Consider the following 72,089-nt stretch of genomic DNA (forward strand, 5'->3'; position numbering starts at 1 on the left):
AGGCCTTGTCCAGCCTCTGCTTCCCCTCCTGCTTTGAACTTTGGGCCCACTGACTCCCTGTCATCTCCAGACAGGCCAAGCAGATGCTCTAAAGAGTCTGCATTCTTCACAAGTTCTGGACCCATCTTAAAGGAATCAGCCTGACAGAGGTAAACACACAGACCAAAAGACAGGTACACTTATACTTATTGATGCTAATGTCTGTTCATGTAAGTGTTTGGTAAGGGGAGGGTTTAGTTCTCCAGCAGAATCCTTGTGGCGATTATTGGAGAGCTTCTTTCAATAGCCAAATTGAACTGCAGGATCATTTGTTTAACGGTAATGATAGAAGGACAATTCTTTGATGAATCTTTGTCTGATTGAACGAATAACAAATACCCATCACATGTTATCGGAGTACAATATAGCTTAAAGACTTCTCATGCGGTCAGATTTTTGGTTCAACAGCTGCTTAGTCTGTAATCATTTTTGTCTGGGAAACCTAGTACGAAAGTAATTTCTGCTTTCTCAAAAACAAACTGTCATTTCATATTGAAATGAAACAAAGAAAAGCATGCTTGTGTGAGCATCTGTGAAGCTACAAGCCAATGTGTACATTTACTTGATAAGTAACTTAACTGATCAATTTTCTTGTGATTGATCAACTTGTCACTCAATTTATCGATTCAGTACTAATATTTTCCACATTTATACTTACTTATTGGCATTTTGATAGCCAATTGTGCTGCCTTTGTTCTCATAAGAATTCAAACACCATATTCAAGTTCATATTATGTTCATATTAATGTTCAATCACTATCTGATAGTATACGTGATCTTCAAGAAAAGTTGAAGGATAACATACCCCACAGTACCCCAAGAGCTTAATGATTTCCTCTTCATACACTGAGTTAATGGCATACTGCTTCTCCAGCTCTGTCCAGTTCACTGCTTTACTCAGCACTCCCTGTTCACACAAACACACACGTGCGCGCACACACAAACACACACACACACACACACAAACACACACACACACAGGCTCCAGTTTTAGTCATAAGGGGAAAAAACATGAAAGGCCATCTCAAAACAATATTTACACACCTCTTTGTACATTGAATCTTTTGAATTGTTCCTCCAGTCCCTTCCTGAAGTGAGTTAAAGTGTGTGAAAACTTCAAAAGGGGCTTCAGCAGTTGGAGCTAGATTAACCTTTTCTTGTTGACTGACGACCAAAGGCACATCTTGTGTATTTTTGGCCTGTTAGTAGCTGGTACAACCAAACGGCTAAACGATAAAAAGATAAATCCCCTCGACCACATTCAATATAAAAATGTGATTTTACAGGTACTACCTGTGCCATGACATTACAGCAGCCAATGACTTCTTCAACTGACATATGGACTTGAGAGTACCGTTTTAAGACAGACTTGAAAAAATGTGAACCTATTCTTTAAAGGTCCAGTGTGTAGGATTTAGTGACATCTAACAGTGTGATAGCAACCTGCTGAACACCCTTCGTCCCATCCTCTCTGCCTGTTTAACATTCTCCCTGTAGCTGTAGTAAATCTTTATACATTCTGATATTTTTTCTAAATATCTTGTGTGGCCCATCCGCTTCTAGGTCATCACTGTGAAGAGGGGATGTGTGGCTTGGGAACTCCTGGATGTTATTCATATATATATATATGTCAATTAAATGTGTATACTCTCTCTCCTCCACTCTCCTCTGTAGCTCCTCCTGAGGTTTCTTCCATTTTTTTCCCCATGCTACAAGGGTTTTTTTCGGGGGAGGTTTTTCTTACTCAAACTGTGGGTCTAAGGAGGATGACATTTCACTGTACAGATTGCCAACTGAGGCAATGTGATTGAGATTTTGTGCCTTCCAAATAAAACTGACTTGGCGGACCCTGCCACCTTTCTAGCTTCAAACAGTGACCAATCAGCTGCATTTGTATATTGTATTCAATCAAGCTGCAATTTATTTGCACACTGTCAAAGCTTACATCAATCAGAAAAAACATTTGTAGAACCCCGACTACAATGTTTATGATGTCAACCATAATTCTGCTGTAATAAGTAAATATCTTCTTATTGATCCATAGTATGTCAGGCAGAGTGTGTGTGTTACCGTGGTGAAGACACTTGAGGCAGTGGACCAGGACAAACAGGGAATCAGAGGGATTGGCTTCGGCCAGTTAGTTACTGCCAGGGATGCCATCTGGACACAAAGACAGACAAGGGACTTGATGAAAAATATTAGGCTTAAGTATTATATTGGACCTACTTGTATTTGTATGCTGGTGTGCATGTAAAATATTTACTTTCAAAGTTTAAGCACGGTGCTGGTGACTAAGGGTCTCCAGGAGGATAAGCATGTTGAGTAGGCTATCTACTTAAGATACATATACATATGTATCATATATACACATATACAATATATGGCTTTGATAACAGGAAATCATAGTGAAAACTGCTTCAAAAAACAAAATGGCAAAATGTGTGCTGTTTTGCTGACTCACATATCCTCCCATGGAGATGCCAGTCATTCCTAGTGGCCAGTAACCTTCTCTCTCCAGCCAACGAAGGAGGACTGTTGACTCCAGAATCAAAGCCCCTCCCATAACAAACAGGTCTGACACATTCTTTAGACTGGACCGCCTATAAAACTCAAAAATAATGTCCCTGTTTACTTTACACTGAATTAATCCTAGCCTTAAAACAAATATCCACTGAAAATCTACAACCTCGATTTCAAAACAGATGGGACCTTATGTAAAATAGAAATAAAAACCCAGTGCAATGATTTATGATTATATATCCTTTGTTGAACTATATTCAACTGACTACAGTACAAAGACAAGATATTTCATGTTCAAATTGATAACTTTATACAGTCATTCTGAATTTGACAGAAGTCATCTGGATGGCAGCAAATGTTCCAGAATGTAGCTTTCAGCATTAATGGTGCCTTCATATAAGTGCAAGTTACCCATGTCATGAACACTAACACACCCTCACACCGTCACAAATGCTGGCTTTTGAACTTTGTGCTGGCAAGTCTGGATGGTCCTTTTCCTCTTCAGGCTGAAGGACATGACGTCCATTATTTCCCAAAACATGAAAATTTGGACATGCCAGACCACAGCACACTTTTCCACTTTGTGTCAGTCCATCTCAGATGAGCTCAGGCCTGGAGAATTCAGCAGAGTTTTTGACATTTGGTTTTTGCTTTGCAATCTGTCAACTATTCCATAGTGTTCCCGAGGTCATGTAGTAATATCCTTTATGCCATCATGTGTTTTTTTCATTTTGTTTGAGTTTTTTTTTTCATGACTTTTAAAAAATTGACTCGACAGGAAACTGGGAGAGAGTGCGAGGGGATTAAATCAGCAAAGAGCCACAGGCTGTTTTAAACAAAGCGGTAAACCTCGCCTCATAAATAATAAACGACTGAGCCTTCAGGATGCCCCTTTCATACCCGATCCTGATTCTATCACCTGTTACCAATGAACCTGTGGAATGTTCCAAACAGGTGTTTTGGTGCATTACACAACTTTCCCAGTCTTTTGTTGACCTTAAGAGGTCACTGACCTAACCACGGCATTTTTCCAGTATTTACCCTATCTCTCTGCATTATAATCATGTCTGTTTGGAGAACCTGATGGTATCAGAGGGCCTTACGAAACTAAGTAAATGGGAAAGGAAGTCACTGGGCAGAGTAGACTTTTGATACACTTTCTTATCATAATAAGTATGGCCTCAAAAGGAAGGTGCAGAATCAAAACAGCTTGTCGACCAATGATCACTTACAGTGCCGAGTTAGCATGGTGTCTTGTATCTAGCAGTCAAATATAAGCCGAGGATATTTGTCTGGGTTCTCCAATTTTTAAACTGAAAAGCTCACTTTCATCTAATTCTATCTGAGTTTAAAAACCCAAACAAATGCCAGATTGGTAATCAATTAGTCAATCAAGTCACACGTGTGTGAAGAGGGGTGAGGAGTGAACTTACAGTTGGTCTTTGGGTTTGCGATAGCCATGTAAAAGATCAGTTAAGGAATACAAGAAAAGGTAACAGACAGCACATCAGATGAAGAGAACAAGACGACACAAACATGAACAAAGGATGATATTCAGATGTTGCTGAAAACGGTTTCATATGTGTGCTTGCTGTAAGCAACAGCATATTCTTTTTTATGCTTACTGATTAATGTACTGACCCTGACATTGGCGTTGGAGTTTGTGTGGTATAGTAGTTTCTAACTCAGAGCTCACTGGAGTGAGGAGAGGCGCTAACAGATGGGAGGTTCATTCAAATGAGGCAGCACAGTGACTTGTTTCTTGTACAACACCATATTGCTGCCAGCCTAGTGATGCCAGTTCCATTCGACCTTTCTCTGAAGCAAAATTAGCATTTCATGTTTTATTCTTGAAATTGAGCAAACACTGCTATACAACAATAACCATATGTTGTGACCATTTACGATGTGAGATACAGTAGAATTATTCCTTTCTGAAGAAACATCTTTTCATTTGTTGAGCTCTTGTTGTCATGTTTCCCTGTGATTGGCTCAGTAGTTTCAGAGTGATGAGACCACTGATGTGATTGGCTGATGAAACTAATTACTAGCTCCAAATGATCAAATTGATAAATTGCTAGCATTTATTATTCAAGCTTTTATCTTTTTAAACTGCACATAAATGTTTTCAGGAATAATTGAATCTTTTTGTAGTTTGGATATATTTTATTTCAAATCCAAATCAAAACTATACACCAAAGTAAAAATCCTATTATATAATCAGAGGAAGAGTAGTATGAAAAAGATATACTTTCTAAGAGACTGTCTTAGAATAATAATTTTCATTAAAAAAAAAAAATAAACAGGGAAGCATATGTGAAAAGACAATAGAAGGATATAATAAGGGTTCTCCAGAAGTAGTGAGGCCATTCCTGCTTCTTTAATCATGGGCCTGGCCATCAGAGTCCGGCGGCGCCAGAAAAACTACACACACACACACACACACACACACACACACACACACACACACACACACACACACACAAGTCAGTGAGTATAGTTATTGAGGATGAAGTTATCACAATAATCTGTACAGGGCTCTACTGCTGGGAGGTGTTAGGGTCTAGATCATGGTTCACGGCTATGGTTCCCATAGCGTCTGTTTGTTCTTTTTTAAATCAATATCAAGATTTTCTTTTAGTTCTTTAGCCGTCTTTGTTGTCTGAGGTCTGTTTTTCTTGTGAGTTTTAATAAACAACTAAGATGGTCACTTCCAAAATGGCCCAAAAATAAGCTCAGAACACTTCACTGGATCCTCAGTATGGTTATGAAAAATCTTCAGTGTTATTTCAATGTGAAATATTATATTTTTATATAATTATAAATATAAAAACACATGCTAATGGAGATGACAGAGCCAGTATCTTCACGTCAACTGCAATACTATCAGCTTTATATTGCTAAGTATTTTTTGTTAGGTAGGGGCTGTCTGAGTTCTGAGTTCAAGTTATGTTGAGCTTCATGGTTTAGAGACTTACATGGTCTCCAGTCCCAGCCAAGTGGATACATACTGGTCTGTTCTTCTGCCATCTCTTAGGAACTATAAACTGGAACCTGAAACAAAACACACTATGAGGACTTACTCGGATAGCACAGCATCCAAACATGTCACTTGTAACTTAATAGTCTGTGTGAAACTCAAAAAACAAGCAAGTTCAACATAGTTCAAGCTCAGATACTATGGCAACTTATGCAGGGAAACTAACCTAATCCATGGCAGGCTAACTGTCAGGCTAGGTCATGCAACACTGACCTGACCGATGAATTTACCACTGACTCCTTGGTGGGCTGCCATATTATTTGACTTTATTAACCACTATGATTCAGAAAATGTTTATTAAAAATCAACTCAAATAAATAATAAACAATAAATTAAATGAATTCTACACTTTTATTTGATAAGATATAGACTTACATAGGCTTATGCATTTAATCATATGATGTGTGATATCAAACGTTTAGGCTTATGTTACATGCATTTAAATTGCTCCGATTGAATGATAATAGTTCGGAAATAGTTAACAGTACAATAGTAAAAAATTCATTCTAAGAACTTTAAATAACAGCACAACAAACATTTCTGTAACCTATTTTAAATGGAAAATTAAACTGTATGTTCATAATAAAACACTGACACTGGTTAAATAACTAATAAAAATCACGTTGTAAGCTATTTGAATGGCCTGTTACTGAAATGTCTAAACGAATTTTAGCTCCATCTTATAAGCACTTACGCAGTGTACACTGGTGTATCTGGGATTATTGTGAAAGGTAAAACAGAATGAGTCGGTCTTTAATGCGCTGCAATTGACGTGTTAGTGGAATAAAAAGTTTGCTGCTTGGTTCAGACAACAGATCCTTATCTACACAGTAAATGCACAATTCACAACAAAACGAGGAGAAAAGCGTTAGAAAGTGTGACTGTAATGACGGCAAAACATGATACAAATTCTCACACTGACCTGAAAATGAAACAAGTGCACATTATTTGGGCAAATTACATAATATTTAGTTTCTTTGTTATGTTTGGGCTGATGCTCGCATTGGCGAGCAGGCAGCATGTGTAAATGGGACCGGCACAGAAACATGTCTCAGAATCAAGAAGCATTGAATTGTGAAACACGAAACATCCTACTAGAATTAGGGTAGTGTATTCTTTTAAATATTTTCAATAATAATTTTCAGCAGACAAATAATATAACTATGAGTACTCAGTCTCAGTACTTGGTGCATATGCTCTACCTATTGAGCTGTGGTTTCTTGCCAGTCTTTGTCTTGGATTTTCATTTATAGCAGCCTTGTTCCTTTTTCTCAGATTAGTTGTTTAAAGTCTTCATCCTTTATTGTGTTTGACCTCGCAGGCTGCATAGAATTGGGTGCACACGCAATTATCTGGACTACTTGAACCTGTGTTAAAATAGTCTGGGTGCGTGAAGTTGGATTAAACTATATGGAACCACTTTAGCCTACATTGATTTGTTAGGTTCCGTCAAGTCAGATGTTGGACTTAAATCCAAGTTCTGGAGAAGGGGTAAGATTAAATAAGTGTATACTTCTTCCTACTCCTTTTCTGGGATGTAAATGCTTGTTAATGGAATATACTTTACAACATGCTTTTCATTTTATTATGCTTATTTGTCTAAATGATTTAACTTTTTGTTTTGTTTTGCTTTGTTTTCACATGTCCGAAATAAATTTGCATTTATTCATAAATTCATTCAATCCCTTACTCTACCCCCACAACACTACCCACCCACTTGGCATGTTTGACATGGAACAATGTAAAGACCTGATACTCAATTTAATCATCAGCCTGTTTCCTTGCACTCCCTTTAATTTTTCTATTCCTTGCTTGAACTACTGTACGTACTTAAGTATTGGAACTATTTCAATCATACCCTTGGATTAAAATGGCTTTGTTGTAACTGACATATTCTCAAGATCGTATTTCACAAGAAAGAAAACTCCTGTATCTTTCACAGCTTCCAGTAATCATAGGGCTCATATCTGCTGCTGTGACATCATCACATCAGCAGAAGTAGGCGACAACATCAGGTTTTCTACCTGGCTTTGACGGCCTCTGGTGGCAGGATTCCCGGAACCAAGTGCTCCAGAGGAGAGATGAAGAACCCATCGTGGATCTGACAGTCGGCGTGCTCCTCTGTCTAGACACAAATTTACAAACAAACACACAATTGTAAGACTGCAAGACAACAGTGATACTGGAGGGCAGTGATGTGAGAACAGATGGAGTACCTTGTTTATGTAGACTGGATAGTCCTCAGGCACCAGAGACTTGCACTTCTCTCTGTCTCCAATAATCTTACGGAACTCAAAGATTCTACAAACACAAACAAGAAAGAACATATCAGTTCAACAGTCGTTTAAACACATTTCCTGAGACTATAGCTCAGTTTCTCAAAACTCTAAACACAAAACTTAAAACAGATAACCACTTTGTGAGGCAATGACATTGCAACATTGTTATAGTTCAAACCAAAGTTGCACAGATTTCCTTAGAAATATTGTTTGCTTCCTCTGTCCTCATCGCACTACAGTCTACCCTGTAGCTTGTGCTGCTGGCCAGCTGGGAAATGTATCAGCAGCTAGTTCGTACGTTCAACACACTCTCTTAACTTTTTAGATTAATTAATACATAAACAAACAATGCGGTTAAATGTCACAATCATGTAAACACAAGCAAAGTAGCTGTCACAAACTTACCTCAGTCCACAAAGTAGATTTTTCACTTTAACCGTCAGAGCATTTCATTTATTGATTGCTGTCAGGATTATAAGAGATTTTCTACAAATATAACAAGAAATGCTTCTCGAATAATTTACCAACCCTGGCTTTAACAAAATATTGGACTTACACCAAATCACGCGAACATTAAAACCACCTGCTTAATACTGTGCTGGTTCCCCTTGTGCTGCCAAAACAGCTCTGACTCATCAAGACACGTACACAAGACTTCTAGGGGTATACTATGGTGTCGCTGGGATGTTGTTCCAGCACGTCCCACAGATGCTTTATCAGATTGGGATTGGGATAGGGATAGGGAATTTGCAGGCCAGGTCATCTACCATTCATGCATTGAGGGATTTTTGTCAAATTTAGTACAAATCTACATTTGAACACACAAACCTACACCTACACAGACCTCCAAAGTCTACTCAGTTCACCTTGTGTCTAAGGTCACTGCAGCCTTACATGTTGTGAGGTCGTAGTGACCTTGTACGGTTTTGTTAAGTATGTGAACTACTTTCATTGTCCGGCAATTGTATGCCTCGTGGAGGCATATAACCTCCAGGCAGTAGTTTCAGTTAAGTGTTATTAACACATGTTGTTATGGTTATTAATTTCCTTCCTTATTTTTCATAATTCTACTTGTGCTTTGGGAACATACAAATTTAATGCCAATAACACCTCTAGAATTTAATGTATTTGAGAGTTAAAAGAGCCCATTTTATATGCAAAAAAATCCCAAAACAATATATGTCCATTTTGATATTGTGGTGTGCTGCCACAAATAAATCAGTGCATAGGAAACACTGCTGTTGTGTTGTTTTCCTTACCTCTTGAGATCTTCAGGCTTCCCCCATCCCCCGATGAAGAGTTTGGTGAGGAGCAGCCTTCTGTAAAATACATCCAGTCGGCTCACACCCATGGACCAACACCTGGCATCTACACGGACACAGATACACTTCATTCAGAATGAGCAGTATATACTTTCTCAAGCACAATGCAGCATAAAGCTGAAAGATGTCAGACTCTCATATGTCCTTGGAGCCCAGGTGTACACTACCTGCCACACACACACATTTTGTTTTAATTAATTGAAATGGACAGTGTCTGCTGGTGATGTTTTCACCTTGTGCATCTCTTTGTGTGTGTGTGTGTGTGTGTGTGTGACTGTGTGTCATCATGGTAAAATGTGGTTGTTTTGCCAGGAGTTTATATGCCTGTCTCTGTCTGTCTGTGGACAGATTTTTGTCAGAGCAGCATCACTGTGCAAGATAGTCATTAAACTTCACAGGCGTGCAGTTGAGATCAAAATGTAGGCCGAGTTCGAAGATGGTGTGTGTGTCTGACCCATGAGTACCGAGTACTCAAGTAATAATGTAGTAATGACTATTCAGTAGTCACGGGTCGTAGAGTGGCTGAGGTAGTGAGTGGTATAAGGAGACAGGAAGAGCTGGGACTAGCTGTTTATTATCCTAACTTCAGCAGATATCTCTTCAACGCAATACACAGTCATACTCAACATAATGTCCAAACTGTTAGTTCTGTTATTTCTTTACATGCTGTTGATAATTGTCATTTGAACGCTGAAAGGTATTAAATAAATAAAGGGGAATTCCAGTATTTTTAAACCTGGGCGCTATGTTAACAAATTTCATTGTGCAAATGACTATGAATACGGCATAGATATGTTGGGTTGTAATGTGTTTCTCCATGAATCTCCCACAGACTTCAATATAGCTGTCACCACAGTCTGACCCCAAAGCAAGATCCAGTGACGTGATGACTCTTCCTGCTGTTGTAGGTTCCTGAACGAGCTGCGTGTACTTGAGTCACGTGACGATGAAGCATTGTGAACTTCCGTTGACTCTCTGACTCATGTTGCCTTTATTTTCAAAAGAAGCCTGCTCTGTTATTCAAGCAGTCAACCACATTAAGTGGATGAGAATAAACTAGGTCATTTTGCCGATAGCATGATAGCCTAAATAATGTAAACCGCATGTGAATAAATGCTTTTCGGTGTTGCAGAATGTCTAATAACGTTGAATGAACCTTGGACCTTGAAGAACGTGGCCCTGTTGTCCTAAGTTCAATTTAGCTAAGTTAGCTAACCTAGCTTTGGTCATTCGTTACGGGTGGTTTCACACGAAGTACAGAAAGACAGATATACGGCTGGTACAAACTGTAACTTACAATACTCCACAGTACACACGACGTCTGTAGTCCTTTCTTCGCACAGAGCGCTGACAAGCAAGCGACTACACTCTGACCCGTTCGTTCATTTTTTTTTTTTCCAGGGTGGTGAAGTCATGACCCGCCCCACTCTGCCTCTGATTGGCTAATACTCGTAGCATTCGTTGGCTGGGTTAGTGAGGTTTAGGCATGAGGAGTGGGATTGGTCAGGATAATTGTACGTGTAAGCCAATCACAGGCAGAGTAGGGCGGGTCATCCCTTCGCCATCCTGGGAAAGAAATACCGTGACCTGTTGTCAAGCGTCTGGCATGCATCCTCTCAAAGTACAAAATAGTGTGTACATCCGGCCACAAAAATTCAAAATAAACCTGTACTAATATCTACTGAGCAACTGTCAGCCGGGCTCATGTCGACATTTGAAATATTTGTCACATCATGACCCATGCAAATAGAAATGGAGCTTCAATACATGTTATTGTTGTATATGAATACATGTTATTCAATAAAGCTGATTGTAAATGGAAGACAAGACGGCCTCAGATAATTGGTCATTACCATTAATAGAACAAGTTTTAACAAAGAGTTGGATAACTCATTCAGTAAAGCGCCTACCTTATAACCAGCGTCCTATGTGGGCAGCAGTTTGGATCCCGCTTGTGACACTATATGATCTGACTAATAGATGAAAGGAGAAACACTAGAATGAATGTGAGAGTGGGTCAATGAAAGACATCATAAAAACGTTCATTTTGAACACAATTGACATTGAAAATATGCCCAAAAATGATGTCATAAAAACTTTTACTTTGAACTCTGTAATGACATCACTTGGACATCAATAGTGAACATTAAAAAGATGTCTAATAATGATGTCGCAAAAACTTTCATTTTTAACCCTGTAAGGATGTCACTGTTTAATGTCAATAGTGAACATTAAACAGACGTCTAAAAAAGCCAAAGTATAGAGGACTGAGGGAGCTTTGTCACATGGTGCAACAGCCATCACCTGAAGCCCAATGTCAGCAAAACGAATGAGCACATGGTGGACCGCAGTTGTGCTTTTTAGTGTTAGTTTTTTTTAGAAGCTAATGACTGTATCTTCAACCTGGCAGCACAGAAGATCTCTCCAATAAGCACAGTTTTGTAGGTGACATGTTCAATAATGGCCAGAAGTGTTTTTGCCGAACATGAAGTTGACCTTTGACCTTTGCTAAAATCTCATCACTTCATATTTTTATCCTATTAGACATTTGTATGACATTTTTTTGTCATTATTAGTGTATAACATCTTGAGTCATTCCAAGTTGGCATTTGTGCCAAATTTTAAGAAATTCTGTCAATTCTTTCCTGAGAATAATGGGACGGACGGATGGACAACCTGAAAACATAATACCTCCGGCCCCCTATGCTTAAATTGACAACCTCAGGTTAGTCCCGCCCAGTTCTGGTTTTAGTGCAACACAGTTCTGGTTTAAGTCCGGAGTACAGATAAAGATAGTTTAGTTGAACAGATAGAAATAATGGTGTACCCTCTCATCCCTAGTTTTAAGTATGTCAGTAATACTGTTTCTTAGCATGAATTTATGATACAGGTACAGGTATTTTACATGTTTTCAATTGATTATAGCTACTCTGTTCCTGGCATGCCTTTTAAGCACTTTGAGTTGCCTTGTGTCTGAATTGTGCTATACAAATAAACTTGCCTTGCCTTGCCTTGCCTAAGATGAAGAGCAGAGCCCATAATTGCAAATATATGTAGTTCACCTGTCCAAATATCTGGGCATCCAGTCACTGATATCATTCATACAGATAAACCAGCTCATTTACATGACTGAAAGCAGAGGAGAGAGAAATGTGTCAGCTATGTGTCATCTGTATGAGAGAATATCTATTTTGCTCCTTATAATGTTGGCAACTTGGACCATATATAAAGTAGAAAGCAGTGGTCCAAGTTTATTTTTCAAGATTTAAAACTACTGATGGAAACACAGAGGCTTCTCCATGTGGGAAGAAGTCTTAAGTCAATTATAATATTATGATCAACTGCATCAGGTTCTCTTTCTTCATGCCATCATAGCAGGAGCAATCATCTCATCTTAAAATAATGACACATTCTGGATTTTCCCAAGACAACAATTTAACTAAATGTGTACTATTTAATTAAATGTACTGTAACTTCAACACAGTGAAATTAAAACATTTTCCAAGTTCTAAACCGGTTTCCTTGTCTTTCTCTTGTTACATGTTAAGTATGTGTCCAAAAAGATAATTTTTAAGTATTTTCTTTAGCAAAAATTCTTTGTTCCTTTCCTTTAAATGTAACGTTTACCTTCTTTACTCTTCATTTCATGTTTAGTCAGTGGCTAGTTGGCAGAGCAATATCTTAGGAGTGTTTGAATTTCAGCTGGCAAAACCTTTGTGTACATTTCAAAAGAATGTTGAGGTTGATGGTGTTCTCCTCATACTTATCTACATGACTTGTAAGGGAGGTGTGCATGGACCCAAACAGTACTCTACAGAAATATGGAGCTGTCGAGAGACAGATGGAGATGCAGAGCTTGAGGGCTGCATTCCTTAAATGATGACTATGTTCCAATCACATCTGTAGAAATAAAACCCATCTTGTAACTACACTCCACCAACATAATCAGATTCAGTGATATACATCACGACTGAAGGTCAAGATGCCCTCATTTACACATCAAAAGATGTAAATATAGGGCCTATCCAAATAGTTTTCTTGCCTGAACCCAACGCTAAGTGTACAATGAGGTTCCAACACACCAGTTGCTAATACGCTGCAAGGGTCATGTCATTTTGGGAAAAGTGATTTATGTCGTTTCGGGAATTGACAATTGGCAATCGACCTATTCAGTTGTTTAGGCATGAGGATATGACTTCAAATGTTTCCTACAGGGATAATCATGGTCTGTCCAATTGGTTGATCATTGATTCGTTCCTTAGCTCTTCAGTCCCACAACAGAACACACACATTATATTAGTTATTGACTGTACAGATTGTTATCATATTCCATACATACTGATTTTCTTGTCTCATAAGTCTGATCAGTCTCTTTATTTTGTGAAAGCAACAAAATACAGACAGTGTTAGGGGAATACACTAGAACAGAAACATTGGCATCATGGCTTGGCTCTATTCAGCCTAGCCAGTGTAGATTTTTTTTATTGAGACTCACTCAAATAAATGGTTGTGGTCCCAGAGGATTGTTGAGTCCAACCTTGTAAATGTCTAACAGAAAATGTAACATCAGTAAATCAGCTGTAGTGTTTACCTGTAGATAAACTCAACTCAATTAACTCAACAGGTTAGTGATGCTGTGGTGTTTCTTGGTTTGGTGGCTTTCACATATCAACAGTTGTAAGGGTCAAAATTACAAAGAACGGCCACTTCCAGGATTGATAAGAATAGAAATGAAGACAGTGACTGGTCTGTTAGGACACACACTGTGTTGGGATCAGTTATCCCATGTTATGGCGGTTTCCATAACCTCTAGGATGAGTGTCTTTCCAGTCATCCCAGTTTCGGGCCTTCAGCAGAGACTCCTCGTCATCACGTTCAGTCTTTATCTCTTTTTCTTCTTCTTCCCTCTCCTTTGCATCAGTGTCCTCCTCCACAGCAATCTTCCTGGCTGTCCCCTGGTCAGGCATGGCTCCATGTTGCCTGCGCTGTTCATACCAGTCATCTACTGTCATGGTGGGGAGACTGGGGTAGCCAGCCCCGAACACCTGAGCCTGTGGATGAAGCAAACACATTCCATCACGCATGCTGTGCAACAGTGTTTGCTGTGCAACAATGTCCTATTCAATTCAGAATGGATTTTCGATTCAAAATAATTCTTGATTATAAAGCAATTCTGGATTTGATGAATAGAAAAGAGGGCACTATTTTCAGTTTTTTGCTCTAGTATACTGCGTGCTAAACCATTCACTGGTGTCCTTAATTCTTTTGAAATACAAAAGCACAACTGTACATTACGATTAACAATCTGCAGCCTTTTTATTATAAAAAAAATCAACAGCATAAATTAATAACTGAATCAATTTGACAGCATGCGTGCGCTAGTTATTTGCTCTCACATAACAAGGCAGAGCACATAACTCTAGCGCATGTGTGCTGTAAATTGTGTGGGTGTTGCATTACCCTCAGAGTTTAGTTCTGACTTTTTCTTTCCATCAACATCACATCACACCACAAACTGACATTCAGAAAATAGATTTTTGACATTTGCTTATTGATTCTGAATCGTGATTCTTATCTCGATTGATTTTTTTACCCACCTCTAAAAAACAGTTACTTGAAGTTCTGGATGATTGCTCAGTACCTTGACTGGTACGATGTATGATAAGAATTTTCATGTTTTATTGAACACCTGTCTACAGAGGTCCTGATATAGTACCTGGATTTATTTACTCTTACTCTTACAAACAGACAAACAGCTGTCTGTATGTAGTCACCGTTTAGCTTATTTGGTCCTGTACAAGTATCCTAAAACTTTTGTAAACGTTGCAGCACGTTGAGAAACACGAGCCCCTCCTCCCTCTATAGCGGTACCTGCCGGGCATAATTGATTTCAATACATCTCTGATAAAACAGATTAAAGTGAGATGGGAAAACCAGGGTTATGTCTGTGTCCACTCTTTGTTACACCAGCCCCTCCTTCTTCTATAGTGGTAACTAATCAAATCAGTGTTATCTTTATAGCCCAAAATCATAATTACATTGCCTCAGTGGGCTTAACAATATGTACAGTGACAACATCCTCTGTCCTTCAACCCTTGATTCAGGTGAGGAAAAACAGTAAAGTATCTGATCAATAAACTACTTGTGGTTGTTATGTCAGGTTACAGCAATGTGTACAAAGTTTAATTTTTGTTTGATTACCAGTCAGTCGAGTGAACAAACCTCTTCTGAGCTAGACATTTAAGTCAAAACCGTTGACTTGATGGTGCTGAGTGATGATTGTTTTGACCAATCATGTTTGTACGGACAAGCAGTGGACATTGGCGGCAGCTGGTATTTTTACACTTGAGAGGCTATAGCACAAAGTCACATCTGCCTGTGTAACAGAAGACAAATGGATAAAAGGCAGAGCACTGACTTTTTCCAGTCACACCATTCTTTTAAATATGACTTGGCAGCTGGAAGCAGAATTAACAGTTCTCGCAATTGCATACCATGTGAGACAAATGCAATTTAAAATAATAATCAATAATATAGTCTTATATATGTTTTATTAATATATCTTTTCCATGAGATGTTGAAACCATATAACACAAGTCACTGTTCAGATAACACAGCCTCTATACTATACTTTGTAGGTTGATACTGATCTTGCTATTTGAGATTTAACAACATTGGACAAAAATATATTGTTAACATTTTTTTCAAATAAACACAAAAAGCATTGAAACAGATCCCTTAGAATTTTTTGTGCCCAAGATACAACCTAAGCAGGACCAGGGCTCCAGAACAACCTTCTACACTGGCTGCATTGGTGCGCCTCACCTTTTCAATTAGGTGCACCATAACATAGTTTAGGTGCACCCAATAATAGATTTTAATTTAATTTCTTAAAAGATAAGTCACAGTACATCATGTAAAAGAAAAGTTTCAAATTACTGATGTTTAAAGTGATTGACGAACTCAAACAGGACTAGATAAATAAACCTAAAAAAAGATTGGGGGTCCGTGTATCATCCATTCACTCAATTATTCAATTTGATCTGGCAAACAAAAAGTGAAAAGAACAAGTAAGAATTTTGTTTATTAGTTTTTTCTTTATCTACCAAAGATTGAGAAAAGACGTTTGTTTTACTATCTTCTGCTTGGAATGAAAAATCTAATAAATAGGGAAACAAAAGAAAGCTAAGTCTTGCTCTACGCAGAGCTGACGCCATTACCTACGCAAGTGATCTACACTGTAGTGAGCATTTATACATGTGCACTGGCGTGTGTATGTGGTGCTGGTGGTCATGAGCAAATTACCAGCTGTACTTTCCCCTTTAAACACATCGACTACTTCAGCTCAAAAAACGTTTTAAGTTTAGTTCCACTCTACAATTCTCTGGTCTACCAGTGAAGCGTTTGAGCTACACTTCAAACTGGTTTCTCTATAACAGACAAACAGAGTAACAGCAGACTCACATGAACAGGTCAAACACGGGTTGGTCTGCATTATATACGACTAGTGTATGAAATGGCTTTATCCTAAATATCTTTAATAAACTACGATAAATCAGGTAATGGGTCAACTCTTCTGCCCTCGTGATGGAACTGTCTCATTCCCTCTTCCTCTCCTCCCACGTCGCACCACCCTCCACCACAATTAAATTCTCTACTTATTTTTCTGGAGGCAGACCAGAGACAATTTTCCTGCTCCGGATGGACAATAAAGGTATTGTATTCTATTCGAAAGATTGTTCTTTTAAATAAAAGCAAGGTTAGCAGAAGTTACAAAAGTAAGTAGTCCTGGATACAACACTTTTTTTTTAGCGGCAGTAATACATCAATTTAGAACACAGAAATGCACCGCGGTGAAGTTGGTATTGATTAAGTTATCCCACAGACACTCAGTTTCACCCAGTGTTGGCAGTAAGAGCACACTTAGCTTACCTCCAAGCCCTCGCTCCAATTAGGGACCACTTAAAATAACTGTTTGAATGGCATAAAACCAATGCAATTTGTAATGCTTTTGTGTCCACATTAGTGAAAATTGTGATTTCAAAATTATACTATTATATCATATATATTAATAATATATATATATATATATATAATATAATACAATACAATATAATATAATATAATATAATATAATATAATGTAATATAATATAATATAATATAACTAGGAATCATGTAGCACACCTAGTTTATTTCTAATGTTTAAGTCCTGTGTACATGACCAAGTGATTTCCAAATCAATACTGAATTTTTACACTGGACAAATAACAAATATTACTTTCTATGGTATTTTGGTGCTTTTTGGGTTTTTAATTAAAATTTGTATTGTTTTATTTCTTTAGCCTCCATGTCATCCGTCACATTGGAAAGCTCTTTACCTTCATCATTCTTGTCTTCACTTTTTCAATCAGACTCGTTACACATTTGTTTGATCAAAAACAAAAAACAAAAAAAATAGCGCAAACTTTTCTTCATCACAATCTTTGTTTATCTTTTTGTTCCATCCTGGTAACAAGTTAAAATCCATACGGACACTATTTCTGTCAAATGGAGATTTTTTCACTTAAAAAGGTGTCTGCGTCTATATGCCACGCATGCAACACACATTCTCCAGCATTTGCCAACTTTGTGTCAAATACCCTGTTTATGCTATATAATTACTTTTGCAATCACCAGCAGCTTGTCTTGCTTCTTTTGTCATTAAATGATTTATGTGGCTGGTTCAGTGCCGGCTGGGCCCTACAATGTCTCCAACACACAGTCTCACCTGTACAGCGTCCTTGGTGAGGATGAAGGGTTTCATGGGAGGCCTTACTGGCTGAACTGGATGCTTGGCAGCACCCTGTTTCAGACCATCCATCTTCTTAAGGATCTCCACCTCCTGGGCAATGCTTTCTATTTCCTCCAGACTAATAGTCACCCATCTTCGGACATTCAGAAGGTAAAACTCTCTACAGACTTCATCATCGGCCTGTCCGCTGTCCACAGCTCTACGGACATCTGACAGTCTGGTTTCCAGCTGCTTCTTCTGACGGTACCGTTCAATCTTAGCTTGTCTTTGTGCTGCCATGGAAACCAGGTCCGGCTGAAAGAACAAGCACACATGAGCTTAGAAAATCACCTTTTTTATTTTCAAATTGTGCCCTGACATCTTCACATTTATTTATAAATCATATCACACATATCACACACACACACACACACACACACTAATTAATTTATTTTTTGAGGGCTGTCAAAGTTAACGCTATAATAACGAGTTAATACAAAATCCTCTTAACGGTGTTAATGTTTTTGACCCGCGATTAACACACGCGCATTATGTGATTATTACCCTTGGCCAACCCCATAGTTTGGGAAGTCAGGAAGCGATGCAGCAGTCACGTTGTGGATGGTGAGCAGAAATGGATAAAGAAAAGGGTCTTTTGAATGGCAAGTTCAGCTTCAAAGCCCTGCCAGATGGTTCTCTCTACAAGAACAAAGTTATTTGCATTTACTGTCGATGTGAACTGGAGTACATCAAGTCTCAAATACCACTTGCTGGCCAAGCACAAAGCTGATGCAGAGAGCCTTCTTCCCCTCATCAAAGGCAGACGACGCAAACATAGTTTGCAGCTGAGACGCCTGGACAACTCTACATGAGACAAACTTTCAATTGCAATAGCTAAATGAGTGGCTTGCAGGCCAATTGACATTTAGTTAACCTTTACAAGCGTAAAGTTGGACACTACATTGTGTTGGTATTACTAAGGAATGTGACATTCAGGTCAATATGCCCACCTGTTGTTGCTTGTTGGGCTTGAGTTTGCCATGTTATGCTTTCAGCATAATTTTTTGAGCATGCAGTACCTTTGAGGTTATTCTGGAGAATATTCTGGACAGTATTTGTCATTGTTTTGGATTGTTGCAATAATAATAAACATACATTTGCCTAAAGCAAGCATATTTGTCCACTCCTATGTTGATAAGAGTATTAAAAACTTGAAAGATATACCTTTAAAAAGGTACATTTAGAACAGATGAAAAATGCGCAATTAATTAGTGATCCATCATGAGTTAACTATGGACAATCATGCGATTAATTGCGATTAAATATTTCAATCGATTGACAGCCCTAATATTTATATATACATTATAAAGTGTGTAAAGGGGTGCTGCAGCAATGCACAATATGAGAAAAATAATGTGTTGTTTTGAAAATTAAAGTATGTAAACCTATTCTACTAGGACCCCCAAATAAAAGGATGAACCTGAAAATTAGCATATTATGACCTCTTTAAGACTGATTTTGACATTTTCAGGACTTTTTGATGGCAAGAATTAAATAATACAAAGGCATAGTAGATTTTAATACATCTCTGATAAAGTACAGTAAAGTGAGAGACTGTTACTTATCCATTCAGTTTGTTACACCAGCCCCTCCTCCTGAGGGACTGATACTGACTGAAGTGATGAATGTGTTCTTCGTCATTTATAAAACTTCACTCAGTAATTTGATGACAGGAATAGAAGGCTGTTTTATTACATTTTAGGTCTGTTTCCTCTGAGAAACTATTGAGTTTATAGTGATTTTGCCGTTGTAAATATTACTGTCGCTGCTCTAGAAAAAACAGAGCTGTATTTATAACATTCATTGTATTATTTAAGAAGAAATTATTTCGTTATTAAAAAGGACCAATAAGAATATAGATAAAGAACCGAACCGATAAGGAGTACCATTGAAAGTAGTGGTATAACTACTTGGAGATGATTTGATGATTTAGAAAATTGAAGCAGGATGAAGAATCTGCGTGTTTAGTCTCCAAAGAGGTGCTGAGGGTACTCCACCAAAATGGAACCAACACAAACTGGTTCTTATTCACATTTGGAAATTCAAGGATAGAGAGACTGTACCGTCTTGCATCGCAGAAAAATATCCTCGAAAATATCCTGCACAATGTAGCAAACTCCTCTTTGTACAGGAATTTTCAGCGGAAATGGTGTGTCTGGCATTAGGACGTTTGCAGTGGATTCTTTGTTTGGGTATCCACTGACCTTCTGAGACATGGACACATGTCCATATAAATAACAATCAGCCATAACATTGTAACCACTGACAGGTGAAATGAATAACATTGATTTTCTTGTTACAATGGCACATGTCAGTGGGTGGGATATATTAGGCAGCAAATGAACATTTTGTCCTTGAAGCTGATGTGTTGGAAGCAGGAAAAATGGGCAAGCGTAAGGATCTAAGTGACTCTGACGAAGGCAAATTGTGATGGCAAGATGACTTGGTCAGAGCAAATCCAAAACTGCAGGTCTTGCTAGCTGTTCCCAGTCTGCAGTGGTTAGTACCTACCAAAAGTGTTCTAAGGAATCAGAATCAGAATTCTGTTATTAGTCCCGCAAACAGGGAAATTTGTGAAAGCTTACAGCACCTGGTATTCCCAGGCAATCTCCCATCCAAGTACTAACCAAGCCCGACCCTGCTTAGCTTCCGAGATTGGACGAGATCGAGCGTGTTCAGGCGTAAGCCAAGGATAACCGGTGAACCGGCGACAGGTCATGGTCATCCAAGGTTCATTGATGTGTGTATGGAACGAAGGCTCGCCTGTGTTGTCCGATCCCACAGAAGAGCTACTGTAGCACAAATTGCCGAAACGTTAATGCTGGTTCTGATAGAAAGGTTGCAGAACACACAATGTATCGCAGCTTGCTGCTTATGGGCTGCGTAGTGTGCCCCTCATTTTTCTGTGATGGAATGACTGGAACACATACTACTACACAAAAAACATTCATGAAGACATTTCTTCATCAGAAGTCGTACGACTTGGATATGTTGAGTTTTAATTAGAGGTGTGAATCTTCACTGGCCTCACAATTTGATTACGATTCAGCTATCAATGATTTGAATGTAAAAAGATTCTCGAGGCATAGCAATGCATCTCAGTGTATGGCATCCTCAGTGATTTCCATTACTGCACATGGCTACTTTTTAATCGTTTAAATTCCCCTTTTATTCAGAAAGTCCTTCCAACAATCAGACTACAGCAGTCTACAAAATAAAAGCTGCATGTTTTCAAAACATAAACATTACAAAAACAAAACACTTATCCATCTGCACCTTGTGAAGCAGAAGTCACGGTCAGTTCATAAAATCCGACATGTCCCCCGAAATGTCAGTTTTAAAAAATACAGTGTGACTTGTTTTAAATCGCTCGCAGATGATCTCTCCCTCCCTCCGACATAGCTCCTACATAAGTAACATTAGCCCAATTAAAAGCATGGGAACAACATTGCAACGTAACTTTATTGTTCAGCTGAGGTCGAACAATCAACAATCAGCATAAGCTGCAGACTCTCAATTATGCTCCGTCTCTGCATCGATGCAGATTCTTCCACGTCCGCATCGCGATGCATCTTGTAATCGAGAAATTTCCACACCTCTAGTTTTAGCGTTTCTCCATGCACTTCCCATTGAGTTCAATACAGCTGTCACCACAGTCTGGCCCCAAAAGCAAGATTCAGTGATGTAATGACCCTTCCTTCTTTTGTTTAGGTTCCTTGATATCAGTATCGGTCCCAAAAACTGAGTATTGGTTGGACTCCACTGGCAACCCAACTCAGAGACGGAGGTGAGCATGCACAAATGACCCTGCCTGACATGTCACTTCCTGCACTCACTCAAGGTGCCAAGAAGAAGAAATATGCTTTTAAATTTCACTCCACTTGCCTCCACTCTGCAGACTGAAGTCCTGCACCAATTGAACCTCTGTCTTCTTTTTGGGGTGATGGCTTCTCACACACTAGCCCCATTCACACTGCCCTTTCAGTGTGGGAATCATGTGCCGATTCGGGGGACAGTTTCACTGCGGCTCTGATGCATCTCCAAAGGTAGAATCAGAGCCGCAGCAGAGGCGAGCCGGAGTCTGTGTGAATTGAAAAGCCGGAGGTCGCGGATCGGGGGCGTGTCAATCTGATGGTGTTCACAGTCTGACAATTAAACAGATCCTTCACTCATCAAATAAAAGAGAAATGTCCCACATTTCAACCCACAAAGCAGCGTTACAGGACCTAACAACAGTAATGTGGTAACTGGTAGTGTCTTTGGCAACTTCTATGAGAAAAAAAAAGAATTCCGCATCCATACATGGAGTGAAGTGTCTGTCATCCTGTCTGTTCTACCGACTCTTCATCACATTTCTGCCCAAAAACAGCTTCTGTCCCCACCAGCAGAGCCAGGCAGCTCCCACAGTTGAATTGCGGCAATTATGTGACATGACTCCTTCCACTAATGTGTTGTTGTAGTTACTGTCCCTGGAAACTTGTATTGAATAAAAATTACAGCAACGGTCAGCCCTCCCTCCCGACACTTCAGTGAACTTTCCCCCAGAAAACAGCATCCATCCCCGCGAGTGAAAGCCAGACAGGGTCCGTCCGCTATTTACTGATGGTGATTATGTGATTATGTACTTCAGAGCAAAAAACCTAACTTTGACTACACGGCTGCTATACATTTAGATTAACAGGTGGACATCTGGGGAAACACACTGAAAGAAACACTCAGATCTCAATGTCATGATGAGTACCGTCACGCCTCGTGCTGTATGAGTTGACACACTGGTGCGGCTTTATGCCAGCAATGCTTGATTCAGTGTGAACAAACAAAGGCGGAGAAATGGTGAGCCATTGCTGCGTTGATAATGCATAATAACTTAGTCTCTGTGTGAAAAGGGCTACTGCCTCACAATGGTAATGTTTTGATTAGGGATGCACGATATGGATTCTTTCCACCAATCTGATAATCAATGATTACCTAACCCTCATGGTGGATACCGATAAAATAACCGATAATAGAAACCAACATTTTTAAGCTTTTTCATGCACACCCGAGTGTAAGAATGGCTAAGATGTGTGAGCACAGATGGATTATTTCATATTCCAAAGCTGTGATAAGATGTTTTCCCTCCTGTTGTGTTCTTCTTGTAAAAAAAAAGGGGGGAAAAAAGTAGCCATTTGCCAATCCCCCACAAAATCTCACTCTCAGCCTAATGTTGGCAGGTATGAGAGTCTGAGTCTGCCTATTTCTACCGCAACACGCACGCGGTTCTTTGCAAAAATAGACCTGAATACAACCTGTAGACAGTCATATGGACATCATGCCAGCATTTTACTACTTAATATAATGGCATGTAAACGTTGTTCATTGATAAAGGAGCGCGATAAAACACACGTGATTTTCCACTGTAGGTCCTGGTAATGGAGGCGGGCCTGAGCCCCGAGCTGCCTGTCATTTATACTCGTTTAATAAATAAAAATAATAAATTTAGCTCAACCACTTACCGCGGCTGTGGAGAATCCATTTTCGGATGCGTCGTCAGAACTTGTGTTTTCATACGTCGAATTTGGCAAATCAAACTGTGCTACATTATACTCTTTACATCTCTTCAGGAAATCCGTAAAGTAAGCCTGGGCGGATTGGACTATATCTAGTCTTTTCTCTCGGCTGGTCTGTTTCATGGTCAGAGCTCCTAACAAGGCGGGCAGCAGCAGGTATCTGAGGTCTGCCGTGGCTATCTCCTCAAGCTCTTCATTGCGGCTGAACAGGTCGAGCTGGGCAACCATTCTAGACGCTTCTTCCAACATACTCATGCCGCGTTTAACTCTGACCTGGATACTGTTGGAGCCAAGCGGTTCGTTTGTACTGTCTACCTCCTCAAATATCTTCCACCCATTATCCAGCAATTCAGATAATTTAGGAGGACCTGCATCAAAGTCTACTGGCTGTCTAACATCGTTGTTATTTTCGCATTCCGCCATTTTGACACATTTCCGGGTTCCGTCTTCTTCGTCTTTTGTTGTTTTTTTTTTGTCCAGCCCGATGTTTCAGGGATCATTACTGCCCGCTACAGGTCAAACATTAAAACAACACGCTTTTTGACCACATACCGTTGGAAAATATATGCCTACTGTGTGTTATTGTTTAAAGTTTTGGGGCTAATTATGATTGCACAGTGCATACGTTTTTTTCCCATTTGTTGGTGAGAAACATTCAAGCTTCTGTTTGTTGTGTTTTTTCTTTTTTTTTCTTCGTTTTTTAATAAAAGGATTGCACAACGACGTGCAGTTGTAGCCCCTCAATGCTTGTAGCCCCTCAATGTTGCTGGTTCAAATCCCCTGGTCTGCATGTCAAAGTGTCCTTGGGCAAGATACTGAACCCCAAACTGCTCCTGATGTGCTGGTCGGCACCTTGCATTGCAGCCACCGCCATCAGTGTATGAATTACTGTAAGTTGCTTTGGACAAAAGCATCTGCTAAATGATAAATAGCAGCTACTTTGCTCTGATGAGGGCTTGAATATTGTTTCTACTTTATCGACGGTGATATGTTGTGGTTTCTTTCTTGTGACAAATGTAATTATTGTAAGTCGCTTTGGACAAAAGCGTCTGCTAAATGCCCTAAATGTAGATGTCATGAACACGTTTTTATTCACAAATTTATTTAGCTTGCAATAATTCATTTTTAAATTGCAGTGTGGATAGTTTTGCTCTCAAATCTATTCTGTTTGACTGCATAATAAAGACACAAAAATAACTCCATAATTATCTGGGTCATGTGAATGCTGTAGCCACAAAGTACAATATATGGGCTTGTTTGGAGCTCTGATGAAGCCTGATGGTCAAAAGCTGTAGGCGTTTATAATGATTGCCAATTTAATGATTTAGCCAGTACAATAAAGGATTTGTAATTTCCTTCCTTGATATTTTCTTTTTCAGAGTGCCTCGATTGCCTTTTAAAATGGATCAAAGACTTCTTGAAAAACAGATCCATTCAGGTTATGGTAGGGGGAATTTTGTGCAAAAGTGTTGAAATTGAAAATCGTACCCCTCAAGGAGCAGTTATTAGCCCAGTCCTATTCAATGTAATGATTAATGACATTTTCCAGAATCTCAATAATGGCTTTGGGTAGTCTGTATTTGGAGATGATGTGGGGGGGTGCAAGACATTGAAGAGAGCATATTTATGCTTCAAGAGATTAAACTCTTATTATTAGATTATGACTAGGTCACTGTGTCCTAGCAAGTTGTATGAAAGTAAGTAAGCATCCAGATGGGTTGTGTTCATGAGGAAATCCTGAAACTGTGCAATGTAGAAATGATAGAAGTGAAAGACAACAGTTGTTTAAGCCGCCGGACATGTCAGTGTCCTCCTTTTCGAATGGGGTCGTTGCTTTCTTTTGGTAATAATAACCTGGCTGGGACAGATTGCAGTGTGTTGCGGTCTGTAGGCTACACTAGAACATGAACTGAAGTGACTAAAGACTGGCGGTGGACGGCAGCACGCCACCTCAGAGCGCAAAGCATGCCGGAACGGCCTACGAAGAAGAAGAGGAGGCGGAAGAAGAAGTCGGGTGCTCGGCAGTAGTGTGGCAGGATGTTTGGAAAACTTTCCATTTCGTTGTTTGTCCTCACAATTTTCTACCATGACCTTTCTGACGCACAGAAGAAAAAAGAGGTAACATGCCTTTGTTATCGTAAAGCAGAGAAAGTTAATAACGTTTTCAGAGCTGACTATCGTCACTGCCAATATTAGAAGCTAAGCTAACAGCAACCACAAATTAGCTAACGTGTGGCTGTACAGTGCAACAGGTGAGTAACATTAACTAGTCTTCATCAAGTAACATTATTTTGACCCTCACTCACGGACACGGATGACGTATGCTAAACCACAGCACTGGATGTAAACGTACTGTTGGACTAGTCTGACGTTGTTGGATCCACTGAGAGTTGTTTTTCTGCACACCGGCACAGGTAGCGTGAGCTCAACAGAGCAAACTGTCCCACAACTTGTTAAAAGACTGAGACCGTCAGTCATGTCGCTCTTTGACGAGCAGGGTGAGACTGTTGTTATCACCACTTCCTCTTCAGCTAACTCGGAAAGTTTTCTCCCTGCCAGAGATCTGATAACCTTTGCTGCTCTTCTTCTCATAATAACAACGCGTCATTTATTTATCAACACTTTTAACCAACTCTGTATTTATCACTAAGGTCAAGAAAATCGAAAACATTAGATTTATTATATATGTTTCTCCACATTAATTAATCTAATAATCGAAATAGCCTTTACGTCATGACCAACCCCTACAATTAAACAGCACACATTCATTGCATTACAAGACTTTTTCTCATGGACAAAGATATGCACAGTGAAGGCAGTGGACATTTGTCAGGTAGGGAAATTTAGTTGGACCCCAGCTTCTGAAAGTGAGATGATCAGTCAAGTCTGAGTCACAAATACCTCTTAAACATTGTTTCTTATACCCGCAATTATCACTGACACTAAGCTAATGCTGTCAGGAGTATTTTTCAACTTCTTGAATATAAAACAAATAAATGGACATTGGGTTTTCTGCAGTGAGTTATCATGGTCAGTTAACTCTGTGAAAATTGATAAATGCATGTAGTAAGTACACTAATGTGAATATACTAGGAGTATGCTTTCAAGTGCACTATTTCAGTACTTCTTGGGACTAAATTGGCCAAATTTGTATATTATAACAGTATACTTCTGAGTAAACTTTAAGCTTAAGATTAGTAAACTTTGAGTACACAAAAAGTTAACATCCAAGTTTTATTTTGCATTACGATTATATTGCAAACTATACTGTAAGTGAACTTATAGGTACTGATCATGTAAACATAGAACACAAAAAGTAAGGAAATTTGTGTTTGGAAGATTATTTCTCTGTTGTAACGATGCTTCTTGGCAATTAATCTTATACCATTGGAAAGCGGGTTTATTTCCCTTTTAAATGGTGCCACATTTGTAAGGAACATTCATCTGTGGGATGAGCAGCAGAGCTGAGTATGTGGGTTGCGCCCATGAAAAATTTGCCAAATCCTCTCTGCCAAACAGCTTATTCTGCTATTGACTCATGTTTGGTGTTTGGTGGATTGGATGATTGACGTCTGAAGAAACAAGACATATTCGCAATTTAAAAATGTATTAACTTAACAAACAGGAGCCTCAGTATAATGTGGAAGAACCATACACAGCCACAACAGCCTGGCCTCTCCTCCTCATTCTGGTCACCAGCCTGGTCACACACTGCTGTGGGATGACATCACATTCTTCAACCAGCATTTGTCGCAAGTCAGCCAACATGGTTGTGTTGGTTAACTCTGGCACGAACAGCACGCCCAAGCTGAACCCACAAGTGTTCAATGGGGTTGAGGTCGGGACTGCTGGCGGGCCATTCCATCCCCTCCACTCCCAAATGCTGGAGGTAGTATCTGAGAAACCCCGCTCTGTGTGTGACCAGGCTGGTGACCAGCATGAGGAGGAGATGCCAGGCTGTTGTGGCTGTGTATGGTTCTTCCCGAGCTACTGAGGCTCCTGTTTGTTAAATTAATAAATTGTTGAATTGTCAATATGTCTTGTTTCTTCAGACGTCAATCATCCAATCCACCAAACAACACCAAACAAGAGTCAATAGCAGAATAAGCTGTTTGGCAGAGAAGATTTGGCAAATTTTTCATGGGCGCTACCCACATACTCAGCTCTGCTGCTCATCCCACAAATACATGTTCCTTCCAAATGTGGCAGAAGAAGTATTGTTACAACAAAGAAATAATCTACCAGACACAAATTTCTTTACATTTTGTGCTATGTTTACTTCTAGCCCACTTTGTAGCTTATGAAAGTATTATGCAAGTAAACTTGTACAATTTTGCAGATTTTAAAGGTAAATGTATCTATCTGGTGCACTTTGAGAGCAACATTAAGGCTATATCATAAATAACATGAACATAAATAAGAAATTGTAGACAATATACCATGTAAGAAAGTCATAAAATATAACACTGAGAATTGGCTCTGCTGCCTGATGATTAGTCCAGGCCTCACGATATTATGCAGTGTAGGTTATGCAATGAAAATGTAGGCCAATAGCTTTAGTCGATAGTAAATATCAATCCATTCTGTCCATCGTGCATTATTCCAGACTTGTAACTAAACCTTGACGGAGAGACCAAATATTAATTGTCTTGCCTTAAAATTATGTGCACCTGAAAGGAGTGCCACCATGCCCGTATAGCCTGGACTGGTCCACACAGAGGTTGTTGATAGAAAACAAGTTTAATTTTGTGCATGCACTTATGAAATGGTGACAGAGAAGGATGCGGAGAATTGGCTCAGAATCCCCGCACTCAAAGGGCAGTGTGAATGGGGCTAGTGACACCCACTTTGGGCACCCACTGTGGTCCAAATCAGGTTATGTTCAGAGTTTTGCTGAAATAGGCTGCAAAGTGCCTTTAACTAATCAGCTACTTTAGAAATAGCGTCTGTCCATAAATAGTGGCACTAGTACCCAGCCATACATATTTTAAGCTCAGGGAATGCGTTATATATGCATGCAAACTTTTGAGCTGTAACGTTACATTAATGCCATCGAATGAAGCCGTGCAATTACAGCAGATACTGTATGTATTGCATTGCGTTTTTTTTTTTAACAACCTCTATCAGTGCTGCAGTAATATTGTTCCAGAATATTGTTTTATTTTATTTGGAAGGTTGTTTTTGCTCTTACTCAACAGCGAAATGTGTTTATAATGTTCCCAGTACTTATCCACACTGGCTATAAAATACGCCTTACATAAAATAGTTGATTATTAAAAGTTATCTCATCAATCACTGGCCTATGATGTTTATTTGCCTATGAAATGTGGTGAAATTTCTTCTGACCATAACGTTATCACTTTAGGTGATATTTTTATGCTTGGTCCTGATTTGCTGTTGTCTGCTGGTGGGCTATAGGCTGTATTACAGCTAATAGAATGCAGATTTAAAAAATATTATGGACTATTGGTATTCATCACAGATTTGGCAAAAACTAAGTGAATACCGTGTGTTCTTTATTAGATCACAGTGCAATTCTTGAGTATATTAAATATTCTGTATGAAGTTTACTGTTTGAGAGCTCAGCAATGTGCAGTTGTCACGTTAGAAATAAGCGGTAGGCATGTTTTTGCCTTTTATTGCTTTCATAAATGGAATCATGGTCAATATAATTTGCTAAGAAGTTACAACAAAACCTCTTTAATGTCAAAGTGAAAACAGATTTCTACAAAGTAATGTCAATTAATTAAAAATATATAATGTAAAATAAGTGATTGCATAAATATTCACCCCCTTCAAGTCAGTAGTTAGTAAATTCTTGTCAGAAAAGCCAAATTATATTGACCATGATTCCATTTACAAACGCAATAAAAGGGGAAAACATCCAAGGGGTTGTATACTTTTTATAGGCACTGTATTTGCGAATTTACACAATTAGTAATTTTCAAGCCTTATTTGCAGCAACATTGTTAGTGTTCGCTGAAATATGTTATCATATTCTTAATCAGAAGTAGTTTTTTTGCATTTTGTGCGGAAGAGTCAAATGACGCCAAATGCCCCTTTTTATGGGTCTGCTCACAGTCTGAAGAAGAAAGCCTCAGTTAAGAAAGCAAGTTAATGACCATCGTCATGGTAACCGTTATCTCTGACTGAGGTTTTAGGTTTTGTCGAACAAGCTCACCTAAAGAAAGCCTGGCTGTGTCAAACTTGCTTTGTAGTACAGGGCTCTGGTGAGCTTAAATTATGGTTAAGCAGCTATGGGTGGTTTAAAATTCAGAGTGGTCTATCAAATTATTGAATTAGGCTTGATTGAATTAAAGGGGACTGTCGGGCCTTGGCAGAGGTATGCACTCTACCATGGGCTGGGATAATAATTAAAAACAGTCTTCAGTTTCAAGAGTAAGTCAGTTGCACTTCCATTGTTAAGGCAGTAAATATTCAGGTAGATCTTTTTTGTGTACATTTGGAGTGTTTTGCACCTTGCATTTTTTTGTCATCATGAATCTCTGGAAAGAGTGTGGTCTTTATTTTCTGAATCATATTCACGCATATGCATTTTCTGGTTTCCATAACATGATTAAGATTTATAACATACAAACTCTTGAAAGGTAGATATCATGTGCTGAGGGCAGCCCTCCTATGTTTTTCTTTTTCAAACAACAACCATTGCCGTTTTTCACACATTTGGCCGTGCCAAGTCAAATTGAGCCACACTGATTTACCAGTTTCACTGCGCAGAGTTGAACAGATCCGCGCCAGTGCTCTGGAGTAGGGCCAAGCCCCGGCAGCCCCGCCTTCCAAGTGGGCCAAATTGACATCTCACGATTGCAGCAAACCCATAACAAGCCACATCCCCCCCTAAAATCGATACTGAACTCATGTTTGTGCAGACAACCTGAGAGAAAGATGTTTTTAAAAGTCAGTGTCTTCAGCTCTCAGTACTTTTGTAGCCTCTAACTGAATCTCTTTAGTTTCTCTCATCCTGTTTGGACTTTCAAACATCTGCTGTGTTTTACTGTTTCATCATGTTCACTTTAAGCTGTTTCAGGAGTCATGTTTAGCTACTGCTGGTGAAAAGTATTGTGCAACCTTCTCAAACATAATGTATGAGGCCAGTAGTATCAAGATGGCTCCTAACTTTTGTCCTCTGTTTTTCATTTTATGGTGTCTAACTCAAACAGCTGTCTTTGTGTGTGTCTTTTGTAGACTCTGCTGTCAGAGAAGGTAACTCAGATGATGGAGTGGGCCTCCAAGCGTTCAGTCATCAGGATGAATGGAGATAAGTTTCGTCGCTTTGTCAAGGCTCCTCCCAGAAACTACTCTGTGTTAATCATGTTTACAGCTCTGCAGCCACAGAGACAGTGTGGGGTCTGCAAGTAAGAAACAGGAGTGTGTACACATATATATATATATACACATATATACATGAAATATATGAGTAATCTATAAGGCTAAATGCATCTTTTCATTTCAGACAAGCTGATGAAGAATTCCAGGTGCTGGCTAACTCCTGGCGTTATTCCTCTGCCTTTACTAACAAAGTCTTCTTTGCATCTGTCGATTTTGATGAAGGATCAGACGTCTTTCAGATGGTGAGACAACTTTTGTTTTCTTCCTGCCGTCCAAATGAGTCAATAGCCGAATAAGATGTTTGGCATAGAAGATTTGGAAATTTTTTCATGAGCGCAACCCACAAACTCAGCTCTGCTGCTCATCCCACAAATGTAGATTTATACATATATATATATATATATATATATATATATATATATATATATATATATATATATGTATGTGTATGTATATGTGTATGTGTATATATGTGTATATATGTATGTGTATATATATGTGTATATATATATAACTGAGATCATGCCCACTGAATTTCACACAAATCCATGCAGCTGATAACGAGGTATAAACTTCTCGCATTTTTGGTGCCCCCTAACGGCTGTTTGCTGCCAACTTTTGAATGAGCCTCATTGCAGCGTGGCAAACTAGGGTCCAGAGTTGACTGTTGATCGGAGTTACTGTTGCCAAGATATGCAACACTTCCTGTTTTGAATGCTAGCTGCAGGAATTTGTTGAACGCGTGGATGTAAAACTGAATGTGAGGCATCCAGTTTGGGATTTTCACTATTCCCAATCCTAAACAGAGAACTCTGTGTTGCAGCCTGTCCTGTGCAGAGGGCCAGGCCGGTGTGCTCTCACTGCCTGTCTGTCACTTCACACACATGCCGGCACAGACAGAGACCCTGCTCTGAGTGGCAATGGTGGAGAGAGCCAAATGTTCAAAAGTGTGGTTCTCTTTCATAGCATTTGTTTCGTGTCTCACTATGGGTCCTTCCTCAACAGAAGCGTATTACATTACGCCAGCCCATAGGCTGGCCCTGATGACGTGAATGTCGTAGGGCCGCCAGCCCTTCCCTATATAAAGGGCCGACATGCTGTCATTCATCATTCAAAAGGGTTCTCGCACTGTTCAGTGCTCAAGCCCTAATTAAGATATGTTCAATAAAATGATGAATTAAAGTGACGAACGGACCCTCACACCCCTGCACCTGTTCAAAATGGCAGACTTCCTGTTGGGTGTAGGTCATGGCACCAAGAGGCTTTGTAGGTCTTTGTAGGTGTAGTGCGATACACGTGTCCTGAATTTCATACATGTACGTAAAAGTAGTCCCAGGGGCTACATTTTAGGGGAAACTAGTGAGCCATTATGCTCCACCCATAAAATACATACATTTCCACCAAGTTTTAATTTTAAGTTTCTCAAAAAATAAATGTATTTAAGGAGTAGAGAGTTTAATAATTCCTTGCATTTCAAGAGGGTCCTTGCACTGTTTTGGTGCTCGGGTCCTAAATAAATACAATTAACAGTGCTTTCCATAGCCGACTACTCAATTAAGTCTAGCCTGCTACCTTTTTAGGATTTAGTCAATGTTGATTCCAACAGAACACTTTGATTATCAAGTTGTGATTACCAGAGTATGCATTTTAGCCTTAGCTTCAAAACAATGCAAGCATGACTATGCCAAAGTTATGTGCCTGTTTCACAAGTTTCATGTGTCTACTTCATTGCAGCTCATGGGAATTTGAGCAAATAATTTTGAACTGGCACAAAAACAAGGACTAGGACCCTTGGGCTTGAACAAACTTAAAATGTAGAATGATATTCTGAACGTCTCAGTCAACTCTTCAGCCTCCACCACTGGTTAAAAAACTTTTGTTATATGAATATGACTTAATCTCAAACTTTGACTACTTCTGGACTAATTAAGGCCTGTACCGAGCAGATGGTCCACATCTTAATAGAGAGGTAACTAAGCAGTTAACCACTAATTTTATCCAGTTTATAGCTTTGAACTCAATCTGATATGCAGACTCGATCCAGACTGTGAACATGTTTTTCCCCTCTACTTTGTACTTTGTTAAAAGAGTTTTCCCTTTGACCCTGGTGATGCATGAGCAGTGTGGTTGTTATGGTGGCACACATGTGAGGATAGCGGTTGCTTTGTGTTTCAGTTGTGAGCAAAATAAAGCAGTTAAAGATATATAAATGTGGTATTTATTACGTCCAACACAGACCTCTGTGTCTCCTACTACTACATTCAATCCTAACAATTTGAGTTCTGCCAATGTGTGTGCTCTGACTCTCAAACATAGTTTCTGTAAGACTTGTGCCATCATAAGTCTGACTGTGCCACAGCTGACAATTCTGTAAATTCTGCAATGTCCTTAAAGATGGCACTGCTCAATGTCAAATCCCTTACTGATAAAACTTTCATTGTAAATGACATAAGATCTCATTGGCTTGACTGTATTCCCTGAACAGAAACTGGTAACAAAAAGCTGATTGAAGCAATACAATGAAATGTTTCCTTTTCACACTGTACCAGGACTAATAAGGTTGGTGGTATTGCTGCTATTTATTTAAACAATTTATCATGTAAAGGCATCTTACTTTTATCTAAAATGACTGGTGATTTTGACTCTATCCTTACTTCTGTGAGTTTAACATTTATATTGATAGTAACAGTTTGTTTTGCCACTCAATCTACTGACTTGTTATCGTTCGAGTTGAAACAGCATACTGCTGGGCCTTCTCATAATCACGGTCATACTCTTGACTCTGCTGACCTTTCTAAAGGTCTTGATATGATACCTCAGAAGACACTTGATGTTGGTACTTCAGATCAATTTTGTATTTTTGTTTAATGTTACCTTTCAAAATTGTATCTGGTTTTAAATTGGTCAAAAGACACTCCATTAGTGCTGACACATCTGATAGGTGTTTTGCTAGATACACTGACTCTGTCAAGTTCTCTGGATGGATTATGGTACTGCAGCCATAGCAGTAATAACAGCTTTACTAATTGAGATATGAATATTTCTTCATATTCTGTTGAGAGTTTTAGTATTTTTTTATCGTCTTAAATAATGGTTCTTACATATTGCGCTTTTTGAATTGAAATTTGTTATTTATTAAATCTAGGGGAAATATGTGAATGAATATACTGAATGTTTTGCCTGTATTTAAATGTTTGTGTTGCAGCTCAATATGAATTCTGCTCCAACCTTCCTCCACTTCCCATCCAAGGGGAAACCTCGCAGGTCTGACACCTATGAGCTGCAGGTCAGAGGCTTTGCCGCTGAGCAGCTGGCTAGATGGGTGGCAGACAGGACTGATGTACAGGTAATTGCACAAGATAACATTAACATATATCAACATATATTCAACATAACCAGGATATATTTCTGTCATCTGGTTTTATGAACCCTAATGATCACGATGACACTAAAAAGTCACGCATAGCAGGTTAACAACTCAATAAGTCAACCCAGGTTTTCCACTCCTAGCCATGAATGTGTTCACATTAATGGTGAGGTATTTGCAGCAGAGCACAATATTTTGCAAAGAGCAAACTATAAAATTAGATAAATAAAAAGTTAAACACACAATCCAGGCTAAGAGCAACACAGTACAGTTGCCAAATACAGGAACGACAGCTGACAAGAAAAATCACTGACTGTGTGAATGCATAAATTAACAGGCTTAAGATATCACCACCCTATAATTTGGGCATGAGTAGATCTGAAAACAATTACATTTGTGTATTCTGTTAGATCCCAGGTATACCCCTGTCCAGGAGGTACTGGACCAGCTCTCCGTTATATGGATTAGGTCCCTAAACCTTCAAGGTGTGTTACTTTAAAGTGGAATTATATAGGAACTGCTTAAGCTGGTAATCAGAAGACTCGCCTAGCTTCTCACTGCCTACGTCTGAACGTCTACCTTGCTTCTGCTGGCTTGGCACCTGACTTGAATAGCCCTTGAGTCATATACGGCCACCAGCCACACCTGTTAATAACAGCGCTCCTCTAAATGATCTGAGCACTTGGTATGGTGCTAGGTTGAATTTTAGGGCCTTTTTGTAAACCCTAAGGGACTGTTTCAATTTGGTAGGCTAGAGTAACCTTTAAGAACCTTTAAGTATTAACCATCTTGAACATAACCTGCTCTGGTGCAGGTTAGGCATGCAGCCTAGGTTACCACCCCGGTAAGAAGTGAACCATCATTGTTGGCCTGAAACCCAAAGTTATTCTTCTAGTTACCTCACTAACCACAAATCCTGTTTCATAGTACAGGCCTCGTACTATACAAGGCCACAAGGCCTCTTTAGGGGCCTCTAGGCCCCTAAATGTGATCCATGCACTGTTATTAAGTAAAACACTAAATCTAGACTTTGAACCTCAACACAGTCATCACGATGGGAGCCTCTAATGACACTCTGATTTTTGTCTGTTTTTCAGATCCGTGTCATTCGTCCTCCCAACTACGCAGGGCCTCTCCTGCTAGGCTTCCTCCTGGCAGTGATTGGAGGCTTGGCATATTTACGGAGACACAATTTGGAATTTCTCTTTAACAAGAGTGTCTGGGCCTTCTCTGCACTGGTAACAATATCCAACACACTCACATCCACCCACCACAATCCATGTAGGTTGTTTCCACCAAGGTTTTAAGAATAGGAAGTAGACTGCTTTGAGCTGACTGTGTACCAGCCATTCCTCCTGCAAATGCAGCGACATGTTTGTGAAGATTCTCAATCATCCATGTCATGGTATGTCTAAGTGCTAAATGAAGGCAAACTTGTAACCCTTGTGGTGTTGTTAAACCCTTTCAAAGTCATTGAGGTCACATGTGAGCCGTTGGGCTCATCTGAGTCCAACTGTGAATGGGTGTTAAGCTGTCTGGGGAGAGAACTTAGGCTGGTTTCAGACCAAATCCAGCAGTGTGGTGAAAACGCATTGACCATAGAGTGACACTCCAACACTGCCTGACAAGCCTGTGGCATTTCGCCGCACCACTGGATTTGGTCTGAATGTACACTTAGGACTGCACTGTAAGTGACTGATGAGTGGTGTACTAGGCCACCTCCTCTGTTTAAGAATGGTCAGTCCAGTTTGATGTAGATGCATTCTTTCATGTCTCTTTCAAACCATCGGTCTTCTCTGGACAAGATGTGAACATTGCTGTTCTCAAAGGAGTGTTCTATGTCCTCCAGATGTAAGTGGACTGTTGAGTCTTTACCTCAGGAGATAGCTCTCCTGTTTAGCCATGCACTTGTAGATTACCACAAATAGAGGTTATTCATTCCAAAATCAAAAGCAGACAGAAGTAATAATTTTTTATAATGCATTCTTTTTGCTGCTGTGTGTTTCTTTTTCTTTGTGTATCAGTGCTTTGTCCTAATAATGACTTCAGGCCAGATGTGGAACCACATCAGAGGACCACCTTATGCACACAAGAACCCCAGCACCGGCCAAGTTGTGAGACAAAAATGCACTATTTACAATATACAATCCATTTCCAAAAAAGTTGGGATTTGCTAAACCTTTTTGACATATTCAGTCAAAAACGATACAAAGACAATATATTAAATGTTGCAGCTTGACAGCCTGTAAATCTATGTTTGTTGTGAATTCGGTGCCAGCAGCATGTTTCAATTAAGTTGCAACAAAAGACTAGCAATGTTGTGGCATGCTTCAAAAACACCTGTTTGGAACATTCCAAACGTTAATTGGTAACAGGTAAAGATATGGGTGTGAAAGGGGTGTTGTGCCAGATTATCTATCAGTCACTGGCTTGACCCTTTGGAGTTTGAATTAATGAGCACTCGTAGAGCAAAGTGACCCAAAGCAGAGTGCTGCACAGCAATGTTCTGAAGTGAAATGAAGTATACAGGAATATATGCAATACTTAAAATTAGTTAGGAATGTTGATATATGGGTGCATATATTTAGCCCAACAGGATATTTGTTGCTTCAACGGTTTCACTCATGGACATGTGTATCTGAGTTATGAAAACTGAAATATTTTGTTTGTTTGTGGAACTGTTAAAGCTCAGTTGTGGGGCTCTAACTTGAATGAAGGGTCAAACTCAAAACTCACACAAATATAGTGGAAGCTGTTATTGAGCAGAAATAATTGTTTGGGGCTATAAAGGCACTGGATAATAGGAGTGGGTTGACTACAAAAATCTATTTTGTAAATGTTAATTAGTAGTGGGATGTTGATGGAATGAAAAAGGCGGAATTAAACTGAGTGGGTATTGAGCAACCGAACCATTTACAGCGTGCACACGCTAGAGTTATCTTGAAGTTCATCTTCGAACAAGGCAGCGATTACCTTAGCAAGATGAACATTTAGCAGGCCACATGTTTGTGATTATGTCTTATGCTGTCAAGAGACGTTACAATGTAACGTTATTGGAGCAGAGCAGCGGTCAGCAGTAACAAACAAGACCAGTTGACAATCACTAAAAGCTGACAAACACACACAGCAGCATTCAAAAACACTGTACATACTGTCAAGCATGGTGGTGGTAGTATCATGCTGTGGGGCTGTTTTGCTGCCAGTGGATCTGGTGCTCTAAACAAAGTAAATGGAATAATGAAGAAGGAGGATTATCTCCAAATTGTTTAGGAAAACCTAAAATCATCAGCCAGAAGATTGGGTCTTGAGTGTAGCTGGGTGTTCCAACAGGACAATGATCCCAAACACACATCAAAAATGGTAAAGTAATGTCCCCGCTATGGTCGTAATGAGCAGACAGAAAGGAAACAACAAGAAAGTGAAAAGAGAGAGACAGAGAGAACATAAAACTGTTAACAGCTGTTGGCGTTACCTCTCCCTCTGAGTATTTTGAGTAATAATATTAAATGCTCTGATTGATAAATAAATAATGCTCTGTTTTGGTGACAGTTAGTTGAGTTTTGTATAGTTTTAACAGCTAGTTGTTCAGTGTGCTCCAGGCACTGTGGAATTTTGATGCGTTGTGGGGCTCACCCCACATACGGGGCGTGACCCAGTCTCTGGGAATGACTGGTATGAAGGATATTACTACATGGACTAGGGAAGATTTTGTATAACTGTTGTTGGTAAACACAAATCATTTGCAAATGACTGAATGCAGTTTTAGTTTTAAACAGCATCCTAACTTTTTTGGAAATCCGGGTTGTATCCTCTTTCAAAATATAATATAATAAATAAAATATAAAGAATATGTGAACATGTATCAGAATGGTATTTGACTGTCTTTTTGTGTTCAGAGTTACATCCACGGCAGCAGTCAAGCCCAGTTTGTGGCTGAGACACACATCGTCCTACTCTTCAGTATCCTTGTATGCATACTCACACTTATATAGTCAGCACACGCTGAATACTTGTGACTAGACCAAAGGTTCTCATACATATTAACTCTTGTAGAGTGCGCAGATAAAAACAAGGCCAGACAGAACTCAGTGGATCAGATCAGAGATTCAGCTGTCCTGTTTGCAGATTTTCTTCACTCCTCTCTCATTTCATTCATCGGTTTCCATTCAGTTTATGACGTTACTGCAGACAACCTCCCTTCCCCTTTTCAAACTATACCACCACATGCCTGACCTTAAATGTCAACTGGTGGGATTTAACTGTTCAATTCCAGTGGACTTTTGTAGACTGTCATGCATTACATCCATCTGTTGTCTAAACCTTGACCCTCACTGTCAGATGCTGCTGTTACCATGGGGATGGTGCTGCTGTGTGAGGCTGCTACCTCTGACATGGACATTGGGAAAAGAAAGAGTATGCTATGAAAGTTCTCTAAATGTTCACTGCTCAAAAATTGCGTTTTTCATTACTCTGCTGGCCTGTTCTACTCAGTTTGACTCTGTCACACATGTAGCACACAATAATGTCCATGTCTGACGCGTTTCTCACCTACTGGAATTACTTTGTTTGGTTTGGGCGATTGATGCGTCCTGCACGCACTAGCCATGTGTCATCAATGGCATCAACACACCCACACACAGGGAGGCAGCTGCATCAGAGCCAAAGTAGCACATTTTTATTAGTTAATGCTAATGCCTGATGATTAAAGATAATCTAACCAAGATCGCCTGATGCACTGTCTGGAGAATTGTTGTGCAAGTGTGCAGTGGTATGCGTCCATCAGAGCCCATCTCTCACAGTGAACCCTTTTAGGTGGGTTGTGCTCTAGTTACATGCATCAGGACATTGGTTGTAGTTGCAGTCTATGTGCTATGTACAGTTGCAAGCTTAATACTTGAATGTAACTCGGTCAACTTTCCTGTTTACTGTTAAACGCATATGTGCCCACGTGCTCGATTTGTCTATCAGGGGTCTCAAACTCAAATTAGCTTGAGGCCACTGCTTGAATTGTCATGTCATAGGAGGGCCGTTTCAGCCCTCAAGTACTACAAGAAGACACAACATTTATGAAACTTCAGTTTTATTTCCATTACATGAAGATAAAAAATGTGAACAGCAATTTTTATACATTTTGATATGGTTAGTTTTTAACAGTACTTTATTTCTTGCCAGACACCTGGCAGCACTTCTGGCTAATTTTCTCCATATTTAACCCAAAAAAAAAAAAATGCAAACACAAATACATCTGTATGCATTTTTAGTTTTTAATAGTGCAAAACGTTTCTCCATATAAATGAATTAAACCTTAAACCTTGTGCTAGGCTTGCTGTGGTAGTCTGTGTTCCTGGTGTTAGTGGTCAGGCTTACACAGAAAAAGCAGGAGTCACATTTAACTCAGATTTGTGTTTTTATTTCAATTGCATATGGAGGTATAGTTTAAATTAGTGTGAAACAACAAAAAAAATAATTTTATATTATATTTTTGACATGAGGGTGGGGCCTGATGGAGGGGAAGGGGCAGCCAGAAGTGGCCCGGGGGCCGGCAGTTTGAGACCCCTGGTCTATGTTGAAAAGAAAAACAACTTAACAAGTTGGTTAAAAGATGTTGCCTGGGGATCTCTAAAAGCAACACTCAACACCCTGACCATATGGACGGCATTGTGTTTATTTCGGCCACAAAAATGAAGACAAGTTCAGTCCGATGTAAAGAGTGGATTATCTATCAATCAATCAATCAATCAATCAATCAATCAATCAATCAATCAATTAAAGCTTTATTGTCATTAAGCTGTACCTACAAAAGTAGTGCAGCCAAAATTAGATTGCGTTTCTCCGGGATCCCATAACACGAACACAATAAATACACACAATATATTTCTATAATATTTTAAAACTAAAACTATGACTAAGGCTCATGAAGTGCAGTAGTGCGCATTCACTACATCACCACATGATTATGATGTGTGTTAGTCCTCACCATCAAATGAGCATCAACACCATCACCAAAGACTCCTCATTTGTTCAAAGGTAACATTACCATGTAAAGTTATATTATACTGATGCCGTGATCTTCACGGACACGTCACATTAAATAATGATTTGGTCACATCTTAGGTTAGCCAATGTTAGCAAAATGTCGCCATATTTCTTATTGTCAAGCTTATCCGACCTAGCAACAGTGACTACGTGGGGGTCGGACTTGGGATTGTTCAATTGAGAATGAGAATAAACTAAACAAACTGCAGGTCTGAAAATGTGCTAACCTTTGTAGTGAATTCTTGCCACATATCACTGATGTTGAAATTAAAAGTAGTTATATTAATTTGCTTATGAACTTGCTGATTATTAAATGGACAAGTGCACAAATATAATAACATACATATTATTATAGCATACATATAGCAAAACTGCGTGTGTTTTTTGTCTCAGTTATGTGTGTAGCAGGTATTGGTCTGGTGATGCTTTTCTTCAGTTGGCTGCTGTCTATTTTCAGAGCAAAGTACCATGGATATCCATACAGGTAAAGACAGAGACTAATTTCTACATGTTTATTTCATTTTACCTACTCTGATTGGCTGAGATAATGCCTTACTTCCAACTGGCTGAAGTTGTCTGTCTGTTGCAGCTTCCTGATGAGTTAGAGCTGGCCAGCATCCCCCAGCATCACTGCAAGTATGGACTTGAGGACATGAAGTGCTGTCAACAAGCAGGGGTGCTATCCATGGCAAGGATCCAACATTTCTCTTTCCTAAGCCATGGTTTGTCTTTAGATCTGATGAGCCAAAATAAGTCTGTGTGTCAACTCACTTAAATACACGCTGTGCCTTTACAAAGACTCATTAGGCAGTTGATTCAACATCATTGTACAGTCAAGACTGTGTTGTGCCAAAAGGTATTTTCTAGATTAGAATTTTGCAAAACTAAATTTAGAATTTCTTAAATTGTATAAGAACAGTTTTGCCCAGCTCCCACTGGACACAAATCTCAGTATGTATCTTTATTTTTAAACTGTTGAGACCATAAACAGGCCCTTGTCTCTGTTCTGTTTGTTAAGTTGTTTGTTTGTGTGTGGCTGAACCTGAACCATGATATTATAATTATGGAGTAGCAAAGTGGGAGCAGTTATTTCAGGCATACAGGGTGTCTGGAAGTAAGTAATTCTGGTAAAACCTTTTACAGGTCCTGTAATATAATCCATAATGTATCCACTCATTTATTGACATTTTTAACAATAATCCAACAAATCAAATGGTTCCCTATATAAAGCACAAATAGCGTTTTAAATCCCCCCTCCTAACTTTTCCCTGTGGTATTACTAGTGGCTACCGCTAACAGCTTGGCTTCTGCCCAAAGCAAAAAACATCCTGAAGAATCCCAATTTGACCAAGAAACTCTGATCTCAGTGCTATGAAAAGGCAGAGTAAAACACTTGGTTGTATTAATGAGTTGGTAGGTTAATTAAGTCGGTAACGTTACTTACTGATATAGTAGAAAGAATGCCGGTTTTGAATCGTCTCAAGTCCCGGCAGTAAGAGGAAACGCATATTTTTGGGGGAACAGACTTTGACACAACACTGGAGCACTCTTCATCGTGTGAATGCCTGTCCCTTCACTTTCGTTTTACCTCAGTTTCTGTCACTCTCCCCCTTCACCTTCTTTGCCTCCTCCATCAGTAGGGTTATTTTTCTTTGGCATTGTCGATTTTCAGTTATTCCGCCATTACCATGGGATATTGACAATGCCTCTTCTTGTTTTGGTTGGGCAATGACAGATGTGCTTCCTTTGTGCTGTAATTCAACCTTTAGTTTTTGCAGGAAAAATCCAGCCCATTGGCAGACTAAAGGTTTAAAGTGAACCAATCTATGCGCAGATGGTGTAATTTCTCTACAGCTGTTACACTGTGCAAACAGTATAATTACTTCAGAATGATATGTTAAAGCAAAAATGTTGTAAGTTTAAGTAAGTAGAAGAGATAGAATTGGTCGGGGGTTCTACCTTACTCTGCTAGACGTTTTTATATTGTCAAACGATATATGTAGTCGTAGTCATATCACACAACCCTAAACCCACATATGATTTCCTGGTAAAGTCTCCTTCTAATCTAAATAACAGATAAGAACACGTCTAATCCTGCACCTTAGCTTGTAGAAGAAGCCACAAAACAAACATTCACTGGGTAAAGATGCACTACTAATGTCAGTTTGCAGAATAGATAGCAGGTCAGCTGTAGCACAGTCAGATTAGAGGCTGCCATGGTCTTTACTATTCAGATTTACTTTTGACAACACACTGTCTTCCCACAGCATGTAAACTACAGCTGAAGTTTGTTTACGTCACCTCTTGTTCCCCTGCTGGCCTCACCTTTCCAGTTGCTTTCAAACATAGAAAAAAAGAGCATTTCTAATATTTCCCTGAAGCTTTTCCTTTCTCTTCTTTTATTAATAAAGTTATTAACAATACATTTAACATCACTTTGAAAATATTTTTGAATGCAAAAAGGGGTGACTAAATGTGGTCTCAGTTGGTCTTTAAAATTATTAATTGGACCTTCTACAACACAAGACATAAATAGACAGGGTATTTAAATCTTCTATGTACGACATTTACCGTCAGCTCCTCACAGATACATGATGTGCCTTGTTTCCAGTACATAATTTCTACAATTAGTGTAAATGTAGCGAAAAACGGAGTCAGCCAAGCTGCAAATGTGGGTGTATTTTCTGTGTAAATCTAGTAAGGCTCTCCACGACACTGGCAGTAAAATGTTTGTAGTGAAATTGGAATGCAATAAAAAACCTATGCTGAGAGAACTGTTTTTCACTACTTCTGTCCTCTGCTGTGAGTTTACCTCACACACTGGCAGAACACGACTCCATGTTGCATTCAGATACATGTAAACTCTTAACTTCTACACCACTTTGTTCAGATAAGCACATGGGCGGCGACACCGACATCGTGGTGCATTCAAGTGCACCTCATAATCTCAGAAATCTCTACTCAAAAAGCCACAAAGGTTGATTAAAACAGGAAAGTTTAGATTTATCTTGAAATAACTGTCATTCATATCTACACGGGGAAATCTTAAAATTCTGTTTTTGAAAAAGAATCTTATCAAATTGTTTTCAGCAAACTCAACCATAATTTAATGATTATGTTTTTTTACTGCAAATTTTTGTTATAATCAACTTTTCTCTCCGGGTACTCTGACTTCCTCCCACAAACGTTTGGTTTAGGTGCCAGTGCAGTTGCCATTGTTTCTGTCTGAACACGACATGAGTTTTTTTGGTTTGTTTGTTTTATTTATTTTTTTTAATTTGAGGTAAGGGAGGTGACTTCACGTGCGTTTATGATGGTGGCCTACAATGCTCTGCGGTTGGTTAATATTGCGGTCATTTTTGCGGTTAGGGTTAGGAACAGTGCATAGACTCACATACTCACTGATAGATAACTGCATTTTCGGCAGTATCTGCAACAATTCCGATACTGGTATCAGAATCTGAACAACTGTAATTTGAGCACACAGTTTGAGTTGTTGTTTGCTGCTATATTAATGTTCAACATCTTATAGATTTAACCTTTAAACACACCGTATGTCATTTGTGCCTCCAGTAGATTTTCAGATCAAAACCATTAAAACAGAAGACTAGTTTAATGATACCACGAAGTATGATATGATCTTCATTGTTAAACAACCTCGATTGTTGATAGAAATATATCTGACATAATATAGAAATGTTCACAGACGAGGTAACGTCTTCACATTTTTTCACATTATATTTAGTAATGTTTGTTGAATTCCTCACTCTCTTATGTTTCATCTGGTGTGTCCTGTGTTTTTCAAGGAACTTCAAAAAGTTTGGAAGTGCGGAAGTTATAGTGATGGGGTCCCAATAAACCCACCATTAACTTGAGTATGACATGTATGGATTTTGAGTATCAGGTATGCATTTTGACATCAAAGTATGTTAGTACGATTTGCTACTTTAAATTACACAAAAAGCTTGTGACGACTGTAATTTCAATCGTGCACTTGCACTACTCGAGGTAGCAGCGTCAAGCCTGCCGAAAACAAAAGAAGACAAAAAGTTCGACAAATCATGGTGCCGGATTCATTTCTCTGCCTTTACTGAAATATCAACTTGGAATGATCATGATTGACAGATGCAAGTCACTTAACAGCTACATCTTTTTTTTTAATCATTTTGTTTCGTTCCCCCTCCTCATTACGGCTGGCTGATTCTGATGGCTTTCTTGCAAAGGTTAACGGACTGGGGTGGATGTGAAAAGTTGAAATTATGAACCGAGTCAAATAATGTAGACCTGCCAACCTTGGGTAAATATTCAATGCCAATAACGCTAGCTCAACGTTGTGTAATTTTCAAGCTAGCTTGTTGTTCAAGAGGCATTTTAATTGGAAAAGTAAATGAGGTTAAGTAAAATTGTCTGTGTCACAGATTGCTGAACATGACTTTACATGTTTACATGAGTAATTGAATATTATTGCGTCCAAACCCACAATCATAATGAGAGGAGTGGATCATGGCACCATGAAAAGACACATTGCCCAGTAATAGCTTTATCTAGGAAGTTACTGGGATGCGTGTGTAACATGTTATTGTATTATTAATATATTATTTCCATTTAACTAAATAATTAGATGTAATTCTCTTAACCACTTTTCTAGCACACACATCATTATATACTTATGTTGATGTACAGTTGGTATTTGCACTCCTGCTGTTTGGAATCTCTCAAGTGGCAAATGCCATTAATGCTCAAGGGAATGTAGTATTTAAATCAGTTTACCACCCAAAGGTATGTAAAACCTGATTTCATCCCACTATAAAGCATGGAATCTCTGTCCGTCTGTTTTTCCTTCACATATCCAGAGAACTGCTCATCCAGTCTACTTCACACATGTCGTGTGTTGCTGAGAACTCAAGGAAGTGCAGTGTTGAATTTGGACACCTTCAACACTTTCAATATTAATACATTTTGAATAAATGGTGAACATGTGGCTATGTAACTCTGCAGACCTGGGCCCATACTTGATCCCTCTCACATGATCTGATGGGGAAGCAGACATAAACAAAATGGAGATTACTAGCTTGGTGCCACAACTTGCTGCCGAAACACAACTCTTTCCAAGACTTTAGAGAAGAAGGGAAGGTTGGATACTGGTCTGTAATTATTTAGAGACCCTGGGTGAAGATGTGGTTTCTTAAGTAGAGCGCAGCAGACATAAAACTAGCAGGGACAACACTGGCCAATTACCAATATTTAACATTGTAGGTCCCAGTGCTGGGCATAGATCCTTAAACAGTTTTGCCGGAAGGGGGTCCAGGAGGCAGGTAGCTGGTTTTGAGGCTGAGACCAGTTTAGACATTGTCTCAAGAGAGATACTTTCAAAAATGTTAAGAGCTGACACTAACTGTGAATCAGCATACGGATGTTTTACAATCAACTTTGCAGAGAAGGCAAGAGATGAAGAGATCATTTTGATTCTAATCTCATCAATGTTATTGCAAAAGAAATCTAAGAAATAATTTGCAGTAAAGGGTGCACAGCTCACAGACTGTGGTATTTGACTAAGTTTAGCCACAGTGTCGAAGAGAAATCTAGGGTTGTGTTTATTATTGTTTACTAGGCCAGAGAAATATGCTGTTTTAGTAGCATTTAGAGCACACTTGTAATTAATTACACCATCATGCCATGCAAGATAGAAAACTTCAAATTTAGATTTTCGCTATGCACGTTCCATTTTCCTGCAGGCCTGCTTGAGATCTCGGGTTTCATCGGTAAACCAGAGTGTAATAGTGTAGTTAAATGAGTCTGGATGAATGGGGAGTCATGGTCAACACAGGTTTTCTATTCTTCAATCAGAACTGGATGTGACATATTAAGTTCTTTTCAACAGTGCTATGCTTGCTAACATTAAACTCAATGCCAAGAATATTTATTGTTACGTGGCATCACTTTCAGCTGCTATGGGATGCCTTTCCCATCAGTTGTTGTGGTCTGGCTTGCAAAGTATTGATGTAATCATCCAGATTGTACATGATTAATATTATCAGAGTGCTGCTGCTAAACAGCATGTCGGTTACTGCTGTAGTATAAACAATATATAAATACTTTTAAGCAACAGTAATATCATCGAAGTTAACATTCAAAGAGAAGGTTTCAAATGCAGATTTTCACTTGGTAAAAAATTCCAGGACCTGTAGCTCCACCCACTCTGCTTCTCCATAAACGATGTGCCTTACACTGCTGAACCACTGTCTGATGTCATGTATGCCTATGAACTGAATGTAATGGTGATTAATTGTCATGTGATTTTATTAAATCTGAAGGCAGCTTGAACTGAAGCTAATTAGATTATTCATCACTACTCCCACTGTAGTAGATTAACATGTTACAGCATTCATATGATACCCTAGTGATGGAGTTACTTCTTTAACCTTTTTTTTTCTAAACATCAAATCGGAGTGCACCCTCACACTCGTTCATTTTCTACAAAAAAGCTGGAATATAAATATATATTGCTATATATTAGAAATGGCAATTTGTAATAAGAAATGTAGAAAGACAAATAAATATAGTTATCTTTATATCAAATCACCTCTACTATAATTGAGTTATGTCACTTGACAGTGAATTATTTTTCACATGGGTATCGTGTAATATACCTTTCCACTTGTAAGAGGTCTGCTGTGAGCTGGTGTTGGGTTAAAATGGAATAATTACACTTCCTATTTAAGTGTGATTTTTGTCCCTTAATAAGAAGTAAGAATGCAGGGAGCCCTGAGTCCTTAGCAGTAGTCCAGGTTTGATTCCTACTCATGGCCCTTTGCTGCGTGGCCTTTTCTTTCTGTCCGTCCTGTACTGTAATATCTTCAGCTGTGCTATCTAATATAAACGGACAGAAAAAAAACCTCAAAACTATAAAACCAAAAAAGAGAATAGGTATGAATGACCCTAACCCCAGAGCAAGATGCTGTTTGGAAGTTTGTATACCTCTCATGATGTATACTAACTCATTCATCAAAATACTTCATCAGAAGTACAGTATATATTTTTTTCTTTTGATTAAAACAAAGTGCTTTAAATGTTTGTGGTTGTCTTATCAATTTGTACCAGCAGAATTTGATCTGAAGTGATCATTTCTTACATTAAAATGCCTTAACTGCCGTCCAGTGTCTACCTCGTCCTTTTTTCTTTTCTTTTTTTTCTTCTAATTTTGGAAGAAAGGCCAGAAATGCACAGGTGAAGAAGGGCTTGTGTCTTTACATGGAATGTAACAAGACTGTCAAAACCTAGTTCATAGACTTCTTTCTTAGCCCCCTTTTATTATAATAATGCATTTCCTCCCTCACAATTATCTGCTAGTTTCTCAGCCTGGAATGAGAAAGGAGTGGTTACTGTGAAAGATCTGTATATTGATAATGTATTTTCTTCATTTATTCAACTTAAAGACAAATTTCAACCATCCCAATTTTCCAGGTATTTACAAATTAGGAACTATGTCAGAGGAAACATTCAACACTTGAAACTTATAACTCTCCTGATGAACTTGTGTCTCTCTTAACAAAGAAACCTTATGCCAAAAAACAAGTGTCTATGTTTGTAAATGTGTTTGCAGCCTGGTCTGCACCATGCACACAACACCTGATGGAATGCTGGGAAAAAAGGAACAGCAATTTCAGAAGATACATGGTGTGAATGTCTTTGCAGCACAAACTCAAATTCAGTTTTAAAGGTCAACTGATTTATCGGTTTGATCAAATGTTTAAATGAAACTTGAAACTTTATTTTTTGGCATTGACAATTTACAGTGAATTATCAAAAAATGTTGTGCTCTCATTGAAAGTCAGTTACATGTGTGTATTAATAGGTTTGGCCGACTAATCGGCGCCGATAGGACCTTTTACAATATATTATTGGCTGAACTTGGCTCCGATAGTTGCTGATGGCTGCGCAGCCTCCACCGACCACACGTGGGAGTATGTCACCATTTTACATGGAGGATATGCTGAGTCAATCATTATCATTTGAGGGCAACTTTTGCTGAAAATATCTAAATCCTGTTAATCTGAAGTAAACAATCTGACACAGACAAGTAACTGCTGTACATTAATGTTGGATATGTAGCAGCCATACATGCCTGACAGACTTTAGTTAATGTCAGAGATAGTTTTTTCATAAAGTAATACTCCATTCCATGAAATACCTTCCACGCATTGAAACCGCACACTTTAGGATGGCTAATGGTTTGTAAGAGTGGCATTTAACAATGAAACGTGATGCGCAACACAAGTAATCCTGGCCAGTTCGGCCACAGAACAGTGCATCGTCCATTGTAAATAGAACAGATTCCAACTATGTAATCCACTAAATCACACGTTTCCAGATCTTGTGTCTTGATATCAAACAGACAGCTACTGCTAGCTTTTCAACTCAAACTAGAAAAATTGCAATTCCTGTGAAAATACAGTGTGAATGCTGACGGCTGAAGTGATTTTGAAAAAACTTGCTGAATATACTGGAAAATACTTGCCTGAAATGCATAAAATTATAAGAATGAATGGTCAAGATTTTGCAGAAAAAGCTGAATTTTTCAAAAGCTGAAAAGGCAGAAAATCTGAAAAGTACAAGGCTGAAAGCCAACAAGATTTCCTACATTTCTATGTATATATTGTCTATGTGAAGTAAAAGATGTGGGATCCAAATCAAGCTGAAGATAATTTTTTTTTCTTAAGTTTTTCCAGCTGCTCTCCACTCTAGCGATGATGTCACGCACTCTAGCTCACGCAATACACACCCATTATAAAACGAGAAGACGAGCTAAAAATCCTTTAAACTAAAACTGTAATTATTTCAAAACCGTAAAAGATTTTTAAAAGCTGAATATGCTGAAAGAGCTTAAAAAGCTGAACATTTTGATAGTTGAATGGTTTCTCTAGCTGAACGTATGCTGAAGTAGTAGCAGAATGAAATTTGAAAAATTCCCCAAAAGGATGAATGGGAAAACATTTGCAGAAAAAGCTGAATATTTCCAAAAGTATAATAGATAGAAAAGCCAATACAAGCAGTACCTGTCCTTAACATGCTGAACATTTTGATAGTTGAATGGTTTCTGTAGCTCAAAATTTGTAGGAGGAGGTACGGAATAATAATAACAATAACAATAACAATAATAATAGTAATAATATTAATAAATTCGAGAAGGACAATAGTGTTAATAATTATATATTTCACTGGCTATAATTAAATACCCCACTCCAAAGCTGTGGATGGGTGGAACCAGGGGTACGGGTGGTCTGATGGGTGGATGGAGAGTGCACCTTCCTTCTCCTTCGGGAGAGGTTTTCAATTCCCCAAACCTATCCAGCCAGTGCCTCCCCCTAGGACTGCTCAATGCACCGATCCCCAATCCCGCCTAACCCTAATCTAATCCAATCCCCAGAACACACACACACAACATCCATCACAAATCATCCTTTTGTTTCCACTTTCTCCCACAGGATTACAGGCCTCCACCGGCAAATCAAGAACAACTTTTCTCGCATACAGTCACAGTATTCACATTCAAAACTACAGGGTAATCTCAGCATTCCGGAAGAACAGCAATCTACAAAACAAACTGGTCTGCTCCAAGTTCACAGACAACAGACAAACACCCCACACACACTATGATAAACTTTACAAAAAACGCAAATTCATCCACAACCCACACAGTGGGGCCGCTTTTCCTTCACTTGGCACATTTTCACTCACCTGCAGTAATATCATATATATCATCACTTGCAACACCTGCAATAAACATTATATTGGAAAAACCAAATACACCATACTCACCAGACTAAAACAACACCTATACAACATGGGGGAAGGTAGACTCTCCACCCCATTGGTCACACACTTCCAGCACCACTCCCCGGAACACCTCACAATTTCTGGCCTGGAATGAAATGACCGCTGGACCATTGGGCAGAGAAAGAGAGCAGAGAAACTGTGGATCCACAAATTAGGCACTACAACTCCAAAAGGTTTAAATGATGTACACTAATCCACCCTCCCCACAGGTACTGCTCCGGAAATGCAACATCCATCCCTCCGTTCCCACAGCAACAATATTTCTCCCATACAGCACAGTTTGCCCCCCGTTTTAACAGCATTTTATGTGTATTGAAGTCATCCAGCTTTTAACCACAATGTGTCTCCAATTCTTATAAAACCCCATTTTTATGATTTTTACAAATTTTATCTGATTTTTACAAAATGCCTTTAGGTATTGATGTATTTTAAGCACTTTTTTTATATTATATATACTACCCAATAATGCATTGAGGGTCGACATATGGATTTATATATTTGCGTGTGTGTGTGTTTGCATTTGATGTTTTACGTGACTCAGCACTTTTATCCAGCACTTTCCTTTGCACTTCATTTAAATTAAACCCCAGCGTTGTTTGTGTGTCTGTGTGCTTATTTGGGGCTGTTTTATTAAAACTCTATGTATTTGATTATAATATTGATATTTATTAAGATATATTTTATTATTTATTATGTACATATTATTTTCATTGTTTTTACCTTTTAGGCGTTTGCCCTGCCAGCTTGGGTGACACTCTCCCCTATCTGGAGAGCAACCAAATATACCTGTCCACACCCTGACAAAGGGAGCAGGCCAGCAACACTAGGTTGTCTCCTATATCTCTGCCCATTGGTCCTTGGCCCCGGGTGGCCACCAGGCCGCAACGACTGTTCCAGCCTTGTGTCTCTACAACATAATTACAACTCAGACTGACCTAAAGTGAAGTGAGAGCCGACTATGGACACTTCTTACAAGTTGTATTTAAACATAATTTGTTTCTGCTCTCTTTTAGAAAATAGTTTTTTTATTTTTATTTTCCTTTCGATTAAGCACATCAGGATACTGACAAACAGCTATTGGTGTCTTTTTTATGGACTAAACACTGCATTTCTTGCTTTTTTTTCCATTTTACCTTTTGTAAAGGGTTATTTTCTGATTTAATAAAGACCCTAGGTAGGGAAAAACTCCCCCTTATCTCTCTCTCCCCCCCCCCCCCCCCCCTTTTTTTCTTTTTATACATTAATATTTTTAATCTTTTTTATTGTATTTTTTCGCTTTGTTCATTTGTCTTGCTGTTTGAACTTTTTATCCAGCATATTTTTTGTCCACTAGTCAGATCATAACTACTGGCCCGGACGGCGGAGGGGAGGGGTCGCCATCCTCCTACCACTTTACAAGCGCCTGAATGCACTGTCCCTTTTAGAGATCATGACATGGGCGGGAGGCTCGTCTTCTCCTTCCACCAGATTTGTACCACATTCGGGGCAACAACAGTTAGCTCAAACTCATACACAGCAGAAACCAGAGGTAACTAAAAATTACTTTAAGATCTTGTTCTTTGGTGCTTCTTTTCTTACTCTCACACTTTGGCATGTCACAGCTGTTGATCTCGCAAGAGCAGATCTGGTGAACTTTTCAAAGACATCAAGAGTCTTTAAGAAAAAGTCCTTGCAAACTGACTGTAAGTCAGAGTGTTCTGTCTACGTGAGCCTGGTTTTGACACTCTTTTCTTCTCTTCTTTTTGAATGTGATGTATCACAAAATCCCTCTGTCGATTTTTGTCCCCCATCCCCCAGAAATGATTGAAAATGTCTGCCCTTTGTTCTTCATTGATATGAGTGCTGCACTTCCTCCTGCATGTCATGCAGTCTTTTGCTTTTACTGCCCTGCCCTGCACTACCTTCTTCTGGCAGTTGATATAGCTCAGACCAGCATTTCTCAAGCACTTTCTTTGATTTCTTTCCCAACTGTCTGGGTCTCTTTTCCTTTTCCTCCCTCTCTTCCTCATCACTAGTCTCCTCTCTGGTTCCTTGCTCCTCTCCCTCATCACTGGTCTCCTCTCTGATGTTATCACTGGGGTCAGGCTCCTGTCTCTCATCCCTAGCTTCCTTATCTCCAGAATCCTCCATCTCTCTTGCTTCCTGCCTGGTTTCTGTGGCCTCAGTGGTATCTACCATCTCCCAGTACTGTTCTTCACTGAAAGCTGCCTCACCCTGAGCTTCATCTGACATATAGAGAAATAGCCAATTGATTAGTATTCACAATACTTATTTATTTATTTAATGTATTCATTCTTGAATGGTGCACCATGTGAACATTGTGGCCGATGCCGATAACCAATTTTGACATTGCTGTTAATGGCAGGTAGCCGATATTTACTGAAGTCGATATTTGTATAAAAATATGTTTTTATGATAAACAAATATTTATTTCCAACATACTGAAAGTCACATGCATAATGTATGTGAATGAATGGTACAGGCCTAAAGCTTTGTCAGCCAGCAAGGGCTAGGCAGCTGGTCGCGGCATTTCCGGTGGCAGCTCCAGCTGCCGGATGAGTGGCCGAGGCAGCTGCCACCACGGCGGCAGCCGCCTCGCTCGCTAGTGGCCGCGGTGCCCCGCTGCCGGGGCAGCAGCCGCTGTCCTGACGAGCTGCCGGGGCAGCAGCCACTACTGAGGCAGCTGACGGTATTTCGGCACTTGTCGGTTACATCTTCAGGTGTTCCCACAGCTGCCAGTGGGTGCAACTGCCACTGTTTTACCTACACTAAAGCTATGCCCTTTATGTTTTTTTTATGTAGGCCTATTTATGTCATATTTTTCAGACCCAGATAAGCAGAACACCAGGAGGTCTAGGGCCACAACACCTGAACCCTCTCCGCCAGAGCATTGTTCCCACCTGCTTCAAGACTACAACCCCACCCATCCACATCACGGACTGTTCACACTTCTACCCTCAGGCCGGAGGTAGCCTACAGAAGTGTGAAATGCAGAACATCAAGGCTGAAAAACTCTTTCATCCCCTCTTTCATCAGACTCCTGAACAGATAACAGGAGTCACAACCACGGACTCCCTCATCACTGTACATTTTGCACATTGCATTGCTAACATCAGACACTTCACTTTTGTATACAAATAAGATTTGTATTCTTTATTTATTGTAATTTCTTTTTTTATTCTATTTTATAACTCGGCATCAGTGTGGACAGCAAAGAAAAAAAATCATTGCACAGAGAAACTTGTTTTTTCTTGCTGTACATGACAATAAACACTTTGAATCTCTTGTTTCTTGTTTGAAATCGCTCTAAATACATGGGTCATGACTCATTTTTTCATACATATATGTCAAAGAGATGGCGCAGTGAGATAAGTAGGTGCCTCATATGTATTGAAGGGACTATAGCCCTCACTGCAGAGGCCCCGGTTCGAGTCTCGCATCGGACGTCCCTGTACTGCGTGTCTCTCTCCTGTCTCTCTCTCTAAGGTGCACTATCATTAAAGGCATAAAACCCCACCACAATTTTTTAGCCTTTTAATAAATAAAGTAATGATAAATAAAGATTTTTTGGAAATTGAAAAGATGTATATAGTAACATAGTTATACAGTCAGAATGCATTAATTTCAAATATAGCCTAAAGAAAAGGAACATTCAGGCATATATAACATTACATGAATACAGGTAATTTTGATACATGTTGTGCATGAAAGTGCTAAGTAGTACATTAGGCACACACAAGTACATTAAAAATTCTTCAAACTTGACAAGGCCACACACTGGAAAAGAGCGATATGACCTACACAATACGTTGTTCCTAACCATTTTCGGGATAGAGACGGCAGGAGACAAAGAGGATCAAAGTTAACGTAAGTAAACAATCAAAATGGTCAGAAATGTATTTTTATTTTAAAACGTGTCAAAATGTTAATAATGAGCTTCCATTGATTTCCATTGAGCATAACTGTTTGTGCTGTCGCATTTTGTGTTGTTTTTAAGTTGCAAACTGTAAATCACGGTGACAAGAAGCTGTCCCCTGGGGGTGTCAACAGTGTCAGAAAAGGTGTGTCACTGCCAGCCATCTTGTCAACTTCACATCCCTTAAGACGTTCAGTTGTCATCTCCGCCATTGCAAATCACGGACTTGCCCTGAGGACTGAAGAAACTTTGGTAGGTAATTTAATCGTGATAATTAACATGAGAATTTTACAAAAGCCTGTGGTCTGTGATGAGAAAAAAACGTAAACGAAAAATATTTTCTACAACAATCCAAATGTTTTAAGTCTAATTTCATTGGCCAATGACTCTTAACTTTAATGTTTCCACAGACTCTCGACTTTTTTCAACGAGTTTGGAAAATGGAAGGTGAGTTGGGCTATAAGAAAAATAAAAGGAATTAGTGAGATAAATCACTGTGAAACACAGCAGAAAGATTTACTTAGCCCTACAAAAAACACTTTTTCATGTACTTATAGTGTTATAAAGTTTGAGCCGGGGGGCTCTGATTTTGTCACCTTTGTTATTTGTTTTGATAGGTTCACATCAGATGTTCTCCGATGTAGCATCGTTTTTGGCCTGTGATGGGTCTGAATGTGTCTTCTGTCAAAAAAAGGAACTGGCAAATAAGAATCATCTTTGCAAAAAGCATCTTGCAGATGCAATGTACTTTGTGGAAAACAATCAAGGTATGTAGTACAGCTGAACAATAAAGGTGTAGGACGTGATTACATTTATTGAAAATATATATTCTTTTTTTGTTTGTTTTTTGTTTTTGACCCATTTTTTTTTCAGAGAAATTTGTGGTGGCCTGCTTCTGCAAGGACAAAACACAAGCATCCAGAAGCCACTACCATTGTCCATATTGCAATTTTAAAACTTTTTCACGGCCATGCTACTTCATGAAACATTTAAAAGTCATGCATGGTAGGTGTTCTGCTGCAACATCCACACACATTTTAATCTCAATTTCAATCAATATAACCAAGCAGTATTTTCTCAATTTTCTGTTTTTTTCTTTGTATTTAAAGTCTACTTTAATTTTATGAACTATACAATTTTATAATCCTAATGTTTACCACATTTCTTTCCATTTGTTTCCTGCAGGTATTGCATCAAGCAAAAAACGAGGTATTACATGACAGTAAAATATTAGTATTTGTCATTATGTTTTATTACAGATTTTTTTCAGAAAGTGCCAAATTGTTGAGTTTGATGCAGGTAATGCTAAAAACACCACACAGCATATAAAAGCTTTGATGTGTGTCCAGAAAGGAGCATATTTTTGTGTCCTGGCAGAGTTGAATTACATTTTTAACAAGGTTAAATCTGTGGGTGCTTACTTCAGTCCCTCAGTCAGCCCCCAGGAAGATGACTATATGTTTCTGCCTTTATATCTAAGAAATATTTCACTTTAAATTGTTGTTTCATAATTTTGCAATTGTTTAGTCTGATGGTCATCAGTGGTGTGTCCTCCTCAGTAATGTCTTCGATTGCAGCTCCCTGGGTGTGGCAAAAAACAAATATACTCTAGAGCTAGTCTCAGGGCAGAAATACAGTGGCTTTTGTATTGTGGTTTAAAGATCTTTAATAAGTACTTTAATGTTTCACAATAACAACTGTGTCTTTGTTTTTTATTTGGCAGATAAGACAAAGGCTTTAAAACGAAAAGCCGACAATGTCACAGAAGACCCTGCAGACAACTTGGACAGTAAACCAGAAAAGGTGTCACGTCCCCACTGCACATCTGAGCTAAGTTCCCAAAAAAATCTAAAAAGACATATCAGAGATGTACATTGCTTGGACATTGCCCCCATGATTTGCATTGACGTAAGAAATGGGATTTATGTCACACCAAAGTATGACCACAGCCCTGTTTTGCCGGTGTCACACCGCGGTGAGGTTTGTCTTGTCTTGGGTTTTTTGTCTCGTTACTTCCTGTTTTATTTTGAAATCTAACTCTCCTCTCGTTTCAGGTCACTTGCCCTTCCTCATGTGTCACCGGTCTGATTGTCTCACCTGATCCCTGATCGTTTCCACCTGTTACCCATTTCCCTCATGTGTATTTAGTCGGCGTCTTCCCTTTGTCTTGTGCCAAAGTGTTTCGTCTTGTCCGTGCACCTAAGCCCTCTTCGTCACAGTCCGTTTTGCCTAAGGAAATAATTGTTTTGCCACGTAAGTTGTTGTCTTCTTCCTCTTTTAAGAGGGATTTTTTGTTGATAAATCTTTTCTAAGTTTAGTATTCTATTTTGTTTTCTGTTGTTACAGTTTTTTGTCCTCCCGCTTGTGGAGTGATTTTTTTTGTTAGAGAGTTTTAGATAATAGTAGAGCCCCTGTTTAGGTGAGCCTTTTCTTTTGATCCTATTTGTTTAGATTTGGTTTTCCTCCTTCGGGAGCGTTTTATGTTTATTATCTAGTGTTTTGTTTTTCTCCTTGTGAGAGTTTCATTTCTAGCATAGTCTTCTGTTTTCCTTGTTTGTATTTAATCTTGTTCCCTCCCTTTTAATGTGTTTTTCCCTCTTTTGGGAAGTGTTATTCTGCCCCGTCATTTTAGCCAGGTCTCATAAGAATAGACAGTGTTTCATAGCCCTTTCATTTCATCACTCTTTAAAGAAGGAATTGACTTCAAATAAAGTGTGCTTAATAGTTATATCCTCTGCGTCTGAGTCCTCATTCCTGTCCAGGTCTGACAGCCGGTGCATGTAATCAAGTCCACTAACCCACCAAAAATTGACTGTGAGGTTCCAAATTGCAGGAAATTCATGCAAATTGCATGGTCCTCAGGAAATCCTGGAAAGGAATGCAAACACTTGGAGAGAACAAAGAATGCCAAGTCATATGCAAAGCCAGCAGTCCTCACATCTGCCTCCCTCAAGGACATGTTGAGTAAGGGATTGATGTCCTCAGAATGGGGTGTCAGATGCGAAAACCTCAACCTGGATGCAAACAAACTTGGATTGGACAGTGTTTTTCCAGTTATTTTTGAAGATGAGGGATACTCCAAACGGTGGGTTTTCTTCTCAGTCTTCACATCGCAGACAGACAACTGGTGTCAGTTCGGAAGGACTATAGTCACGTTTGACACAGTTGCGGGACAATGGAACTGTCAGTGTCGGGGGACTGGAACTTCACACCGGTGTATCCACCGCATGATGGCCATGTGGTGGATTTTTCAAGAGTCCCCAGGCACTTTAATGGAAACATTGGACATTCAGACACAAGATATTGATGACCTGGAAAGTCACATTGTTGAAACCAGCATCAGCTGTGAACAACAACCTGTGAACAGTCAGAAAATCTGCATTATGACAGACTACCTCATGACACACAAGCGCATCCCATTCCTACAGGATTTGCCTGTGGAGCTGAGGACTAAGGAGCAGCAACCACCACCACCGTGTTTTGTCCCCACAGAAAACACTTGTCCGTACTGTCCTGGTCCCACCCCTCCAGCTCTGAATCCCTCCAACACAGTAACCACGCAAGCTGTGGTGTATGGGATTAATTATGTCCAGAAAGGTAAGTCTGTAAAAAATGCTATTCTATGCTTTTGCAAGAATGTACCCATCATGACATCACATTCATATTTGTTTTAAATGACATGTGCTATGGCAAATAATGTACAGTGCTATATATAATTAAACTTTAAACTACTTTTCTTTCAATTAACAGGTGTCTCTGTAGCTGTAAAACAGTGCCCAGCATGCACTAACGTTGTGAGGTTCCAGGAATATACCTCTGGTTTTCACAACTTGAATAACCGCGTCCTCTTGACATTGCCATTGTGTGAGCTTTTGCTTTCTGGTTTGGCGGTAAGGAAATCATAAAAACATTTAGGCCAAAAAATTTCAGCCAGCATTTATGTCAGCGAGTAATTGATAACAGATATCATATTTGTATGTTGATTCATTACAGAACAAGACAACCAGTGGACGTATGCTGGACACTATGTCATTGTTAAATGACAACCGATACCATCACCAAACAGTGAGAAAAGCATTTCATCACTTTTTATCGCTCACTAATTTCAAGTTTCAGTTTTCCTGCTACCAGTGTGGGCACCATCCAGCTGTGGTCGTGGCTGACGCCAACTGGAAACTGGCCTTTGATATCCCACGTAATAATATTTTTCCAATATGTTTTAATCCATGGTAACATTACATTTATGATGTAGATTGTCACAACCGACTTAAAGATGCAAATGTGTGCCTGTATCAAGTATGTCAGGTGGGCAGTGATTAAATAATTTATTTGTTATTTCAGAAGGTTGCAATGGCAAATGTTTCATAATTTTTGGAATTTCATATGTGAAGTTATTGGTGACTCTATGTTTCTCTATGAGTGTTGGTGCTGTGCTTTTGTAATTCTGTGCAAAACTTCATTTGCAGTTGGCACATTTAAAAGGCCAGATCCAGAGACTGTTTCTGAGGAAGACTTTGAAGTGGATATAGTGAAGGCATGGTCAGACTTGGACAAGTCACTGATAGCAGAAGGACTCATATCAGGTATGGACTACATATGGCCAGTGCTTTATACTATCATAAATTTTGAAAAGTGTGAAAAAACAACGGTATCAACCTTACACTTCGACATAAGCTTGGCGACAAACAAATCTTGGAACTAATGTAAACTACGAAAAATACTATATGTTTTATTAATAGGAACATCTGTGGCTAACCCATACCACAACTCTGTTGGACACTCCACTTTGGCACCGTGGATGGGAGAGCACACCAGAGTGGGAAAGACTCTACCCAAAACAGAGTTCAGAAAGGCCATGAAAAAAAACCCCGATGCTGAAACCAAGCATCCCCTCAAAGATAAATGAGGACATCATTCTGGATCTACTTGATTCAAAGAAGGTACACTTCATGTTAATATTGCTTGTCTGTCAGTATACTGTAACTGTAGACAACTATTTAATTTCTCACAAACTGTAGACATAGGCCTAAATTCTATGTCATCCGTATTCCTAAGGTTGTGGGTTTTATTTTGTTTGTTTGACAATATGTCATATGACATACTGTGTGTGTGTAATGTGTCAGGATCACAGTATTTTCCCCCTTAGTTTTCTCTTTTCCTTCCTGGCTCTCAGGTTAATTTGCACTCACCCCACCACTGCTCCACTCCTGCCAGTCAGCCACACCCACCTCATATGTTATCCCATCTGTAATCAAGCCAGTATATATACTCTTGTTGTCCACTCACTCCTTGGACTAGGGTCCAACACCCCACCACACCAGTGACATAATGGGTCTCTTTTTTTGTCTTTTCAACTTATAGCCTCAAAAAAAAAAGAACTACAAGATGCTTGTAATGCCTTGGGTGTGTCAGCAGAGGGCACCATTGCAGATCTGATTATCAAGCTTGAGGAACTGCTGAACTTCAAAGACATATACCCCAAGCTATTTCGGAAACTACAGAAAGCTGGTGGTGAGAAATTTTTGGATATATTTTTTGGATTTATTTGTTTTTCCTTCCTATAACAGCATTATGTTATATGATCTTTTCTATTCTTTAGGTGGTGTCCTTCATTTTTCATGTATGCACGGAGTTGTATACTACCTAAATTTCCTATTCTGGACGGAGTCAGCCAGGGACCACGCTGATGGGCTGCTGAGTTTTAAACAGTTCCCCACATGCTACATTTCAGATGTGGCTGGACAAGTTGCTCGGCATACAAACAACCGGACAAGACGACTGTATTTCAAGCAACATGATGGAAGACTGTGTGCTCCAACCCCTGACAACATCAAGCTGGCTGTCAATAAGGAATTGCAGATGGACATGAAGTGGGTTAAGAACCTGAGGTTCCCACTCCCACTACAGGGAAGTCTCGATGGTGACAGAATGGCAGCAACACATCCTATCACAGGCACAACAGAGAGATATTCACTCTATGACAGATTCCACCAGAAAAACCAGAAACGTCCAGAAGAGAGGCTTAGAAGTCTGAATATCTGCCCCAGCCTCTGAACAGAAATCAACTCATCAGTTGCAGAGCAGTTCAATCGCGAACTTGCACCTGTTAGATATTCATTGTGCCAAATGAAAGAGGCACACTTCAAACAAACACTACGGGTTTTGATAGATCTCCACAATGAGAAAATCAACCTAACTTTCAAATCAGAAATGGAGGCCTTATGCAATACCCAGTTGTCTATTGGCCTTCATGGAATACTGGGTCTGCAGTCTGCTGGTAAGCTTGTTCGCTATATGTTATAACATAATACAGGATTTAAAAGTTGTGGAGTTGGAAACATAAAAAAGAAAGTGCCATAACCTAGGTCTTCAATCCTCTTGTTGTAGCCCAACCGGATGAAAACACTAATGTTACAAAGTAAGCATGTTTTCCAAATAAGTCATAAGTTCTTCTTTGATCTTTCTTTGAAGGGAAGGAAGATCATAAGCCGACTGTAGCTGGCACTGTGAGATCATCATTTCAAGCAGAACTATATGCCATCGATGATAATGACAAGGTAATAAAACATCATCACACGACAGGTGTTGGCTTTTAATTTTGTCTTAAATCATATTATGAATCAAAATTAATATTTTTGTCATACTGTTTGTATTAAGGGAAAACTCGAGGACTTGTTCTAGAGGATGTTTGTTTTGTATGTGTATTTATTTGACGATTGCCTATGGTGTCCTACGAATGAGTATGAATGAGTATGTATGTCTATACACACTGCTTCAAGATCATTCCAGCTGTTGACCTCAGAATTTTCCAATAATGTACTACAGGCTTTGTATCATTGAATAGGAATAAAGAGACTATACAGCTGTTAAGCTTTTTATGTAAAGCCTTTATTAAATCTGTAATAAAATATTTCACACCAAGGCAAAAAAATGTAATAAAATATTCTTGAGTTTTGGCTGTTATAACCATAGCATCAAGCTTCAAGGTGCAGGGTTTTTTAAATTGCCGATTGTGCATGAACCGCAGTCCAGACACATAGGAATAGCTTGTGCGGGGCACTCTCTGAGTCAACAGTCTAGAAAAAAAGAATAAAAACACTATAATAAAATATTTAAAAAACACTGTACAAGAAGGTGGTTGTATATATGCAATTTTTAAATATGAGTGCTAAATGATAAATAGGCTGGTCCTGAGTGCTGTTCCTGGATTGTGAGAAGGCGGGGAAAGGGGACAGTTATATGGAGATATTGCACATTTTGGGAGGGGGAAGAAAGTCATGTAGGGATATTGCACAGTTAAAGAAAAAAAATCAGTCTTCTTCTTCAAATCTTGCAAAGACTTTGTAGTTCTTCCCCTCGACAACTTGTTCCCAGAAATGTTCATAGTCCTTTTTCTTTTGAAAAATGAAAGTGAACATTTCTGCTGGAGAATCTGAATCATGTTCATCTTCCCAACTACGAAGGTCCTGGAGGATTTGAGTTTGCTCCTCTTTGTCCATGGAAAGGACCTGTGGCATTTCAAGTCCTCCATCAAACTTTGCCTTGCGACACCAGTCAGCAGCAGCTACGCAGTCTCTCAAAATAACGTCGCTCTGCAGTAAACAAGAAAACAAGTTCAAAGTATTCATTGTATATTGATATTCCCAAGTAATGATTCAAACTAGCTTATAATTTACAGCAAATTAACAAATTGATGATATAATTAGACATGCTTATTACTTTATTGTCAACAAACTCCCTAACCAGATATTTATAGATAATCTTTATTAAGTAGGCTAGGCTACCATTGTTCAGTGTTGAATTTGCTATATTGCCTTACGATAAAAGCAAGATTGTATATTTTATGTCAAAGTGGCATTCATAAGCTTGGTAATGTTAACTATTTCAGTACTTCTGTGAAGTGTTTTGTCTTGTTTTTAAGACCCTACACTTAACTGTTATTTAAGTTTCATTGAAATAAAATTTAAACCTCATTTGTCTTCTTGGTTTGTATATAATTCCATTGTTATTCCCTTACATGCATGCAATTCATAGAAACAAAAACCAAAGGGTCATAATTTTATAGTAATAAGGTTCCACCACAAGGTGTCACCTTTCTGCAAGTCAAGTAGGCTGTGCTGCAAAATAATAAGTTATAGTTGTATACCTACACTAGAAATCCACAACCCCAATAACCATAAACAACACACTTGTTTAAGTGCTCCCTATATAAAGTGCAATCAATTTCACTGTTTATTCATGAGTAGGCTACTCTCCTGACCAGCACAAATGATCTGTGAGTCCTTCTGTGTATATATATACACACCTGTAGATGGTGTTGTGGCCCTAGACCTCCTGGTATTCTACTTATCTGGGTCTGAAAAATAATAAATACATAAATTAAAAAACATAAAGGGCACAGCTTTAGTGTAGGTAAAACAGTGGCAGTTGCCATGGCAACTCACTGGCAGCTGTGGGAACACCTGAAGATGTTCCGGCAAGTGCCAATACCGTCAGTTGCCCTCTGCAGCTGCCTGAACAGCGGCGGTAGCGATAGTGTCAGCTGCCGATGTCGAGGCTGCCTCAGTAGTGGCTGCTGCGTCGACATCGGCAGCTGACACTATAACCTACGAGGCAGCTGCCTCAGTAGTGGCTGCTGCGTCGACATCGGCAGCTGACACTATAACCTACGAGGCAGCTGCCTCAGTAGTGGCTGCTGCCCCGGCAGCTCGTCAGGACAGTGGCTGCTGCCCCGGCAGCTCGTCAGGACAGCGGCTGCTGCCCCGGCAGCTCGTCAGGACAGCGGCTGCTGCCCCGGCAGCTCGTCAGGACAGCGGCTGCTGCCCCGGCAGCTCGTCAGGACAGCGGCTGCTGCCCCGGCAGCTCGTCAGGACAGCGGCTGCTGCCTCGGCAGCTCGTCAGGACAGCGGCCACTAGCGAGCGAGGCGGCTGCCGCCGTGGTGGCAGCTGCCTCGGCCACTCATCCGGCAGCTGGAGCTGCCACCGCAGCCACAAAATGCGCTAGCCCTTTCTCTTGTCAACACTAACTGGGAGCTATTGCAAAAGTGATCTTAAGCAGTATGGCTCTGTGGCTAGCTAGCATTAGCTTAGTGTGAGGATAGTTAACATGTTGATCAAAAGGCCAGAACTTTATCAATAGTACTTCCATTATACAGCTATTAGTTGAGTAGGAAGAAGGGGTCCCCCTGCACCCCCCGGAGATATACTTCTAATCAATGTTTTTAGATTGGAAAAAAATATGGAGAAAATGATTATTTATGTTCCCAAGCTCAAAAAATGTCCCACATACCATTTTTATGCAAATTAGTGCAGCCACAATCAAAAAAATGATTTTCGCCATATCTTAGCAAATATTGCAGACAACTGAAAAATAAGGTGTCCATACCCCTATTTTTATGGTACTGGATAGTGATGAAACATTCACAATGTGATAACATGTGTTTATGGTATGCTAGTATGCAAATAAAGGTGCGTTCACACAATCCCGTGTCGCGTGAAATGCTCAAATTATTAAATAATTGCATTTTTACAAAGAGACTCCATATTCAGATGAAGAAAATAGAAGGTAACATAAAGCCATATTTGAGGGTTAAATATCAATAAAATGTTTTTGAAGTGGTCCCATGTAAGCTCTCTAATCGTGTGCCTCAAAGTAGGTTTATCCAAATTCGTAATGCCATTTCTGCCATTTCAAATTTTCATTCAATGTTAATGTCACTGTTGTATACCTCAGTTGAAAGTTCAGTCGCCATCAGTGTTTCTAGTTTAATTTAAATCCTTGAACTGCAGGCGTCCAGACACTCTCTATCTTTAACATTGGGCATCGCATGTTACGTGACGTTGGCGCTTTTGTGCGAGGTGGCTGTTAGAATTGACTTTTTTTTGTTTAACATTAATGGTTATTAGCACTTGTGGTGCCACTAAAATATTAATTTGTGCCAATAGTGGGTTAATGTAGACTCAGTTATTAGACTGAAATTGTCTTATTTCTCATTTGTCTGTGAGACATCAACATTAAGCATGCCGAAAAGAAAAAGGAGTAAAGAACCTGCTGTCCACAAATGCACTGAGCCAACATGCATCCTCCATTTGCCATCCATTTCTGAGCACGGAGATTTTACACCCCTCAGTAACATCAAAGGATCTCCCGCAGAAAAACTAGAACTGCTTCATACGATCCGGGATAGACGTCTCAAGAAATCACATGATTCCCCATATCGTATGGAATCAGTGTGTGCTCAGATTCCTACAATTCTTCCTGGTGACCTTGAAAGTGTAGGGTATCATCGCAAATGCTATATGAGTTTTACTAAAAATCTTCATCGTCTGAGAGATGATAGAGAACCAGAGCCATCAACCTCGCAGCGGTATCACTCCCCCCGTAAACCAGGAGGTTCTGCTGGATACATCTTCCCACCAGAGTGTGTCTTCTGTGAGACAGTTGAGATCAAAGATGCTCATCGCAATACTGAGAGGCCTGTATGCTTCTCATCCTTCAAGAACAAAGAAAATGCATGGGAGAAAATTGAATCACGGGCCGAGAAAATGGGTCTATACCGACTTCATAGAAAGGTGAAAAGCAAGGACCTCTTCGCTTGTGAGGCCAAACACCATCCAACATGCTTTAAAGCTTTCCACACAGCATTCTACAACTATGAGCGTGGTATTCACAGAGCTGAAGGAGCAGCACAAAAGGATCAAGCCTGCAGGTCAGCTGCCCATGAGAAGGCTTTCAACTCAGTACTGGAACACATTCAAACTCAGGTCATCCAGCAGAATGATGTTCTACAGCTGTCTTCCTTGCGCTTGCTCTATGTCAAGGAACTGGAATTGACCGGATATGGGAACCCAAATTATCGCTCTGAGAAACTACTGAAACACCTACAGAATGACTCAATCAACCAGCACATTCACTTCACAAAGGTTGATCATGACAAATGTGATGCCATTTCTTTCTGGCTTGTGCACAGCTCAAATATAACTGTTTCCAATGCTCTTTCACGAGCTTACAAACTAGGAAGCACAGTCAAGTACAAAAATGTTGCTCTCAAACTTCGGCAGGATATTCTACAGGCTTTCAGAGAGTCTGAAAACCAACTATGGCCACCAACAGCTGAGGACATGGAGCTCATTCCTGAAGCTATCCTACCCCCAGACCTTGTCCACTTTCTCAGCACAGTTATATCTGGCAAGGAGGACATAGAGAATGAAAAGATGAAGCGTCTGGTATACTCCATTGGACAAGATCTGTGCCGTGCAGTGTCAGAGGGGAAATGGAAGTTACCAAAGCACATTCTGCTCTGTGTAACTATAAGACACCTGTTCCGTAGCAAACAGCTCACCACAATATTACATAGGCTTGGCCACTGTGAGAGCTATGACTTTGCCTTAGAGTTGGAAACTGCCCTGGCCAAGGTCCTGGATGATGTCTCAACCTATCATACACCACAAATTGTGACAGGAGAGGGAAACCTGGTATTCCACTGTGAGTGGGACAATTTGAATAAAACCACTACCAGTGTGCATGGCAGCAACATAGTAAACAGTGCTGGAGGAATTATGGTGCAGGAGATAAAGCCTGGGTTCCAAAGCAGCAAGGACCGACTGCTGCCTACCTTAAACAGGTCACAACAGCGTAGCCTTAAAGTGGACACACCAAAAACACTTCCACCCTTGCACTTTACTCGTGTCGGCCCAAAGTTTCCTGAAGGCTCATCCTTCACACCCCCTGCAGAGAATGACGCAGTCTATTCAGCTGCGATTCAGGAGTACTACATCTGGCTCTTCGCCAGGTACATCGGAAGCAGTGGCCAGCAGCCTGTACCTGGGCTCGGGGGGTTCACCTCTGCAACTGGTTCTCCCCCACCAAGGAAATCAACAGTCGACTACTTCACACCTATCCACCAACCAATCACAGACAACGCAGTTGTTCGTGAGCTACTGAAGCGTTCCGAGGCAGCAACCGCTGAGGTGGGTCAGAGATGGGTCCTGAATACATTTGATCTGGGTGTTTGCATGAAAGCCCTTCCCATCATCTGGCGTTGGCCAAATGATTTTGCCAGCCATGTGGTAATGATTGGACCCTTTCACACATCCATGAACTACATTGGGATGCTCACTGGACACAAAATGCATGGTTCTGGATATGCAGAGATTCTCTTCGAGGCACAGCTAGTGACAAGTGGATCTCTCAAGGGTGTTCTCAGTGGGAAGGCATATGCAAAGTCCCTCTTCTGCCTCAAAACAGTGTGTGAGGCAATGGAGAGACTGTTGATAGAGCGATTCACAGAGGAGGAGGACATCACTATCTCTGACCCTGCTGTACTTCTTGAGCTGACCCAGTCTTGCAACCGAGAACACCTCGATGAAGCCCTCAAAGACCCCTCAACTCTGATCCTCATACAGAAGTACCACGCGTATGAGGAACAGGTGCGCAATGGCCACCTGGGGAAAACGGCTGCGTTCTGGATGTCCTTCATCAATCACTGCCATCTTGTCTTCATGCTCCTTCACTCAGTCAAGACTAACAACATTCAACTGTTCCACAAGTGTATTGGAGAGATGGCAAATCTCTTCTTTGCATTTGATGGACACAACTACTCAAGATATCTGACCTGGCTTGAAGTCCACCTGACAAACCTGGAAACAACAAATCCTGGAGCTAAGGACCTGCTTTCCATGGGTGCAATTGCAGTAGCTCGCTCAATGATACCAGGGGCACTCAGCGCTGTTGATAAGACGATGGAAGAAACATTTATGTGCTTCGCTAAGTCATCAGGTGGCTTTGCTGGACTGTACAGTCAGTTTGGGGCATACCAGAGATGGTGTCGCACCACATCTGCAAGAGCTCAGTTTTATGAGAAGACCCTCGAGTTGGTGGACCTCATTGATGATCCAGACAGCCCAAGAGCAGGACGACATCGTGAGTTAGAGAAGGCAGAGATAAGAAAGGGTGAGGAGGCTGTTCAGCGAACCCTGACTACGATCAGGAACTACACCAATCCATTCATTATGACAGATAAGGAGAGGCTCTACTGCCTGGCTTCTGGTGCTCCTGTCCCCATGGATGCTGAGATCGATGTGTTACAAGCAGAAGCTGTGGGTAAAGCTGCTAAAGCGGACTTTATCAGACGCCTGGAGAGTGGAGAACAAGAAGGTTTCTTCGATCCAATCCAGAGGAAGAAACTCAAAACCATGGAGGCTGGCAACAAGAAGGTCACCCTCACATCCTCCCAGGGCAAGGTCATCCAGTATCAAGAGCAAAGCAACCTTGCATTCCGGCTCCTTGTCAAGTCTCAGAGTCAATATGAGCCTCTAGACCTGGAACAACTCATGAAATACTGCCTGATGCCTGTGCCTCCCAGCCTTGGGACACCAGATGGATTCTTCTGCAAAACTAACAAGGCCTCCGTTTTGCATTACCTTTTAGAGGACACCACCCCACAAGATCTGCAATACCCCAAGGATGCCCTGTTCATCCAGGATGGGATGGCTCTGCTCCACACCCTCGCCAACCTTCCTCCAACCTGTGGTGAGATCTGCCTACAGGTGCTTGATCAGATGGTAGCCAGGAAGCACTTTCTGTTTTCAACGGATAGTTACCACCCAGAGTCAATTAAAGCACAGGAAAGGCTGAGGCGTGGCAGCTCTGAGAAGATCATTCTGGCTGGACCAGCAACAAGGAAGCCATATGACTTCAAGTTGTTCCTTGCGAATTACGACAACAAAAAGCAGATGTGCCAGCTCCTTCTGCAAGTGTGGAGTGGTCAGGAGGCAGCTTCCAGGCTGGAGCGAGCAGAGATGGCTGTGCTGATTGTGGAGGGCAGAGCCCATCAACTTGCCTCAAGAAATGGCAAGGTAGAGGTCCAGGAACTCTATACAATCTACAGCAACCAGGAGGAGACTGACACCAGGGTGGTACTGTACCTCCACTATGCAGCTACCATTGGATACAAGAATGCTGTAGTCAGAACACCGGACACAGACATCTTCCTGATCCTGCTCTACCATGCACACACCATCAACCTGACTGTGTACCTGGACACAGGGTCAGGGAAACACCGGCAACTTGTTAACATCTCTGAGCTGGCAGAATCCCTCGGAGAAGACTACTGTGCCACTCTCCTTGGATATTACGTGTTTAGTGGAGAGGACTGCACCAGTTCGTTCAAAGGGAAGGGAAAAGTGGGACCCTTAAAGAAACTGGAGAAGAACCCCAGGTTTCACAAGGCCTTTGGTGAACTGGGGGACAGCTGGGATCTCAATCCTGAGGTGGTGAGACAGGTGGAGAAATTCACCTGTGTCATGTATGGACTGGGTCGTGAGTCCTCCGTGGACATTGTTCGTGCCAAAATGCTCCGAAAAATGGTGGGGGAGGACAAGACACTTGCATCCAAGTCCAAGGTCGATCTGGCACGCCTTCCTCCCTGCCATTCTGCTCTAAAGCCGCACATCCAGCGCGCAAACCACCGTGTGGCTCTGTACAAACGAGCCAATCAATGTATTGTGGAAAAGCCAAAACCGCATGATGAGGGGCAGGGGTGGATGCTGACAGATGAAGGATTGTTGAAACCAGTGTGGTCATGTGGTCCCATCCTGCCAACTTCACTGGTGGACCTCCTGGAAACTGCAGAGTGTGAACAGGAAGAGGAGGAGGAAGATGAAGAGGAGGAAGGAGAGGAGGAGTTTGATTTCAATGATGAGTGACAGCTGTAAAAAACAATAAATATAATAAATATAAATTTTAAAAAAATGTTTAACACAAAAAAAAAAAAAAAAATACAAAGACAAAGACAAAAAAAAACATGGGGCTAGTGGTACTGAGCCTTCTCGTGGCGGCCCTGTTATTACTAATTTTACTGTACCACCCACTTCTCTACAGCTACTCATCTCTCTCTAACCTTGCCCTGGCGGTCACTTCCCGCCGATTGTCAGCGTTTTACTTGTTATAATTTGTTATATAAAACAATTAAACTTTGTGTTAAAAATATATTAACATCTGTCTTGACATACCTTATTTGGAGTCTCTTATTTCATAATACTGTATTTATATTGTATTTTTTTATCCTAAATTTGGCTGCTAGCAGACCATAGATATATGTGATCACATTATAAATAGTGTTATCATTGCTTAGGACCCAAAAACATGGGTCCAAAGCAAAATTGACTGAGATATGGCAAAAATCGTTTTTTTGATTGTGGCTGCACTAATTTGCATAAAAATGGTATGTGGGACATTTTTTGCGCTTGGGAACATAAATAATCATTTTCTCCATATTTTTTCCAATCTAGAAACATTGATTAGAAGTGTATCTCCAGGGGGTGCAGGGGGACCCCTTCTTCCTACTAGACTATATTTACTTACCAATGGAATGTAGTTCAAGTGGAAGTTCTCCAATGATGTGTAGTAGCACTTGCTCTGCTTCTGTGAGCTCTTCTCTGGCATTACCATCCATGATGACAGTCAAAATGGGCCAGTGCAGATTCTGTCAGTGTAAGTGTGGCACTTACGCCTTTTGTGCACCAAACACAGTGCACTTACGCCTTTTTTGCTCCAAACTGAATGTAATGTTTTTACTTATGCCTTTAGTGTTTTAAGCCTTTAGGTCACTATGATTGGACAAAGTGATTAAACCAGCTTTCTGATTGGATAGAGCTTGTCAAGACCTTTCCAATGATGTAAAAATGTCATTTTACCCCAAAATGTCACTAACGCCCCTTGTTCTCCGAGGGGTATCTTCTTTTACGCCCCTTGTGCTCCAAACCCTCGAAAACTATATTAATTTTAAACAACTAACTTACCTATTTGGTCCGGAAAATCCACGCCCGCGTCTGTTTTACCTCTTACCTAAGATCCATAAAACTCCGGAGTCCTGGACAGTGCTGTTTAAAATCCCAGCGGGAAGATTGATAGTCAGTGACTGTGGATCAGTCGTATCGTGTGGCTGAATATATAGATCATTATATTAATCCGCTGGCTCAAATACATCAGAGCTACATCAAAGATACATACGACTTTGTCCAGAAATTGTCGACGTTGTCTGTCCCCGCCAGCACTTTCCTCTTCTCCGTCGATGTAGATTCTCTATATACTAACCGAGACAAAACGAGGTTTAGCAGCTATTAAAACAGCTTTCCAACGCTTTCCGAGGGTGGACAGACCAGATGATGAGATTCTGATTGTTGGAAATTACATTAACATGGAATGATTTTGAATTGAACAATAAATATTACCTTCAGACCAGTGGTTGTGCAATGGGCAGGAAATACTCCCCCGCTTATGCAGATATTTACGTGGCAGAATGGGAAAGGTCCGCTTTTTCCAAATGTACCAAATTACCTTTGCTTTATCTCCGTTATCTAGATGATATTTTCGGACTATGGTCTGATATGGAACGTCTTTTGTTGAATTTATGGAGGTACTTAATACCCACCATCCACAAATTAAATTGAAGTATAACTTGCAGAAAGAGTAGGTGGAGTTTCTGGATACCACGGTATTTTTTACCCCGGTATTAGGTGGTGGTAGTAAAAAACTTGCCACAAAGGTATACTTTAAGACCACCGACAGACACGCACTCTTGCATAAAAGCAGTTATCACCCCCAGCACACCTATCATGGTCTGATTAAATCAGCTTACAGAAGGAATAAGAATTTAAAAGACATTCTAGTCAATACAGTCCTGGACAAAAAGAAGTTCAACAGCAACCTCTGGCTCCTCACTCATTCTCCCTTTATTTTCAATGCGGGTTCAGGGTCGGTCATCCAATTAAACAAACATTAACAGCACAGACTAGTAATATCGTCTATCCAATACAGTGTCAACATTGCAAACTTGTGTACATAGGTGAGACAAGAAGAGCTTTTAAAGTTTGTATTTACGAAGACCTTAATCACATACGTAATGGCAATACGGAAACGATGTTGTATGCCCACTTTACCTTGCAAGGCATCCACAATTTTAAATACATTGAACAAAATATAAACGCAACACTTTTGTTTTTGCTCCCATTTTTCATGAGCTTAACTCAAAGATCTAAAACATTTTCTATATACACAAAAGACCATTTCTGTCAAATATTGTTCACAAATCTGTCTAAATCTGTGTTAGTGAGCACTTCTCCTCTGCCGAGATAATCCATCCCACCTCACAGGTGTGGCATATCAAGATGCTGATTAGACAGCTTAATGTAATAACCTACCTTGAGGATATTTGCCTTTGCTTTCTTGCTCCGTCTTGGGGATTTAGTGAGTCGCAATCAAACTAATTAAGGGAAACATTTGATATGGATCTCTCTCATATCAGAGGGATGTTTATAATTGGGGCCACTTCGAATATGTTTTCATGTTTTACCCATTTTTCTTCTATTATAGCACTTATTTGATATGATTTTATAGCTATTATATATTTATTCCAAGCACTTATTAGCATGATCTTTAACAATTTCATTTGATTTCCAGCACTTATTTTGCATGTTTTCTACGATTCTTTATTTTATTTTACTTATAGTATTTATTTTGCATGGATATTGTGACGCCCCATCCATTACCTAACCTAGCCAGTGCCTGGTTACTCCTTTTTCTGAAAATTCTTTAAAATATTGTCCACATCTCTTAGCATTATTTTTTTTTTCAGCCCTTGTTGAATACTAATTATATTAATTCCTACCTCTCCTTCCTTCCCTTATTTTCTACTCTAAAAACTCCTTCGGAGTAAAAGGGAAAGTATAAAAAGTGTCTTTAACCACTTAGGTTGAATCCTCTTTTTTTTATATATATGACCTCTAGGGGCTATCGATTGTTTTTTTTGGGACACGAGAACCATAGCAGGAAGTGACGACATGATAGGTGACGTACACCAAGCAAGCTAATGATTTGTTACACCCCCCCTTTAGGAGGCTTATAACTTCCTGATGTCTACCTGTCTCTATACTTCTGAAGAAGCCTACACGGCAAAACGTATAGGCCACTGGAGATTCTTTTGAGGAGTATTTCCCTACCA

General features: G+C 39.8%; 3 protein-coding genes across 4 annotated transcripts in view; 1 reads left to right on the plus strand and 2 right to left on the minus strand.

The window, feature by feature from the left end:
• Positions 1 to 10,578, minus strand: part of abhd18 (abhydrolase domain containing 18) — a 23,208-nt gene extending 12,630 nt beyond the window's left edge. For both annotated transcript variants that reach the window (XM_073486431.1, XM_073486430.1), the window contains exons 1-11: positions 10,498 to 10,578; positions 9,138 to 9,246; positions 7,816 to 7,900; positions 7,624 to 7,724; positions 5,538 to 5,613; positions 4,897 to 4,983; positions 3,993 to 4,018; positions 2,501 to 2,639; positions 2,110 to 2,199; positions 845 to 946; positions 1 to 140 (exon numbers count right to left, since the gene is read on the minus strand). The exon at positions 1 to 140 is cut by the window's left edge and continues 102 nt beyond it. In XM_073486431.1, coding sequence (XP_073342532.1) covers positions 1 to 140; positions 845 to 946; positions 2,110 to 2,199; positions 2,501 to 2,639; positions 3,993 to 4,018; positions 4,897 to 4,983; positions 5,538 to 5,613; positions 7,624 to 7,724; positions 7,816 to 7,900; positions 9,138 to 9,229 — 938 coding nt within the window. In that variant the 5' untranslated portion in view covers positions 9,230 to 9,246; positions 10,498 to 10,578. The remainder of the gene's footprint in view (positions 141 to 844; positions 947 to 2,109; positions 2,200 to 2,500; positions 2,640 to 3,992; positions 4,019 to 4,896; positions 4,984 to 5,537; positions 5,614 to 7,623; positions 7,725 to 7,815; positions 7,901 to 9,137; positions 9,247 to 10,497) is intronic.
• A 2,979-nt stretch (positions 10,579 to 13,557) lies between these two features.
• Positions 13,558 to 24,010, minus strand: igbp1 (immunoglobulin (CD79A) binding protein 1). The gene is made up of 3 exons (XM_073487597.1): positions 23,528 to 24,010; positions 17,970 to 18,287; positions 13,558 to 14,251 (listed from the first exon to the last, which is right to left on the minus strand). Exons 1-3 carry the CDS (start codon positions 24,002 to 24,004, stop codon positions 13,979 to 13,981), a joined length of 1,068 nt encoding a protein of 355 aa, XP_073343698.1. The 5' UTR covers positions 24,005 to 24,010; the 3' UTR covers positions 13,558 to 13,978.
• A 1,556-nt stretch (positions 24,011 to 25,566) lies between these two features.
• LOC141012822 (dolichyl-diphosphooligosaccharide--protein glycosyltransferase subunit MAGT1-like) lies at positions 25,567 to 42,764 on the plus strand. The gene is made up of 10 exons (XM_073486351.1): positions 25,567 to 25,699; positions 30,788 to 30,957; positions 31,056 to 31,173; positions 34,137 to 34,277; positions 35,396 to 35,536; positions 36,323 to 36,412; positions 38,195 to 38,258; positions 38,637 to 38,711; positions 40,728 to 40,818; positions 40,924 to 42,764. The coding sequence occupies exons 1-10, from the start codon at positions 25,619 to 25,621 to the stop codon at positions 40,937 to 40,939; spliced, it is 987 nt and encodes a 328-aa protein (XP_073342452.1). The 5' UTR covers positions 25,567 to 25,618; the 3' UTR covers positions 40,940 to 42,764.
• Positions 42,765 to 72,089: the final 29,325 nt, after the last annotated feature.

The sequence above is a fragment of the Pagrus major genome, chromosome 18, assembly GCF_040436345.1.
Source record: "Pagrus major chromosome 18, Pma_NU_1.0".
Classification (NCBI taxonomy): Eukaryota; Metazoa; Chordata; class Actinopteri; order Spariformes; family Sparidae; genus Pagrus; species Pagrus major.

What these genes read in the sequence shown, in the direction of transcription:
- LOC141012822 (XM_073486351.1), top strand. Translation starts at nt 25,619, where the DNA reads ATGTTTGGAAAACTTTCCATTTCGTTGTTTGTCCTCACAATTTTCTAC. An exon ending in ACGCACAGAAGAAAAAAGAG is followed by an intron (nt 25,700 to 30,787) that starts GTAACATGCCTT and finishes TGTCTTTTGTAG; the next exon opens with ACTCTGCTGTCAGAGAAGGT. An exon ending in CAGACAGGACTGATGTACAG is followed by an intron (nt 34,278 to 35,395) that starts GTAATTGCACAA and finishes TCTGTTTTTCAG; the next exon opens with ATCCGTGTCATTCGTCCTCC.
- igbp1 (XM_073487597.1), bottom strand. Translation starts at nt 24,004, where the DNA reads ATGGCGGAATGCGAAAATAACAACGATGTTAGACAGCCAGTAGACTTT. An exon ending in ATGGATTCTCCACAGCCGCG is followed by an intron (nt 18,288 to 23,527) that starts GTAAGTGGTTGA and finishes TTGTTCTTTCAG; the next exon opens with CCGGACCTGGTTTCCATGGC. An exon ending in TCACCAAGGACGCTGTACAG is followed by an intron (nt 14,252 to 17,969) that starts GTGAGACTGTGT and finishes CTTCATCCACAG; the next exon opens with GCTCAGGTGTTCGGGGCTGG.